A 70809-nucleotide genomic window follows, 5' to 3' on the forward strand; every position below is an offset into this window, starting at 1 on the left:
TCTAATGTTTCAAAATTCCCGCCTTCTCCTTTGTATGTGTTAAAGGTTACTATTTATAGGCAAAATATTGTTTAGTCCTCAAATTTGGTCCTTCAACTTCTTTCTTTTTTGTAAATTTGATTTTTCTTATTTTTTAAAATTTTTCTTATCAATATCTACTTCAACGAGGAAGATCATTGATTTTAAAAATAACACGTTCAAAGTTAAACGTGTTTCAAATATCTTTGAAAATTTAAATTCTTTTGAGACAATGCTGAAAATGCTAAAAATGATGCAAATATATTAAAAACTATATTTTTAGGATTTTTTTGTTTTTTTTTTATTTTTGAATTTTTTAAAAATTTTATCAAAAAAGTGGGTTAAAAATCAGGTAACAACAGATGCCCTCTCTTTACAATGCTTACGAAGCAAAACTCCTTAATGTTTTATATAGTAAGCTTCGTAAAGAAAACTTGTCTTCTTATGTTCCCAACTTACTAAATATCCACTCATCTAAAGACCTTACTGTTTTTTTTTCCTTTTACTTTTCTTTCTCTTTTTTTTTTTGTTAACCTGAGATCCCATCTAGGAACCTCTTTTAATCAAAACCAAAGAATATGTGTAGCTCAATCAACCTAAAATTCTATTTGGTAATTTTTTTTAACCAAAGCCACCTGAGATCCTATATGGCGACCTCCTTTAACTAGAACCAAAGAATATGTGTAGCTCAGTCAACCTGAGATCTCATCTAACGATTCCCTTTAACCAAAGCTACCTGAATCCCATCTAGCAACCCCATTCAACTAGATCTAAAAAAATATATGTTTCAAAGAAGAAGTTGGAAATGAGAACTATGTGTTGATGACATGAGCGGCGCGTGGTCGATTCTGGATTCTTTTTGGAAAAGGGGTTGTAAGCGGCTGCTTGGGTGACGGGGGAGAAAGAGTTATGGTTTTTAGGATTTTTTATGGTTTCCCTCTATTTTGCAAAATTGCCCACCCTTTTATGTATGTTGAAGACTACTATTTATAGGTAAAAATATTGTTAGGTTTCCAAACTTGGTCCCTTAACTTCTTCTTTTTTATATAAATTTGATTTTTCTTATTTTTTTGAATTTCTCTTATCAATATCAACTTGAATAAGAAAAATTATTGATTTTAAAAATAATATGTTAAAAGTCAAATGCATTCCAAATATCTTTGAAAATTTAAATTCTTTTGAGACAATGATGATAATGTTAAAAATGATGCAAATATATTAAAAAACATATTTTTAGTATTTTTTTTGTTTTCTGTTATTTTTGAATTTTAAGAAAATTTTATCAAAAAGGTGGGTCAAAATTGGGTAACAACACTTTTTAAGATTTCAATGAAATAATGAGTTATATCCTTTAATTGTGTTTCTTCCTTTGATTTACAATCAAATTATTCTAAAAGGGATTCCCTCTAAGAACTCATAAGTACATTTTGAAGCCTCGCGTGATCTCATAGACTCAATTCATCTCTTTTATTAAAATTCATTTCCCCATTGGAATTTTGAAAATTGAACTTGCATTTTGATTTCAAAAATAATTTAATGTTTATTTAAAACGATATTTCTAACAATCTACTTGTACAATAACGTATGAATCAAACAACTCTTTTATTGAAATGACTAAACTTTAAACCAAAATGCACAAATAAAAAATGAATTGTCATCCTTACACCATAACTCTTGAGCCATATTGTTTTAAATGTATGAATAATGGTATGTACTAAATTCATTGCTCATAGACTCATGAAATTCATCTATTTGCAATGACCAAATCATCACATTGGACAAGATTACAGTTTATTGATTTTAATTACTTGCATTTGAAATAAGGAAAGGTCATCTTTGTTATTCCTTTCACACTCTAAAACAGTATATCCCTTGTGGTTCTTTTTTTTAGCCTGAATAATTTTTCTTTCATAAGAAATCTCAATTAAGATCATATCCCACACTGAGAGCAAGTGAAAATTTTAATGAGAAAAGATGAAAAAACCATTAGAAAGGTAAAAAGGGAAAAAAGCCTAAAAAACTCAATGACTAGGAGGCATGCTTAAATTTCAATGATATTTTTGTGTGGAAACCCTTTAGTGGGCAGCACAAGGCTTTGATAAGAGGGAACTATGGTTTGATGCAAAGAGAAAGGTTGGGAGGATGATTGGGGGGCATTTTAATTTTGGATAAGTGGGGTTGATGTTTGGGTATGCTCTCTACAAATCGATCCTGTAAGGATGGGGCTCGATGTTAACATTTCTATTAGTGATTATGTGGGTTCATCAAGACAGAAAAAAGGTGGTGATGTAGATTTTGTGGGAAAATGAGCTTTGGTTAGGGTACGCTTGGTGGAAGACAAGGGAGAGGGGGAGAGAATTTTAAAAAAAATTAAATAATTTACTAAAAATAAATATTTATATAGATGTTGTTGTTATATTTTGGAGAGATTTTCTAAAATATAACATCAACTAATTGTGAATCTTATTTGATAGTGTAACTAAACATGATGATGTTGTTAAAGTTCTAGTAGGCTAATTGTGATTATTTTATTTACACTAAGAGACAAGAAATAAAGTTTTAAAAACAAAATATTGACCATTGATAATATCAATAATAATATATCTTCATTTATTTCAAAATTTAAGTGCTTTAATAAGTAATTATTTTTAACAATTTAGTTTAAATTTTGTTTATGCAAATTAACTCAAGCATGTTTGTTTTGTTTTAAATTTTTAGTTTCATCTTATATTTATAATAATACATGATTATAAATTTATGGTATTTACATGCTTTTATATATATATATATATATATATATATATATATATATTAAACTGAATAAACAACTAATCTAGATTAACATTAAGTTATATCATTCAAATCTGTAGTAATTTTTACAACATGAAGTGCATCACAACATTCTTTGGATGCTTGGTCATTTTCATGCTTTTAATATTCTATTCTCTTCCATTCCGGTCCAAAGAATATGCTTATATACATCACCATTGTTCACTAATATGAATTATGCTGATCCTAGCTAGATATTATTAAATATTCTATTCTTTTTTTTCCTTTTCTTTTTTTAATTTCTACTATAGATATATATTTTGCCATGTATTCATAACATAACCAGTCATATTTTGTCATCATTGTAGATAACCTTTCATGCTTCTATAGACATTTATATCGATGAGAATAACACAATCTTAGAACTTTATGGTGATAAGAGACAATCAATTGCGTAGCATATATAACCGAAGCTCTACCCTAGATATGTTCGACTTGGGTATATATGCCCCGTAGTGATTCTTCTATGCAGTTGCTAAAGGGTTGCTAGAGGATATGTTCCTTATTTGACAATTAATAAATAAAAGTTCTATAAATTTCTTTAATTTTTTTCGATCCATGGCTCAGCTCAATGTAGGAAAATATGTAAAACCAACAAGAAGAAAGGGAATGATTCTCCTAAACAAGATATTGTTGTGTTCTCTATATATCGATCTCACAGAACAAGATCACTTGTCAAAAATCAATTTATGATTAACATGGCTTGCATTACTGTGCCCTCTACGTGCATGGAAAACGCTGGCTTCAAAAAGGGCATGTTCTGTGGCAGCCAAACGCTACAAAAAATTGCAGAGCAGCTCCAATTTCTTACTCCACCTAGAGTGAATACTATGGAAGTAGAGCACTTTGATGATAATACAAGTGATGAGTTTTGCTTGGTGAATTGGAGGAAGAAGAGAGCGGCTGTCTTGATTTGCCTCTTTGAAGGCAATGAAGGCGAGCTACGTGTTATTCTTACTAAGAGATCTATGAAGTTGTCTTCTCATCCAGGTAATTAATCAAATGTATAGAATGAATTGAAAACTTCCAAGTATTTTGAGTTTTATATAAATTATAAGTTGTAATTTACACTTGGCAAGCATTATTTTTCACAAAGATTTTCTCCACTGCTACACCAACCATCATTAGGGAGCAAATAGGGCTGAAATAGATTATCGAATGCCAAAATTTAATTGGTTTGTCTAATTATAGTGGGATACTGCTGGTGTGTCTCTTTCACAAGAGGATTCGAACAATAAAAGGATTCAATTGCTAGGGAGAAAAAGGATTAAAGGAGGGAGACTACAGTTCCATAACATAATTTTGCAAGGCTACTGATTTAAGTATCATGATGGGGAGGCTCATCAACACCAAGATTATATATATGGTGACTGCTTTTCTCCGGCACAAATGATTTTCCAACAAGAATTCCCTGAAAAAAATGCTTAAAATAGATATGGTAATTAATGAAAAAAAAGTATAATTGACCTAGGTTTACAAGTACTACTACATAAAATTGGTTCTTGAGTGGATTAATTCTCTTCAGTTGAAATCTCACTTCGTTTAGCTTCGTACACACACTTCTACAAGATAGAATCTAGTGACAATTATTCGATAATTATGTCAACATTTTGAGTAAACGTAATTAGAAATACATGTTATATATAGTAGTATTTCAAGTATTTATTTTTATTATACATGTTTAGCTGCATTTATTTAACTTTGAAGTACATTATATTAGTTTTAGTTGGAATTATGATATAACTTCAAATGTTAAATTTATATCTAACATATATTGGGAAAAATATATCACAATTTCCACAAAAATTAAGACAAATAATAATAAAATATATAATGATGACAATTATGAAATAGTATTATAATGTGTATCTACCATGGCATTTATTTTTATAATTTTTTTTAGACAAATTACACTAAAAGGTAATTTTATTTTAATTACAATGATTTAATTCCATCACTTGTATGATTTTTCCTACTTCCCTATCTCACTAGATATGAGTTCTGCCAAAAAACAATTTCTTTTATGAATCAGATTATTAGTAGAACAGAAGTAGAGTACAAAAGAGCTAAACATTAGCAAACTATAAAAATGACAGAAGAGGTAAAACATTTTCTAAAAAAAATTTTGATCAAAAAATAATTAAGGGACTCCTAAATTATTATTATTATTTGCAAGAAGCAGGAGATGTAGCATTGCCGGGTGGGAAGATGGAAGAAGGAGATGTAGATGACTCTGCAACTGCATTAAGGGAAGCCATGGAAGAGATAGGTTTGGATCCTCATCTTGTTCAAGTTGTGGCAAACTTAGAGCCCTTTATTTCCCAGGTATATATGTAGTGATGTATAATTTCCTCTTGGTAATTTATATGACTCAAACTATCTGATGATCCTGATCGAACCAGTGTTCTTCATGCAGCACCAGCTGAAGGTTGTTCCTGTGGTAGGGCTGCTAGCCAGGGTAGAAGACTTCAAGCCTGTACTAAATACGGACGAAGTTGACACTCTTTTTGATGTCCCACTGGAAATGTTTCTCAAGGTTTTCAGACCCTCTCCATACCTCAATCTTTTATTTTTCAAAAGTTGCATGCACGAACAATATTTGACAAATGCAAAACACATAATCACTACTAGAAAATAGCAAAACAAGAAAGAAATAAGAAATATTTCATCGCTGATTAAAGTCTGATTTCATCAGAATTACAATTAATAACAAACGGTAAAATATTGGTAGAAAACATATTGTGGGTGATTTATTTTCTATTAAAAATATAATCATTAATAAATTTTCAGTTTAAATTAATAACGTCTCAAACAAAAAAAATTAACTAGTAATAATTTTGTCGGTAAATCTATAGTAATTATTGCAAATTATCAATGAGATAAATCAAAGGTAAATTCATTGGTAATTATAAGAATTAATTTATAAAAAAATTACATCAACAGTGACAATTCCTGTAAATTTTTTTGAATGCTTTGAAACCCTTCAAGAAATCAAGTCCGATGGTAATTGTATTTCACATTCCGACAATAATTCTGTACATATTATATGTAGTTATTTAGAAAAAAGTTAAAACAAACAATACAATTAAAACAGGGACGTTGTTCATCAGTTGAAGAGGGGGTGACAAATGTGGAAGTCTCGGTGGCTGTGAGCGAGTGGTCTCGAGTAGAAGAGTTGGTATAGCTCAAGATGGAGGTGCTTGGTTTTTTGGCTTAGGGATGGTGGACATTTTAAGTGTTGATGGGTGTATGTTTTTTACTGTGGGTTTGTGATGGTGAGACTGTTGGACGTGGTGGTGGCTAAACTGGGATAAAAAAGGAGCAACGGCGGAGGAGGAAGATAAACAATGACTTGACTTTATGATTTTGGGGGTATGAGCACTGTCTGTGAGAGAGGGAGAACAAGCGGCTACTAGTCTGAATTATTATTTTTTAATGACTAAGATTTGGGTTGATCAGGTTTTGTTTTGTTGTTTTCTTTTATGGAGGCTATTACTGGAAGAGAGGCTGTCGTGAGTGTGATGAAGATGGTGGTGTTGAAGGAGGGCATTAAGGGTTTAAGCCTACTCTTCAGTATTTTTTTAATCCATGAAACAGAGGCTCCCTCTGGTTTTTTCGTTCCTCCACTCTTGTTCCTCCCGAGTTCTCTCTTTGTTGCAGGCTTTTGAAGCCCATCAAAGGCGAGGCTTGTGGGAATAATTTAGGATTTGATTTCGGGTCTTGATTGAAGATTTTGGGCTAGAATTATGGGATTTGAGAGATGAAGTAGGGATATTTAAAATCTAGTTTAATAGCTAAGTTTCTTGATTCAATTGGAATCTAAACTAAATTGAATTAATTTGGACTAAATCAATTGAAATGAAATAAATGAGTTGGTTTGAATTTAATTCAATTCAATTCAACTGAAATAGAATTAATTGAATTGAATTGAATTAATTGAAATGAAAACAAACGGAACTGAAATTAAATTAAATAAAAATTCAAGTGGTCCTATTAATATTTTATCATACAGTCCTTGTCTTTTTAGTTTTTCAATTTCATTCAATTAAGATATTTAATCTTGAGATTTCTTTCAATTTAAAATTAATTGATTTTTTCAATTCCAATTTATTTTTATTTTCCAAAAATTCTGAATTCATATATTTTTTATTATTATGTTCCTAATGATATCAATTTGTTCATTGAATTTAACTATTTGATGCAAATTCATCCTTTGTTCTTCATTTTTAAATCAAATTGATTGTTGATTTCAAATTACTTTTTCAATTAAACTCTTCATTGATCTCTAACTTGGCTATTTGTTTCAAAATCATCCTTAAACTTCAAATTTCTTTCAATATTAACCAAATTAAGCTATTTTCTAAATTTCTCTTCAATTGAAACCTCCATTATGTACCAAAAATTCTCAAACTTAATTTTTTCCTGTGATACTCAATTAATGGTTCAATTTCAACCCCAGTTATATTTTTTATTTTTTATTTATTTATGATTATTTTTAATACCTAAAAATGATGAAAATAACACAATAACTAAATTTATTGAAGAAATATTTTTTGGATTTTTTGAAATAAATACAAAAATTAAGGGTTTAGAATTTGAGTTATGAAAACTATGAGAGACATATTCATTTAAAAAAACTCATTATAACACTTATCTTTCTTTTAAACTTAAACATATCACATTCAAATTATCACAAGCATTACCACTTATTTGATAATTTTGGTACATGAACCACTAACAATTAAAGGGGAAGGTAATAAATTTAATATTATGGGAGTTAAGAGGTATTAAGTACTGTTGATATGAGTTTTAAACCGCGTGATAAATTATTCATCTTGTAATTGAGAATTTTAAAATTTATTTATATGTGAATTTTAGGATAGTAAAAATTAACAATATTACCTATAAGAAATTATTTAATCTATCAGTTTATATAAGAGTATAAGAAAAAAGTTTTTTAAAAGATAACAATATGTTAATATTACAATTATTGAATAAAAGGTCTCAATTCATCGCAACTAAATTACATATAATTATTTACATATTTAAATTTAATTTCTATCAAGTATCTTCTCCTTACTATATTTTTGGATAAAAGTCATCCAGGATAGAAAAATATTGACAAATTCTCATATAAAATGTATTTTCACACCATCATCTTAGCTTGGAATGCGATTGATTCTTTTTCTTAAGTAAAGCTTAAAATAGTATAAGATATATATTAAATATAAATCTCGCATATCAAAACATCAACATGCATCTTATTTTTAACTCTCTTTTTTTTTTAAGTTGAACAAGTATTTGCATAGATTGAATATTGAATATTTTATTTTTTAAAGGAAAACAAACGATAAAAATTTACTTATGATGTATATGTAATTCTTAACCTCTCAAATAGATACATGGATAGGAACTCCAACTTTTACCTCAAACAATAAATATATGAGAAGATGCCCAATTGAGTTGAAAAATGATGGAGAAATATCATCTCGAGTTTGTAAATTGTTTGAAAAATATTCATTTCAAGCTTTTCCACATGTTTGGTATGCAACTTGTTATAGCACACATTTCTAAAAAAATTATTAATCTTTACAAGTGCATCTCATATCTATTTTGAAAATAAATCCCTGAAAATAAATGGAAATAGTGTTAACATAAATATATAGCAGTTATAACTCTTCATTCCATACAATCTGTCATCCTTTAAATTCATCAATTTAGATATGTTTGAAGCACATTTATCAAGAAAATCTTAAGTCATTAGTAAACGAGTAAATGTGTATTCTTATCTAAAATAAAATTGACTTTGAGTTTTGTGACTCATGACCTATCATAAAATAACTTCATATTTTTATGATGAAAAACAAAAGATATATTCATTCTATCTTTTATATTGTCCTTTATCTTTCCTTTCTCATTCATCACCATATTAAAGTGTTTTTAAACATGTTTATATATATATATATATACACACACACATAACATCCGAATTATCACAGAAGCGATTAGTCTTTAAATAAGAAAGCTTCCAAAAAAAAATTATCCAATTGTGTGTTACATTAAAATCAGGAAACTTCTACTTACTAGATTAAAAATCAAACACAATGCTCTTATATTGCGATACCACATCATATAATTTTTCATTGACACTACCAATAGTGCAATAATATTCTTTTCAACTCTACCAACAAAAAAATTCTTTTTATTTCTTTCTATACTTATAAGATCTTGTTATTTTTCATATGGTATAGATAGGCAAATTATCATCGATAATTCCATTTGAAATATTGATACATTAGATGCCGACGGAATTAACGAGAGAATATTTGTTCAATTTTTTTTATTCTTTGAATTCCACCAGGAATTCCACAGGTATTCACCAACGGAAATATCAAAGTGATTTTTTATCCGTAAATATCATTGTAATTTATCAATATTTTTTTTTGTTGGTATTTGATAGTTTTCTAGAGTGAATTGGAGAATTTCTGTTAAACATCTGTAAATATCATTTTTTTTTGTTGGTATTTGATATTTTTCTGGAGTGAATTGGAGAATTTCTGTTAAACATCTTCATCTTAATTTGAGAAAAATGAGCATATTAGTTGTGCTTAATGGTGCTCAACACTTTCTGTTTTTCCATATAGGAAGAAAATCATCGATGGGAAGAGAAGGAATGGATGGGTTGGAACTATTCTCTCCATCTCTTCGATTTTGAATCCGAGAAAGGAGTTTTTCTCATATGGGGCTTAACAGCAAGCATTCTTATTGAAGCAGCCTCTGTCATCTACCAGCGGCCTCCATGTTTCGAGCATCATCTCCGAGATTTTCAACAATTACAAAAGGCCTTGAACAATAATAGTATTGCATGACGATTACCACATTTCTGCATGCGGTAATTACAAGTTAAAGAGTTCATGCAGTCACAAGGATTAGATAACACAAAATAATAGAATTTATTGTTATATATATTAAGCAAATGGAATAGATTTAGTTTCTGTTTGTTGTGTTAACAAGTTTGGTATATATATGACTTCTGCAAATTTCAATCAAAGTTATTTTTTAACTTCGGATTTTATAGAGAAATTATAAATATGATTTATTAAAAATAATATTTTTTTATTAAAATCAAAAGTCAGATTGTTTATTTAATCAAAATCTATAATTTATGGATTACTTGTCCTGCATCTATTTTTTAAGAAAAATTTCACTTTCACTTATTATTTTAATTTATTTTTTAATCATGTAATAATTATCAATACTAGAACTAAAGTATTTGAAGTTGAATATTCATTGATATTAAAATCATAAATATTATAAATAGACTATTTATAGCATATATAACAAATCTTTAGCAATTTAAAACAGAATCAGTGATATAGCTTATTTCATATATGATATTTAAAGGATAATAGTATCTTTTTTTATATATAATTAGTCATATATCATAAAAATTTTATTGATCAGTTAGGATTTCTACTTATTATAATATTAGGTAACAACTTTTTAAACTAAACCTTTTTCTCTTTAAAAACAAAAAGTCAAATATCTTTTTTTTTTATCTCCTTAAAATTTTAAAGTCGTCACAATATTGAATTCAAGGATATATATTAAATAGGTATTGGAATAGATTTAGTTTGTGTTTGTTGTGTTAATATGTTTGGGACATACATGACTTTTGCAAATTTCAATTTAAGCTATTTTTTATAGAGAAATTATAAATATGATTGGTTATAAATAATATTTTTTTTAATTAAAATAAAAAAAATTGGGTCAGATTTTTTATTTAATCAAAATCCATAATTTGTGGATTACTTGGCCTTCATCTTTTCCTTAAAAAAATTGCACTTTCAATTTAAAGCATTTTAATTTATTTATGAATCATGTAAAATGAACTCTTATGAATTTCAAAGAGCTGCAACAATTTGATTAGACATTAAATTATCATTTTTTTAATAGAATTTTGTAACAAATTAGGGAAATGTTTAAAACGAAAGCTAAGACCATGTCTTAGTCAAAGTCATTTGATTAGATAGTCGTTGTATTTGTCTTGCTATATATCTAACGCCAACCTTCCTTCCATCCTGGTTCCCCAGCATCTCCATCACTGACCAGCAAGAATCTTCATAATTAATTGCTCTTTCTAGTTTGTACGCAAAAGCAAAAGACTTGGACATGATTTTTCTAGTCTAAAATCAAAATATGCCCTTCCGATTCCCGTCTAGGCCAGGTCTTTAAATCCATCTCAGCTTGAAAAGTCACGTTGTTTTTTTTATCAAATTAATTATAACTTTATCGAAATATAATAATTAATTCTTGTAGTATCAAAATCAATTAAATAATCTCTTGATTAGTAGTGGTTGTACTTAATCTTTCCATGTTGCCCACTTACTTGTTTCCTTGTTCTATTTTTAAAAAAAAAAAGTAAGTTAAGAGTTAATTTTGAATTTTAAAAAAAGTAAGTTAAGAGTTAATTTTGAAATAGATGAAAATGATTAATTTATGAATGGATTTAAGAGATTAAATATTTGATTTCCAAAACTATGAGGATTAATTAATTGATTTTGATAAACTACATGGACTAAGTTTATGATTAACTAGTGTTTTTTCAAACAAGACTTTATCCACCAACGTGTACGGATAAATCCCATTTTTCTATTTCTTGAATTGGCCGATTTCAAAGAAATTTCATCCCATTTTCTCAAGGGGCTAGAAGACACAACTCTCAGCTCAACTTAATTAAGGAATTAATCTTAATTAAGCAAGCTTTGTACTTATAGATAAATACCTTGATGAAATAATTAGAGATAATCATCAAATATAATCAAGGCAAGAATTTTCCTTGAGTGTATGAATCGAATAGAGACACACCATTCCCTTTTTGACACAGCAATCTTTGTGTTGGTCAGTCAATCTTTCATCTGCTGTTTTTGCCTGTATCTTACAAAGTATTCCATGTGTTCCACATGCATCTTGACCGAGCAGGCACGGCAAGTTCACGGCACCTTTCAAGGTGGTATGAATATTGTCTATTAACATTGGATAATATTCTAAATTCATGTGTGCGTGTGTGCACAGGCAGAAACAACAAGAAAACGTAACAAAGAATTATGCCAAATAAAATCATCATATAGAAACATTAATTTGAAATTTTATAATATTTTCTCTTCAACTAACTGTTAGCAATTATCTAATTGTAATTATGAATAATCAAATAAAATCATAATACTTGTGATCTTAAAAATTTATGTTTATCATATTCGCATAATATCATAAAATCTTAGCAATTATGCGTATACAGTAACACTAAAACTTTACATACATTGGTATCACCATATATCATAATCAAGTAAGAACTAATAAGAGTCATGGTGGTTGTATATCATCTATTAGACATGGTTCTTTCCATGCACTACAATATTAGTCTTTACCTAACATGATATCTAAATGAGAAGCACATTATCGGTCCAACAATAATGTCTTTGTCAAAGTCAATTAATTCTTGTTATAATTATTCTAATTCAATCATGTATACCAAATAGGAAACAAGAAATATCATAAACATCTTTATAATTAAGCTCATGGTGTCAAATATATAATCATCATAAAGTCATGAGATAATATGAACAATTATATGCCATGATACTATCCTTTCTACAAGATTGCTTAAAATCTTCGACGACAATCCTTCTGTTAATGTATCAGCAATCATAAGATTAGTGCTAATGTGTTCAATTGACACTCCTTGTTCCTAAAATTATTATTTGACAACAAAGTATTTCAACTTTATATGTTTGCACCTCTTGAATACATATCATTCTTAGGAAAAAAAAATTACAGTTGTAGAGTTATCTCAATAAATTTTCAGCGACTTAGTGATATTTTCAACTACTCCAGGTCTTGAAATAATGTTTTACAACTAATTTTCCTTAATTGTAGCCTCAAAGCGTGCATGCTATAAATTTAGCTTTCCTAATGGATGCAGTAATAATAGATTATTTTGCACTCTTCTATAAAATTGTTCCTCCAGCTAAAATGAGCAAATAACCAAATATGGATTTTCTTATATCCACATATCCAGCAAAATATGAATCTAAATCTAAATATATAGTCATCTTAAGATGATCAAATTTTTATAAGTGAGCATATAGTCTTTCATTCCTTACAAGTATCTCAATATTTTCTTTGCGGCCTTTTAATGATTTAAACTTGGATTAATTTGGTACATGATTAACATTTTAATAGCAAAATTGATGTTTGGCCTAATACAAGTTTGAGCATGCATCAAGCTCCTAACAATTAATGCATATAGAATTCCTTCCATTTATTTATGTTTCAATTCATTCCTTAGGCATTGAATGAAACTAAACTTATCTTCTTTTTTAATAGGCCTTTTGAGATAATCTTAACCATCCTTCTGATTTATCTTGGAATATTTCAATCACAATCACATAAGTTATCCCTCTTATGTCTTTCATCTTAAAGGTATTAGAGAAAAATTTCTTAATCTCATGTAAACCATGATCATTAGTTACAAGCAAGATATCATCAACATATAGAATTAGAAATATGAACTTGCTCACTGACATGATCAAAATATTGATGTCTTCTCCCAAATGCAGGAGTGTCGAAGTAATAATAACCCGGCAAAACCGGAGTCGAACCACAGGGAGATTAATTGTATAAATTATATATAATAATAGTACAATAACAACAACAACAACAATATTAACAATAACAATAATAGTAGTAGTAGTAGTAGTAGTAGTAGTAGTAACAAAGAAGAAGAAGAAGAAGTTAATGAGAACTTTGAGATAGAAGATTAACGTAAGGATTAAACAATAATAACAACGAATGTCAAGGTTAGAGGATCTACTAATAGTATGTCAAACAAGTATAGTATAAACTCTTATTATTCAATTGGAAACCACACACAAAGGAGGTTCCAATCAGATTATAGATTGTTAACATGATTACATTAGTTTATGTTAACAACAAATCAAGTTTCTTTCATAGCTCAGGTGTCGGTTATACCATACATTATGGGCTATGAAAGTGCCAAGCATTTGTTGTACCAAGTGTTATACAACATAAATCAAGATTAGTCATTTAACAAGCAAAGTATTAAAGAGTGAACAAGATAACAAATATAAAACATGTTAGTATCAAACATTAAAGTCCATATTAAGTTTACATTATACTTATTCTTACACCATTAGTGTAACCTTTTCACCTTGACATAACTAACTTAGCTAGACATAATGAAAGAAAGCAAAATAGATAAACAAAATAAGAACATAAAAGTTAACTAAGTAAAGGAAAGGAAATGAAAGGCATAAACTTGATATTAATGAAAGCAAAGCATAAACATTACAAAAAATACAAAGAGAGAAAGTAAGAGCATGATCTTGATCTGGAGACCAAGATGCCTAAATGCATGGCAAATGTCTCCTTTTATAGGCCAAAATTGGGAACTATTGATTTGATGACTAATTGATGAGTGGGTGGCCAACTCTTGACTTGGTGACAATCCTTATCTTCTCTTGTCTGCCCAAAACTTTATTAATAACATCAGAATTAGAACTACTTGAAAACATAAAAGTTATAGAAAATTGACTTATCTTTCCAGAAAAAAATAGAGGTCATTTGGATTTCTAAAACTCCATATATGGGCCAAACACTGAATAGTGTGTGGGTTGTAGGACAAATTCGGGCTTTTTTGTTGTTGCTACAATTTAGACTTGAAAATGACATTTTTAAATAAATTAGATCTAAATCCGAGATCTACAACTCCATATATAACCCAATTACCAAACAGTGTTTCAATTTGGACTGCACCGGGATCTCTTTTCTAATTTTGGCCATCTCTTTGTCCTTTCAATTTTAGTTCTTAAATTCATCAATCAATTATTTTATTTATTTGATAGGCCTGCATTTAAAATGAACATTTACCACAAATTAAAGGTATCTTATATTATTAGATATGTTATTATAAAACATGTTTTAGTTAAGGAGTTATTGATACTTCAAATGCAAAATGATGATATAAAACCTTTATAAAAATACACTTTTAAGTACTAATCACTGACATTAACCTTTATATATATACACTGGTCAACAATGTTTTCCTTAAATTTAAAAGAAGTAATGGTATCATTAAACTTGAGATAATATTGTCTAAAAGCTTATTTAAGTCTATATATTGATTTCTTAAACTTGCACACCATATGCTCTCTCTTTTTTTCAATTGAAAATCCCTTAGGTTGATCCATATAGACTTTTTCTAAATCTCTTTTTAGGAAGATTATTCTTACATCTATTTGATGCAACTATATGTCATGATAAGCTATTAAAGTCATAATAATTCTAAATGAGTCTTTCCTAGACACTAGTGAAAAATCTTTTTGTAATCTATATCTTTTTTAGTAAAACCTTTGGTAACAAGTGTGTCTTTATATCTTTCAACATTGTCATTTGAGACTCATGTGATCTTGAAGACCCATTTACATCTGACTCTATTACAACCTTTAGGTATTTTAACAAAGTCTCAAACTTTATTTTGTTCCATAGATTTTAGTTTATCTTTAATAGCATCAATCCATTTCTAAAAATTATCAATATCAATAGCATGTGAAAATGAGACTGGATCAATACCAATTTCTTAGTTAAATTCTGACTCTTTTCGATATACCACATAATCATTTTAAATAGCAAACCTTTTTTTTGTCTTTAAGACCTCCTTAAAGCTATTTCTTGTTGTTCATCTATTATAGGTTCATCAACAATGTCTTCATGATAGGGCGTATAATCATTAATTTATTGTTCTTGATAATTGTTGAAATGTTCAACAATTTAAGGAACAACACTATAGAAGATGTAAAAGATAAAAGGATTTGTACTTTAACTTCTTGAATTTTTATATTCTACACTATTTCACTCCCACCAAATTCATTATTTTCAATAAACTTAGCATTTTTAATTTTAATAATTCCTATGCTATCGTTAGGAAAATAATATTTATACCCTTTAATTTTGTATAAGTAACCAATGAAGAAACCATTAGCTGTTCTTGAATCCGGTTTTTAAAATAATATTAGAACTAATAAGACGGTTATATTTAAACAAACTAAAACATCCATTCCTAGATCTAAAACAATATCCAGCTTTATCAAGTTTGGATAAAGAAACTATATTTTGAGAAAATAAGTATACATAAGGAATTTTAAACAAGTCTAAATGATATCATGTGTCTAGAACCAAATGATAAGTCCCTATACCTTCAACTGGAATTCTGACTCTGTTTTCTATATAGACAAACTTTTCATTTGGTTTTGTGGTTTGGAATGAAAGAAATCACAGCATAGTTTTTAGAAACATGAGTTATACATCCTAAATCAATCCACCAAGTATCATAAAGGATTTTAGTTAAATTTAATTTGAAATATATAAAAACACTAGACTTACCTTTCTTTCTGAACCATGCCTTATATTTTAGGCAATCTTTCTGAAAGTGTTTGGGTTTTTCATAAAAGTGACACTTATCTTTTTTATGTTTCTTTTTACAAACTTGGAGAGAAGATTCATTTATCTTAAATGATCTATATTCTTCCTTTCCATATTACTTGCTTACCAACTTTCTTTCCTGCTCCTTGAATGCTAACAAAATGAATGGAATGGGTTCCGTGATTCTTATGTCTCGTTTCCTCTTAAACAAGCATGTTATGCAATTCATGCACGTTTCATTTATCCTTCATAGTATTATAGTTCATTTGAAAAGGACCATGATCAGGAAATGACAAGTTAATAATAAATTACACAAGAAAGTTCTCATCCACGTTCATTCTTAATGACTTAAGTCTTGTTACAATATTTATCATTTTAATGATATGTTCATGCATGGTACAAGAACCACCAGACTTTATGGTAGTTAAAGTACCCATTAATGTCATAGCAAGTGACTTACCATCAGTTTAGAAATGTTCTATCACAAATATCATAAATTCCTTAACACTTTCAATTTTAGAAATAACAGACTTAATATTATTAATTATATTCTTTCGTATAAACATGAGGCTTAATCTGTTTGATCTTGTCCAAGCTTTATGGAAAGATTTTTCTTTAACATTGTTAGTGTCAGCAATAACAATGGGTTTCTCAACTTAAAGTGTTGAGTCAAGATCCAAAACACGTAGGTGAAATTGAATTTATTCACACTAATTCAAAAATTAAGCTCATTAAACATTGGAATAGAAGAAGCATGTGAATGAAGGGAAATATAAATAGATACCGCAAAGATTCATAAAAATACTCAAACATTAATGTTTTGAGTCAAAACCTAAATATAGTATATATAGATTCAGAAAAAAATTTCATATATATATATATGTGTGTGTGTGTGATGATTTCTTTTGGACGATGCAACAATATACAAAAAAAAAAATCATAATGATGCTAATATGATTCAACTTGATATGGTAATGATATATACACTAATTAAATGCATTTATTATCTTTGAATATACATAAACATAAATGATAGCACATATTAATTACCAGTAATTATATTTATTAATCATAAAAACAACTTATCACCTTTGGATGATCCTACAATCTTATAATAATTAACTTTAATTTACCCATAAATAAATAATTATCATGAAATTTATAAAAATCAAAATTTATGGGTGATTGAAAAGAGAGAACATTGTACAATTTGAAACTCATTTGTCTTAATGATTTGACTTCTTTGGTGATTAACAACCAATCATATATAATATAATTTTCAAATTATATACATAGTACTTAAACATAAATATTCTAATATATAGTAATAAATATATCATCTTTTTAACTTTTATCTTAATCATGTTTTATAAATAATAATTATTATATAATAGAAATAGACTAAAATGCATATTATTATAAAGTCTCCATTCCTATACAAATACTACCTATTATTGGAGAACTTATAATTAATTTTAGATCAACACTTTAATCCCGCGACTAAACAACCTGGATTCGACTTCTCAGCGATGCAGTAATGTAGTTTTGTATTTGAATAGCCCCTCGTGGACTCATAGAAATATGGTGGCTATAACATTATTATTATTATTATTATTATTATTATTATTATTATTATTATTGCTAAACGTAATGGTGTTGGAAGTTAGGAATCCTAAGTATAATCCAAGAGCCATAATTAATTCTTTATCTCAATAGCATATAGCATCGTCCTTTTCTGCAAACGTTTCTTTAATTTTAATATTTGTCTAGCAGGCCTAGCAAATTAGTGAACCATGACTTCATTCACTAGAAGCACTCAAATTGAAGAATTAACTATTCCAAAAAAAAAAAAGCAAACAAACGACTATAAATTAATTAGAAAATGCCAGAATATATACATATATATATATGTGATTCTGGCATTTTCTAATTAATTTATATATATATATATATATATATATATATATATATATATATATATATATATATATATATATATATATATATGATCAACTGGAAGCGTCATAGCCTAGGTTTGGACCACCCCAAAGCATTTTATGTGCGTGCAGTAGTAGTTTTTTAAATTTCTAGGTAGGTTTTTTTTGAAAAAATCCATCATCAATTATAAGAATACTACAAACAATAATATTCTTTTTATAAATATTCATATATAAAAATTATTATTAAATAGAAAATTATTTCTCAAAGTTGACCAAATAAAGCTTAAGAATGAATATTCTATTCAAACATTTAATAGCTTATTAATTAATTTATGCAGGTCACATCTTACATTAACTTCTTTTTCAAATTGGGAGTTATCATGTTACTACCCATGTGAATGCATCTCATAAACAAGTGGAAATCAGCTAAATAGCATTTGATTTGATATAAAAGCAGTAGATGCTGCTATGATAATGAAACATAATGAAACATGAATTCACATTGCTTGACCTAACCTTATAAAAGTATCAAAGAAATTAAGAAACACGAAGAGACCAACAAAACATATATTACAGAGAATTAAGGGTTTTTTGCTGCAGCAATGGAGGCCTCCGCATATGGACAGGTTTCACCAGTAGCTCCTTCATGGCTAAACAAAGGAGACAACGCATGGCAAATGATAGCATCTATTCTGGTAGCCACCCAGAGCATGCCAGGGCTTGTCATACTCTATGCCAGCATAGTCAAGAAGAAATGGGCTGTAAACTCTGCCTTCATGGCCCTCTACGCCTTCGCTGCTGTCCTCCTTTGCTGGGTGCTTTTATGCTACCGAATGGCCTTCGGCGATGAACTCCTCCCCTTCTGGGGCAAGGGTGCTCCAGCTTTAGGCCAAAAGTATCTAATTGCCCAAGCCAGGATCCCTGAAAGTACGCATACACATGAAGATGGGACAAGGGAAACTGTTGAGCCTTTTTATCCAATGGCCACACTTGTGTACTTCCAATTTACTTTTGCTGCTATTACCCTCATTTTGCTTGCTGGTTCTGTTCTCGGCCGCATGAATATTAAAGCTTGGATGGCTTTTGTCCCTCTATGGCTCATATTCTCCTACACTGTTGGTGCCTTTAGTCTATGGGGCGGTGGATTTCTTTATCATTGGGGTGTCATTGATTACTCCGGCGGCTATGTTATTCACCTCTCCTCTGGAATTGCAGGGTTGACAGCAGCTTATTGGGTATTTTAAATCATTCCCTTTACTAAATAAAAAACAAATTGGAGTTTTTTAGACTCTATATTTCACTCTTGCAGCCATGATGCTAACCTGTTGAAAGTGACACAGGTCGGACCGAGGCTAAAAAGTGACAGGGAGAGATTTCCTCCCAACAATGTGTTGCTGATGCTTGCGGGTGCTGGCCTATTGTGGATGGGCTGGTCAGGATTCAATGGCGGTGCACCCTATGCAGCAAATATCGATGCTTCGATGGCGATGTTGAACACTAATGTATGTGCAGCAACAAGTCTGCTTGTATGGACATCTCTGGATGCTGTATGCTTTGGAAAGCCATCGGTGATAGGAGCTGTCCAGGGCATGATGACAGGACTAGTTTGCATCACTCCAGGAGCAGGTTGGTGCTTTTTTTGGGTCTGTATCACAGCGATGTTAGCATTACTTTACTTATTAAATCTATGAATGGTGTTAATGCAGGACTGGTTCAATCTTGGGCGGCTATAGTGATGGGAATACTTTCTGGTAGCATTCCATGGGTGTCTATGATGATACTGCACAAGAAATTTGCCCTGCTTCAAAAGGTATTATCACTTTCCAATGTTGTTGCTTCTCCTAGAAATGCACGAGTCTAACAAAATTCTAATCTATTCTTATATCTTTTCCCACCTCCAATCTAACAAGAATCTTGGCGTTTTGCCCTAACTAGGATGAGACTTAAGGAAAGAGGGGAAAATTGCAGGTAAGATATGCTAGGTAGTTCCCCAAAAGAACTAAAGAGTATACTATCAAGCCATCCAACTTTTTCATGATTTTTTCCTCAATGGATTAACAAACTTGAATGGAGATGATAATTCTTCAACTCTTAAATGGGTGGATGATGACTTCATGACCAATTCCTCATCTTGGGCCAAAATATTCTCTTAGAACTTGTTACCATGTCTTCATTTAATACTTCTTCTATCCTTGTTCTTTGCCAATATAATCCCATTTATCATTCTTATGATTTCACCATCAAAACATATCTGTAAACCTTGAAATTAAGTGATGAATGACTATAACAACACTGTGCCATCCTTCCAAGTATTCGCTTGATTTCCCATCCACCTATTTTGGATCTTATTATTCATCCTGAAGAATCTGCCGTGTCAGGCAGAGTCCTCCAACATAATGAAAAGCATTAATTACAGTCAAAGATGAGAACATAGCTTTGAATAGAACTATAATTGAAAAACAAGCAGACAACGTTATCAGAGTCCTGTTTTTTATGTTTGATTGCCAAGGTAACAAGGATAATCATGGACTATTTACCAATAAGTATATAACAAAGTCCAATAAACTTTTTTCAATTGTGTGGTAAATTTTACAGGTGGATGATACACTAGGTGTCTTTCACACCCATGCAGTAGCTGGGCTCTTGGGTGGACTTCTAACTGGGCTTTTAGCAGAGCCAGAACTCTGTGACCTTATACTGCAAGTGAATACAAGAGGTGCATTTTATGGTGGAAATGGCGGGTTGCAACTCTTGAAGCAAATGGTTGCAGCCCTTTTTGTTATAGGTTGGAACATAGTGTCAACAACGCTAATCCTTCTGTTTATAAGGTTGTTTATACCATTGAGAATGCCGGAGGAGCAACTTGCAATCGGAGATGATGCAGTTCATGGAGAGGAAGCTTATGCATTATGGGGTGATGGAGAAAAATATGATCCGTCTAAGCACGGTAGGATTACCTCCTTGTTTGGAGAGGAAACACCAAAGTCTCCGCATGTCAGTGGCGCAAGAGGTGTAACCATAAATTTGTAAGCTAGATACCTGCATACACCAGCATGCTTAGAGCATTTGATTTCTTTGTGTATATTAGTCCATGGTCTGATTTGTAAGTAGAATTTTGATGTTTCTAGATTGTGTTGCCTATTTTTAGAGTTGTATAACAGCTTAATTAATGTGAGTAAGAGGACATCAACAGATGAATGGGGATGATTTCCAGAGAGAAAATTATTTTTCTCGGTTATTATTATTTAGTTTATGATATTAATAATTTTATTTTTTTTCTGTAGTTTTTTTAATATTTTAATTGATTTTACTTTATTTTTAGACTTTTTGATTTATTTAGATTGGCTTTTTAGATTATTTAAAAAGTTATAAACCTTTTAGAAAAATGGACTCATCTGAGTTATTTATTCAATAATAAAAATACAAATTAGAGTTTTATATCATAATACTATTTAGTTTTAATTTTGTTTTTCTAACTCTTTTTTTTTTTGTATTTTCATCTATATTAATTGGTACAATAATCTAATGATCCCTTTCATTATTTGTTTATTAATTATTGCTAAGTAACCATGGTTAGAAGAGGTCATGGAATAAGATTTTTTTGTGTGGGAGGGGATGAATAGGTTCCTCCACGGAAGAGATGTCCATGAAGTAATATGATATTTTTTTTAGTTAATTTTATATTTTTTTATTTTTGTTTTTGTATTTTGTATTATAAAGTTTTTCTAGTTTTTTTTTTATTTAAGGAAAATAGTTTTTCTTCAAACCCTTGGGAAAAATTTACAAAATTAATGAGGAAAAATTTTACTAAAAAAGTGAAATGAATATTTAACTTGGGAGGTAATGATGGATGGGAGAAATTAAAATATATGTGTTTAGAAATAAGAAAATAATTTGGAGAAATGATAAGAGAAATGAGGAATAAAAATTAAAAAGAGAACTACATGAAAAAATATTGGTGCAAACTACAATTAAAAATTAATAATATTACCATAAAATGATAATAAGTTTGTAGATAAAATAAATGATGAAAAATAAAAATAAAATGGTCTCATTGACACCACCAATTATAAAAATAAGTTAATAGGCTATACATCACCAATTATAAAAACAAGTTAATAGATTAAGTTCAAAGGTTCGAATTAAAAAGGATTAAATTTATCACTTTTAACTACTAATTTATCTGGATAAAAAAAAACGACATGTTAGAAGTTCGGCTTAGAATTAGATTTGAGTTGTAATTTTAATATTGTTTAATTTAACAATATCAAATATAATTCTTGATATAGAATTAGAATGAATTTTTATGTAGAGCTTCTTAATATATTGTCATACCTCATGTTAGAATTTTAAGGAAATTAGGGCTTGGAAGGCCTTGTAAAAATGTCGAAAGTTAGATTGAAATACAGAAAAATAAAACATGTGCAAAGTAAAAGGGTGAAAAAGACTTTAGCCAAAAACCCATCTCACCATCCTCTTTATATTTTGGCATGGGCTCTTGGAAAAGAGGAAAAGAAAAGAAAAAAAAGAAGAAGCTAAGTTAAACACTAAAATCTTTGAAAGGGAGTATGTAATTGGATCCTATACAAAATTATGATTTAATGCAAAATCTAGATTGGTTACAATTTCATTTTATCACTATGTAAGGAGTTCTAGACTTGATTATACAAGCTTAAATGAATAATGGAATTGATGCTTGATTTCATGAATTTGAGCCCGGATTATCGAATGAAAAATTGGAAAAAAGTGAGATTATTTTTTTTTTAACATTAATACATCTAAATCATGAAAAATATTAAAAATAATATTAATTTAATACCTTTTCAAGACAACCATGTTTTTAAGTTCTAGAGCCCCCGTCATCGTTGACTCCACATGTCTTCGTTTACTTGGCCTTGATATGAGATTCTTCCACAATGTTAAAGATTCTGTTCATGACCAATGTAAGCATCCTATTGTACAACAGCATGGGAGTTTTCCATGATTGGGCGAGCACCATTCTTCTACCAGTTTCCGGCCCATCTAAACATATGTATTCCCTGACTTGGTGGTGCAAATGAACTTTGTTGATCTCTCACCGGATGGACCAAGACGGCAGGAATACAGGAAGTGTTCCCATCAAATAATCTCTTAATGGGTCTGGCTGGGGGTGGTATTTTTTGGAGGAAATTCGTTTACCGCCGGATTCCTCCCTTGCAGTTCTCATCAAACATCTGTGCAGCCACCAGTATCCTTGTCTGGACCTGCTGGGATGTCCTCTTTTTCAAAAATCCGTCTGTGATTGGAGCCAATCAAGGAATGATAACAGGGTTGGTGCGCAATAACTCCAGCTGCAGGGGAGGACCCTTTCGATTAAAAACCTAAATTGATCAAACCTTCATCTATACTAGCACACTCTTCATTGCCAATTTCCTTCCACAGGTCTTGTTCAGGGCTGGGCAGCACTAGCAATGGGTATAACACATCTGGAACCATACCCTAGTACACCATGATGCGTCTGAGCAAGAAGCTGCCACTGCTGCAGAAAGTTGTTGATACCCTTGGTGAAGAAACCTATGCTCTAGTTGGACAAAGACGGGAGAATCTACAAATAATAGTGGGAACCTTGATGGTGTTGAGCTCCAGCGTCCCTGGGTGTAATTTGAGAAAGGAATCAGTATGCAAAATATCAGTTGTCACGGAAAAACATTAAACCATGAAATAGAAATTCGAGTTTGTAAGAATCTTCAAAAATTGATGCATCTTCAAGCAACTGTAAGTCCTTTAAGTTCTAAAGTTTCTAAGCCGAGAAACAAACAAAACAAAAAAAATAGCAAAATCAAGGATACAATGTTTACTAAATGTTAAATATTATATATCACACATTTCTGGAGACTTGAATAATGAAGGAGGTTGTTGTAAACTACTCAAGCCTTTCCCAATCCTGAGTAATTCTTGTTGAGGATGGGATTGAGGGTGGGGGACTTGAGCTTCCCGATCCAGAGTCGAAGGTCTCCCACTCAGTTGTAACTGACGCATTTCCACTATTGCCCAATGGCTTGGGATTTCTTGCCTTCAGGTTGTCTAATATCTCATGGAAATTCTGGACACGACAAACCTGTTGAAAGGAGCCATTAGTTGATGCAACAGCATTTAGGACAAATGCAAACCTCAATTGTAAATCTAAAAAGCCAGTTAATGAGAATGATACACACACACACTAACGCATAAAGGTTAGATCACTGTGTTTCATGGCCTTAAAGGAGGAAGGGGCCAGGACATGCAAAATAATTTATAAAAGAGAACGCATGCGGTCCAAAGAAGTAGAGAACAAGCATGCATTCATACATTACAAGGCCTACTGTAATTATGACATTACTCACATCAGAGAATGTGGTAAATCAGAAAAATCAAGAAAGTTTCAAGAGACTTTTGGAAGAGAAGCTGTCGTTAAGTAGAAGATGATTATACACCTTTAAACAAATAACCCCTCAACCAGACAAAAACAGAGAAAAAACTAGAGTGAGGGATTTTTTAGTAAGAACGAGGTTGTTTTAGGCCCAGAAACAGTTCTATACATGCTTCCATCCCACAAATCCCTGCACCACAAGGTCCTTTATGTAGTCATTACGAAGACTTAGAAGCCCTATTTACTTTACCAGAGCAAGAGTTCAACATTATTGTCTCTAGCACGCTAATCCATAGCCAGCACTACTTTCCTCCGTTATTCATCAGCTTTGGTGGCATGGGCAACTTAACACTTTAAAATCACCAATGCTCTTGAAAAAGTAACCCAGCATGCAAAACATATGGATTTACAACTCAAATGACAGGGAGCATTTTAATGTAACACAAGGATCGCAAACCCATAATCTTGATAGTGATTAGCAATTCAACATGTAAACAGAAAAGAAAAGAGAAAAGAAAAGAAAGAATAGGTTAGACCCTCCACCCCAACCCCCCAACCCAACAACTGCCCTGTTGTTTTTCTAACACAGTCTCTGTTTTTACTACTACTTTTTTATGTTCTCTGCCTCTCTCTATCTATACACCACCTCTACTTCTACTCTTTGTTTCTTCAAATCGAATAATGACAAACAGAGAAAAGAATTTATCTGGGTTCATGGTTTTCTCTAAGCATTAAGCTATATATAATTCAATTTTACTGAGCTATTAGAAACTAATTCGGCACTACTTTGTTTCTCTTTCTAGCAAGCATGATTTTTTAACAAATCATTATTTAATTGGAGTTTTGAGAATCTTGCACTAGTCTTTAATTCTGAATTCTTTGGAATCATTATGTTTACTACTGATTGCTTTAACCAATCTTCGTTTTCTTTACTAATTTTAATGTTCACAGTACAATATATATTGATCACATACAACAGTCATGACAAAATCAAGCATCTTATTATTAAAATAAAGTAACTGGTTGGGAAAGAAAACTCAATCTATATGAGACCTATTTATTCCAACTCCTACATTTTCATCATAACTTGCGCAAATTTTGAAGTTAATTTCGCATCTACATTTTGTTTATGACCATTTCATGCACATCTATCCTCACGTACAATCACAGAATTCTACAATTGGAGTTTACAAACTGAGATTATAGACCTTCAGGCGACACATAAAAATGAGTTTCTAAGAACATTGAATCTCAAGTTTATATAGAAAATCTTCCATCTTCAATATAGCATGCACATGCTACACTCAGGAGCACTCATTAGTTAAAACTCAAACAAAGCACAATTCATCTATTCGACAATGCGACAAGCAGATATAGAGAAAATCAAGTTCAACAACACAAACACGAACCTCAGCCTTTCGCTGCACCCGTGCTTCCCCTTCCGCCTCAATAGCATCCAATTTCAGCAACTGCCTCATGAGCAACTCCGAAAAAACACCAAATTCATCCTCCGAAACCCTAGTCCCGCCACTCACAGCCACTTCCAAAGCACCCACCTAAGAATCCAAAACACACAAAAATCACCACAACAATTAACAATAACAATAAAAAATCACAACACATACACAACTAACAATAACTCACTCTTTCCGCAAGCTTATCAATCTCCTTCCTCGTTTCGTCAATAGCTCGAAAGGCCTTCGGCATCTCCTTATCGTTTCCCTTCACCTCCTCCACATTTTCCTGCATTGTCGCCGTTGATGTGTCCTCGCCTTCCTTCATCTCCTTCCTCACCACGTCCTCCAAAACCAAAATCTTGGAGTTATCCCTCACGCCAGCCTCCTGCAAATTCTCTCCGTCCTCCTTTTCGTTTCCTCTGAACAAAATCCTCTGCTTTTCCGATTCCAAACCGGTCTGCTCTTCGATTACCTTTTTAACATGCCCTAATTAAAAGGAATTTTATTTAATTATCACTCCAAAATCTTCTAAATTAAAGCATTTTAATGGAGAAAATAAATATTAATAAAAATAAAAATGGAGAAAAATAGAAGAAATTACCGAAAGTGGAATGAGCAGGGACATGGAGTTCGAGGTGGGAGGGACCGTGAGAGACGTTGATTTTGATCAAGTTATGATTAAACTGTCTCCCTCCATGATTAATTTCTTCATTTTTTGAACTCATTGAATTAATTATAAAAAATTAATTAAGCAGGAAAGGACGGAGGCCTCTTTTTTTTTTCTCAGTTCTGGGGGAAGAGAAACGGTTGGTCGGTTTCCATGGATGGAGACTCCGTCCGAAGAGATTTTTTTATATATAAATAAATAAATATTTTTGCATTCGAGATATATATTTAGTACATATACTTTTGATTTTTTGCAGATAAGTACCTTCTGTTCCTTATTTTAATACCCAAAATATTCTAATACTAGCTATTTAACGCATGCTCTGACACGAATTGTAACGTTCTTTTCAAAAAATATATTGAATATACAGGCTATTCTTTTGTGTTTTTAATATGAAAACAATATATATAAAAAAAAAATTGTGCAAATATGTAATTGAATATATTGATAATTATCTCTATAAATAAACAAAAAAAATAGTTAATAAAAATTAAAATAAAAATTAAAAAATAAATATAAATCAAGAAATTTAATCACAACAAAATGAGAAATTTATTTGATTGTATGTACTGAACTTATTTATTTAAATTAATAAAAAATAATAAAAATAAAAATAATTATGCAAGGCCGAAGATATTGGGGATATTATTTAAAAATAATTATTTTTTATTTTGAAAAATAATGTTCATTTGTATAAAACAAGAAAAATATTTAAATGAATTAGAATAATATCTTCAAAAATCAAATACAAAAAAATAATTTAAAAAAATATATATTAAAAAATTACTAAAAAAAAATATGTAACTTAGATCATAAGAACAAGATAAATTTATAGAAAAGAAATTGAAAATAATCAAAAAATCAATATTTAAAAAAAAAACTTTTTAAATTCATGATATAGGTTATTAGATTGGAAGCACTACAAATAAAAAAAATATAAAGTTCAATCCCAACAAATCAAATATCTAAAAATAAAATAAAATAAATCAATTATACAAAATGATCTAAAAAATTATAATGAAAAGAATGAGGATGAGAACCAAATAAAATATAAATTAGAGGACAAACATAAATTTTTAGTTGAAGGGTTAAATTGAAACAAAAAATAACCTAGGGTTAAATTGAAACAAAAAATAACCTTGACAAAAGGATAAACAAATAAAAAGAAAGATTCTCAAATTAAAAAAAAATAAAATAATATAATTTTTGATTGAATGATAAAATTTAAAATCAGTAAAACTTTAATTAAAAGGTTAAAGAAAAACTAAAATGACAAAAATAACATACGAGAAATTATAATTGAATGATTAAATTAAAAATAAACATAACTTTTATAAAATGAATAAAAATAAAAATTAAAAATTAAAAAAACAAGGATTCAAATTGAAATACTAAAAACGGAAAGGACAAATGTGTAAATTTCCTAGTATTAGAGAGAAAAAAAGATAAAAAACAATTCCTCGTAATAAATTGTACATTATTTATTGTCATATACCATATCAGAAAAAAATATATATATATCAGCTCATTCAAAGATATAATAAAAAATCAAATTTAGTTATTAAATAATATCTCAAGCACTGCTCGAATGATACAAATATCACTCATATCCTAATGTAGTACAAGCATGTATCAGCAGACTTTCAAGAAAAAGAAATCAAAACACCCCTCATTACATGAAAAATTACAAATAAACTCATACAAAATAATAAAAAAAAACCCTAAATTGCATATCTTATTTTTTATCTTTTTAAGGGCAAAGTCATATTTTAATTGTAGTCTTAAAAGGAAAAAACCAAAAAAAACACTGGTCAACTGCTCTATCTTTTATCTTTTTTTTTTTTTTTTCGGAAAAGAAATTTTTTTTTTTTTTATTTTTTTAATTTTTTTTAAAAAAAAATTATTAGTCAATAATTTTAAATTTTATTATATTGGAGAGTAAAATCATATTTTTACTATGCAAAAAATTTGAAAACAAAATAAAAAAAGCCCAAATAATTTTTTAATAACTAACCTATCTCTGGAAAAAAAAACCAAACTACCTTTATCAAAAATACTTAAATAATAATTTCATTATAGTAATTCACAAATTAGAATTTGTAATTATCCTCCTACAAATTTGTCCAATTGATTCAAAATTGCATCAATTAAATTTTAATTTGTGAATCCATTGGATAAAAAATAATGGTAAAATATTTAAACATAAAGAGGATAAAAATTTTAAATATAAAATATATTATTTCAAGTGATGAAATATGTGACCGTGGCCTTTTGCTTTATGCAAGAGAAATAGATGGAAGTAGTAATTATTTTTTAAAATATTTTTTATCTGAAAATGCATTAAAATAATAATTTATTATTATTATTTAAAATATATACATACTAAAATAATTCAAAAATACTAAAAAAAATAATTTAAAATAAAAAAAATAATTTTTTTTAAAACTCCTACTAAAACTGTTTTGTTAAACAAACCTGAGAGATTTGATTGGTGGCACAGCCCCTAAATTCCTTTAATGATAGCAATTAGATGCTTGTTTGTAACCTGGTTGATTTTTTTTTAATTAATGTAGATATTTGACCAGCTTTAAATAATTTTATAAATTTTAAAATTTTTAATTATATAAATTTTTAATTTTAAAGTTTACCTAATAATTTTTTAAAAATAAAACTTAGACACCCACCGGTTAAACTATATCTATTTAAATTGTATCATAGTTGACACTTGACAGAGGGAGTTAGAGAGAATCCTCGACCATAATTCCGACTGGACTGATGTCGTGAAATTCGAATTAGGCAGACCGATCAACCTGATAAAATAGGATGGAGGTTGACAGAAATCGAGGAATCGACGGCAAAAATATGAAATGGGTTTTCTTATATTCTTTTAGGGTTTTTATCTTTCTAGCATCCTTGAGTTCTTGCTAGCAAAATTATAAAACCCGGATAAAATGATCTGAAATCTTAAGCCTCCTAGCTCTTCGCCTAGGAAAAGTTCCCAAAAATAGAGTTGACTAAATGTTTTTAACGGGATTTAATATAATCCTTATGAAAACTCCATTTAATTTATTTTTTCAAAAAAATCTTTAAAATAATATACTTTAATTTTTTCAGCAAAACAACCCATGACATCATTGCAAAAGAACCAAAAAAGCCATACGTTAGACAATCATGGAATTCGAAGAGACCGGTCAATAAAAACAGGCATTCGTAAGCAATACATTATTCTCCCCGAGGGTATCTCAGAATATGGTACATGACAGTTTAACAGCTTGTAATAAGAAAAGTGATCAAAGAAGGCTCAAAATGAGAAGAAGCTTCAAAGGCAAACAAGGTTCTTGAAATCACTGCTGTAAGAACAATCCCAAACCATACGAGAACAGCCAAGCGCATTTAAAGACATCACCAAGAGCAGCTGACACTGCAGCAGAAGGCTTCTTTAACGCTTCCTATGTCTTTCATCCCTTTCACTGCTCCTGTGCCGCTTCCTATGTCTTTCATCCCTTTCACTGCTCCTGTGTCGCTTCTTGTGTCTTTCATCCCTGTCACTGCTCCTGTGCCGCTTCCTACCTCTTTCATCCTCATCAGAACTAGGTGAATCTGACTCTGATTCGGAACTGCTGGAATCTGAATCAGATGAACCAGAACTTTCAGATTCTTCATCTGATCCAGATTCTGATTCTGGCAATTGTTCTTGTTGTTGCATGATCATCCGTGGCATATTCTTCAAGTACTCGCGCAAATTTTCTGTTATACCACCAAGCCCAATTGATGTGAAGAAGTTGATGGCAAACCTTGTGTTCTTGGGGTTATCTTTTGGAAAAATTGAATCAAATGAGTCTCGCATGGTTGGATCTGTGAGGCGCTCATTCAGTGTTCGTATACCAAGATGCTCTGACAATTCCTGCACCAGACATGACAACAATGAAATCACTAACTTAATCAAAAGGAAAAGTTCCATACATATGCCACAATGTTCAATTAAAGAATATTTCCTTTAGTCTTTATTTATCCGTTAAATGCTTTCTGAACAAAACAAAAAAACTTGCAAGGTAGAACATTTGCATTGCCAACTGACATTTCCTCGATGGTTGGTTATATCACCAGGATCATCAGTTATTTGAAGGTAGTTCACAGAAAACAAGGTTCTTGATCAAATTTATGCAGCAGCTTGTGAGAGTAGCTAACATTTAACATTATGCAAACCAACACACCGCATTGTCCCATCTTGTAGATGGAAACCCAGAGGCATAATATTGCAAAACTTAGAACTAAGGAAACAGAAACAACTAAGAATGATATAAAAGTAGGTCTCTCTAATTACCTGGAAGAGAATCTTGATAAAAATACGGGAAGAAGAAGTTGTATCCTCCTCCGTTAATCGTATGTAGGCTAAAACATGCCAAGGCAATGCATCAGTGCCAAGTAAATGGGCAAAAAACTTGGCCACATTGCGCAGCTTATTTGTTTCAAGACGATGAATCATCGAGTACTGTTGAACAAAGGACTTCTCAAAATTTTCCTGGTGCACTTTGTTGATCATACAGAACCGCTGGCCCAAAAGACCGTAATAACGAAGATATGTCCTTTCTTGACTGCAGCATTCCAAGAGCATAATGCACAGCTCCATCTACACAAACCAAATGAAGAAAATGACTAAAGTAAAACAAAATCCAAGATAATAGAACTGACAAGTTTGTGTTTCTCCAAAAGAAACAAAAATCTAAATCATTAATTCTTGGTGTTGCTAGAATTTATATCTTTCTATAACCAATGTAAAAGCCCATGAGACAGATCTCAGCAGTGGATGATGGAATGAAAAGTGACTTGTTTCAGCCAAATTATGAATAGTCAATGACTGCTTTGTTGATTTTACACGGATTATAATTAAAAACATTGAAACTCAGAGACTTGTAGATAAATAATAAAAAATATGAAGCAAAAGCTTAAGCAGGAAATCTATCACACAAGCAGGAAAATGAAAAGAAAAAAAAACATACTTTAAGACAGAAAATCAATCAACTGGCCAGCATAATACAATGCATTAAGCTGGAAATACTCAAATAGTGCCCATGCAACCAGAAAAAAGAAAAATGTACCCTACTAATTTACCCGTAGATAATCACGAAACTCAGCTTCAGCCACATCAAATTGCAGCACCAGCTACAGTAACTTGAAAATGCTGTCTTAAAAACTAATGGATCCACCAAATATATAACAACTCTCAAGATTATTGCACTAAGGGGACCAAATCACAAACATTGACAGCTACCAAAATAGTTCTAAATTAGTGAAAAGCCAGCAACATGAGGAAATGAATTGCAAATGTGCCATTGAGTCAGTTTTTATGGCTCACCTCTTGTCCCGGCTCTAGTTTAATTTTCAGTAGTTTGTGGCCAGCCTCCTCAAAATCTACACTGGACATGATTGTCAGATAGATTGTTCTCCGAAGGTTTATAAGATTTGTTTCTGTCTGATCATCTATTCGCATCTGCTCTTCATCTTCTTCCTCGGATTCATCTTCGTCGTCGTCGTCGTCATCCTCCTCATCACCAGAAGCTGCATCAGAACCATCTTCGTCCTCGGACTCCTCACCAAGAATGCTTTTCTTCAATTCTTCATAGCGCTTCTCATTCTCCAGGAAATTAGGATCCGGTTTGAAGACATCTGAAGAAGAACAAACAAAAAAGATTCACAACCATATATACAAGAATAGATAATCAATCAATCTGTGAAAGACAATTCAGTGTCCTGGACATACCAAGAGTGATCTCTGCAACTATGTCCTCTGAAAGAGATATCTCATGAGTTAACTGGTCTTCCTGGTCTACAAGGTCCAATTCTGGACGAACAGCAGGGTACCCCTGCAAATGAAATGCACCGAAAGGTTGTTCAGCCCGCACTTGCCTTATTGAACAATGAACATATATTCTGGTGAATAATATATCACATAAAAATATAAGACACAAGAATGCACCTGAAATTTGGCTTTTCTTATTGCAAAAAGGCCTTCAATTAAAAATTGAACCCTCTTGTCTATCTCTCCTTCATGAAGGATTCCACGAAATCGCTCAAAAGCTCCTGTAAAATCAGGACACCATAAATAAAAGACTATAAAAGAGATAAAGGAATGTCATACAACCAGATGCATTTCCTCCCAAAAAGAATGTTTAAAGCAAACCATTGATGGCAAACCCATCAAACAATAAGAACCAAATTCCAAGGCGTTGAATACCCAACGCAAAATAAACCACTAAAGCTCCAAACCATATGTTTTCTTAAATAGAACAACAAACTTCAACATGTAATTTTCAGCTGAAAGAAAAAAAATTTCACTATTAACCAATTTATTATCAATCCAGTTCACATGTCATTGGTAAAGCTACTGGCCACTACGAATGTGGAATGGCAATAATTCTTTCAAAAAGTACATGATGCAGCCATAGGTTGGTATGATCATGCTGTTATCTAACCTAGGTAAGTATAAAATGAAAATAATGTATAGTTCTAAGACTACAGATGTCATAGTTGAGCCAGAAACCTTACGTATAACTAAGTTCATTCTGTAAACAAGAAGAGAATCAGTTTTTAACATATTGATATCTTGCCTGTGTCTAAAAAGAGTTATATTAGGAAAAGAGGTCCATGGCAGCTATAGAAATGATAAGCAAGCACGATGTCCCCTTTATATAACTTTACATTTCAAAAACTAAAAATAAATGGAACATCATTCCAAATACAGCGAAAATATTAGTCAATTACTCAGATGGATTGGTGAATGAAAACAAACCACTGTCAATAGCAGACAGGGATCCCTGAGTTCCACTTACATAGCAACTACGAGAGGGTAACCTAATTACAAATATAATCACAAGATGAAGATTAAAAATCCTAAGAAGAGAGCTATATAGTCCCTAGTCAAAAAAGCATATTAAAAGAATTCTGATCCAATGCATATATAAGTAGAGCAGTATTTTTACCATCCAAGCCTTTTGGCGACACATCCTGAAGCATTGATCCACATTCTGTGACAAACCCCACAGCCACCTCAACACTGTCGTCAGTGGGATTTTCCAGCAAAACAGCAAGGAGTTCTAGAGCAATAATCTCATGAGCTACTTGCTGGTTTACAAGATGTGCTATAAATTTAACAGCAGCTAACAATTGAGGCTGTAAATATAATAAACAGGTGAAGACAATCAAAAGCAACTCAAAGTATTAACAAATGTTCACAAAAGCAAAAATCCTTCCAGTGAAGTGAGTAGGTGCAGACACACACCTTGTCATTCCGTTTGAATGCTCTCTTTAGCTGCAGAACTATCCTTCTCAACAGAAGATCACCCACCTCAGGGAACTTGGTGTTGACAACAGCAACCAGTGCAGCAAAAACATCAGTGAATCTTGAAGATGCCATCTGTGACTTCATACATGACCGGCAAAAAAGTCCCCTTCCCCGTATCAAATTCTCAGAAAACAGTTCTGGGATGATATTCTTTATATTAGAAGCATTAACCTTGTTCACAAGTCCATTAATACTCTTACGTAGAGCATCCCAAGTCAGCCTTTGGTACTCAGTACTACTTTTGTCTTCAACCTCTTTCATCATCCTCGCCAATCTAAATGGAGGAATATAAACCCCACCGGTCTTACCCAAAATCGAAGCATCGGCACCCCCATTTCCTTCTTCCACTGCCATTTCTCTCCTAGGTTTCGACTCTTCAGCAGTCCTGCTACGACCATCCTCTTTCTCCTTCAAATTCTCTGCTTCTTTTCCCATCTTATTCCTCTCCTTACCTCTCCCGTTCCTTCTATCACCACCATCATCATAATCTCTATCTATACGCCTCCTATCCCTATTCCTATCTTGCTCCGATTTTGTTCTCACCACACTATCATCCTCATCATCTAAAGCCCGATGCCTTTCATGTCTGTCCCTCCTTCTATAACTATCCTCAATTTCTCTCCTTCTATGCCCATTCTCAAACCGATCATTTCTCTCTCTTTCTCTCCTCTCCCTCTTCTTCCTCCTATCATCCTCTTCATCAGAACTCCTACTAACCCTTTCCTTTTCCTTTTCCTTTTCCTTCTCCTTCTCCCGCTCCCGATTCTCTCGCCGCCCCTCATGACTTCTATTTTTCTCCACCAACTCTCCTTCTTCCTCAGAACTCTCCCTAACTTCCTTCCTCTCTCGACTAAATCTCTCCTCATCTCTAGCCCTATCGATAAGTTTACTCCTTTCACCGCGCTTATCTTGTTTTTTCTCTAATGATTCATCACTTTCAGCCCTATCGCGACGCCTACTACGTTCGTCGCGCTTATCATGTCTCTTATTATCTAACGATTCATCACTCTCATCTCCACGGCCGCCCCGAATACGATGACTATCTGATTTTGAATCTCTTTTACTATCACGAAGACGACGCCTGTCTCTCTCTTCATCACTAGATTCAAGGCTGCTGCTGCTGTATCTTCTCGGCATAATTGAAATTCAAACCCTAATTGAATCTTAAGACTATACTAATCCTTTAGCATATTAATAAAAACCTAAAGCTGTTGAGAATAATTTACTTTCGCGCACCTTAAATCACAAATTGCGGAGAGAGGGAGACGGTGGTGAGATGTGAAGGAGATCGACGAGGAGAGAGTTGGCTGTGTGTTTTTGAATAAGAGAGGCCGGGGGTCGAGTGGCGGATGGTATTTTTATTGAGATGTCCAAACAAACCCTTGAGCTGGCAATGGCTGTGGCATTCCTCATGAAATCGTCCCTAAACTCCCTACTAAACGATTGGCCGCCCTAGCATGAGAGCGAAATTTTCTTAAACGTAAAAAAAAATTATGCAAGTGGATATATTTTTTTTAACATGACTAAACCTTATTCAATAATTTAAATTTAAAAACTCATTATCATGTAAAAATTATCTAAATATAAATAATTAATTTAATAAGTTTTAAAAATAACCGAAATTTAAAAAAAAAATATAAATGAAAAAACAAGATCAAACATGCAGGTGTAATTAACCCAACTTTTTAGAACATAAAAATATCTTAAATGTTTAAGTTGATTTAAATCATTTTTTTTTTAGGGATGGATGACCCTTATTTTTTTAAAATCTAATCTCATCTCATTAAATTGTAGAATGATTCAATTAAAATAAATAAAAGTTTATAAACAAAACAAAAAGAAAAATTAGAAACTTCATTATTTATGTAAATAATAAAACACCTAGGGTTATATCCCATATATTTTTAGTTTATAGGTAATATGTTTTAATTTAAATTTTTTTATTGTGTAGATTATTTTACTTTGGATAATAGAAAACTTCCTTTTGTATTTTGAGATTTGTTTTTATTTTATTGTTGATTATTAATTAATTATTTTTCAAAAATTGGTGTCAAATTAATTGCAATGTGCCTTTATATTTTAGATCAAATATGTATTGAAAATTATGCTATTATTTCTAAGATATAATTAAGAATCTATTCGTAAAGTATATTGATTTAATTTCTTAAAAAAAGAGACATTAATCATTAAAAAACATTCCATAAAGTAAAACTTCCCTATAGTTTAACAAAAAGTAAATTCCTAAAGAAGGAAAAGGAAAACATTGATTGAATAAGAAATTCCCAAAGGGATAAATTTTTTATAGTAAGAGTAAAATAATTGGAAATATATGTTTAGTTTAAATCCTAAAATATATAATAAATATTTATTTCCCGTAAGAATGTATGGAAAACCAAAAACAAAATGATTGGTTTTGTATAATCTCAACACAACCGAATAACAAAAACTTATATATTAAATTATATTAAAAAAAAAAAAACAATGGTGTCTATAAGATCCGGGCTTGCACTCATGGGTCTGAGAACTAGGCCCGTATGCACATGGACTAGATGTGCGCAGGCTAGCGTCAGTGCTTTCCATTTCTTTCTCCTCCTCCTCCTGCATCCAGGGATTAAACCTTGATATTAACTAGTGAGGCTGGAAACTGGAATAAATGCTCTCAGAAATTAGTGAAAGAATTGTGAAATATATTAAATATTTAATATATTAAATATTTTCTTCAAAAAATACCATAAAAAACCCTAATAATGGAGCAAATACTATATGAATTGAGAGATGATGAACAAGGAAAATGAATTCTGGTGAATAATAAATTGTGTGCAAGTTCCATGGTGAATATTTTTTTGGGTCTTGAGTCGAAAAAATTAATTTCCATTTTAGTTATTCATCTTTTTATTCTTTTATTTAGTTTTTATTCTCTCTTCTTTTGTACCATTTTCAAAGGGGTAAAATAAATTCATAGCCCCTTAAGCTTTTCAAATTGGTCAATGGCTTGCAATTCTAGTTATTCGAAAAATTGGGTTAGGTTTTTTATCAAAAAAATATTTTTCAAAAACATCTAATAAATATTTTTTTATATCAATTAACTAATTTTTTTAACTCAAAATACCCAAAATAAGTCCAAAAACACAAAACCAATATGAAAAAAAAATCCCTCGACCCCAATCAGTCTATAGAGATGTACCCTCATCACCAACCTTGACGTCTTCTCTGCAGAAGCTATATTTGGGAGCCTTCTTCAATATGATGCTTCCCTCTTCAACTTTTATCATAGAATCCTTGTGGAACAGTTGGGAATGAACAAGAATGAAATTCTGGTAGATTCCAATGTTCAGTCCTGTATAAAACTCTGCATGGATGTTCGACCCCTGCATATCAATAAAAATCACAAGTAACTGATCTTATTAACACTTTGTAAGCATGGTTATTAAATCTGGACTCCTTTCGACAAGTCTAATTGGCAATCAATTCAAAACCTGACTCGAGTTGAATTTCATTTCAAATCATTTTGAATATTAATTCAACTAAACACAAGTGAACTAACCAGGTCAACTCCAAAGAAAAAAAAAGCCTAAAACACGTCATTTTGAACACGGATTTACTTAGCAATCTTGTGACCTCAGCCCTAAACAGGGTTAAACTCCTGACTGGTCGAACAACTATGTTTTCTAGAGGAATATTAGATGCAAAAATGTGGATGATTCTAATAGTATTCAACATACGACCATTTGCTGCTGCGCACTCCATTGCAATGTCCATTGCAAATTTCTGGAACCCAGTAACAGCCACTCGCTTGCCTTTTACAAAATTATGAGCACTTTCATTATCCATGTTGGCATAGTCCACAGCATGGATAACCTTACCATCAAATACTTCCGGTCCCTTGTCAGGAGGAGATTCAGGAATCTTTGGAACATCACTGAATCGGCCGATGCAAAGGATCACAAAGTCCACTTCGTATACCTGTTTTTTCAATAACCTTGATAGGACAGCAGGATTTCAGAAACCATGTGTTTCTATCAGACTAATGCCAAGGGGATCTGAAACATTTTAACATATTTTTTGCACGTCCTTTGTCCAGAAATCTAAGTTTCGTTGAAACGTGCTGGTTAAATCACAAAATTGAATCCCATAGAGCTGTTTTCATGGAATTTTCTCTCCTCTGAAAAAGGGAAAAAAATCTCGTTGACTCTATATCACATGGAGATCAAAGGCATACCCCACTTGAAAGGCTCCCCTTGCCTGGAGCACTCTCTTAGCTTAGCTATCTACCAGCAAGAAGGATCTTGATCTATCGTATTCCTTTGTTTCAACTATCCATTTCCCTTTCGAGCTGGAGGGCTCACAATTGCCACCCCATAGGCTTCATGACCGCATCTCTTCATCGGCGGGCCCTTCATACCTGATGCCAAGAACCTTACTGTTGAACTTGATGTGCTTAAGCAAGTCAAAATGAAGTGCATATGACTGCTGTCAGAAATAATTGATTCTTGTGAAGGATAATCAAATTTGAAAAGGCTATCTTATTGAACTGAAACAATGAGTTGGCTATTAATAGCCTTACAAGAAACTTGAAACAGAAATATAACAACCCACGTCAAACAATCTCTAGGTGGTTACTGGCTAGAGGAGAACAGGGCAATCTAAACAATCGTAAACTACTGCCAACAAAACATTTCAAAATAACTAAACAACTTTAACACAGATAATCTAAAACTTGATTTTGGTCGGGAAGGAGCTGTGTGACTGAATCTGGCCATGGAAAATCTGAGAGCTGATATACTGGCTTAGGGGACTGGAGCTTCGTAGCCTCTATAGAATTAGTCCAAACTCCTCCAATCTTGTTTCTTAAATGACAACCAAACTCATTGGCTTAAATTAAAACATTGTGATTAGCCACCTTCTCCCCAACGAAGATACAAGGCTTTAGCTTGCAATACACAAAGGATCAAAATTTGCACTTCAAGACTGCTTCTCCTCGTACATGCCCTTGAACTGCCTCCTCCAGCTTCTCCTTTGTCACCTGCATCTCATCCACCATAAATTAACAGAACCTAAGAAACAAATAAAAAACGGAAATACCAGTTAACTAAATATGTACGCACCTTGTTTCCTAGATGCAATTCATCATCCAAAGCATAGAGCTTGAACTCAAACCTATGTCCGTGTTTTGGCAGGACTGGTCCACGCCATCCAGGAAGCTTCCAGCCATTAACCCCTTCTTTGATCACAGCATATTCAACGCCAAACTCTTCTTCTTTTCCATAGAAACCTTCAGGAAGACGCTTCACATGAGGTGGTATGTTAACCACTACCCAATGTGGCCACGGCACATTAGGGCCATCAGGGTCTGATATATCCAAGTCCTGCACCACAAGAGCTAGGCTCTTGGCTCCTTCTGGCACGTTGTACCATTCAACTGGTGGAGATAAGTTCTTTTTCGCACCTTGACCTTCTTCCGTGTACTTCCTTGGTAACCTTCCTTCATTATCTATCTCAGGTGATACCAGCCTGAATTCATCAGCCATCACTAACTACTACCACAAGCTTAGCTTTGATAGGGTTTTGTCAAGTTCACTACCCTCATTTGAAGCTGTATATGAAGATGATTCATCAAGGTTGTATGGGTGCAGGATACGTGGTGGAAGAAATTTCGAGGTGTCAAGAGAAGGTGCACGAAGAATAGATGGGTGCAGACACATGGACGTACGCGTGGAGAAAGGAGAAGGGTTTTAGACGATCAATACTAAAATGTTCTATGACTTGTTGAAGTAATTTGCTTAAGCTAAAGAAATTGATTGCATTTCGTTAGAAATGAAACCAGCAAGGCATTAGCCTGACCTCCTAGAAGAAAACAATTGCATTACAGTTTGAGCTGTGCACTTTGTGCTGAATTTTAGTGCAGATAGACTACCACTTCATTTGGCACAAAGGACTAGGAGGATAAATAAAAGTAGAGAGATTGCATGGAAGAGATTGAGTTTATTCTCTCTTTGACAATAAAGACAAGGACCCGAAGAAGAACCCGAAAAATCCCACTAATGCTTCCTTAATTCTATACCTCATGATTTCAATTTAGATGGATCTTCCATTTTAGACGATCCATCATTCCCCTTGTCCGTCCCTCTTGACAAGCATAGCCTTGGTTAGTAATAGAATTTCAAGATTAGTCATTTAAGGCCGCGTTAAAAGCCTAGAGAGGGATTAAAGAAACATAATCATGTTTCATGGACCCAAGTACGCTCTAATTAGGGAAGAAATACAGCGAAAATTGACCAGAGTCAGCAGTAGCGAGACAGAAATCACATGCAGAGCATCAAAATGGCAATGGATCATTAGACAAGCAAAACACAGATAGAACATTGCAGCTCAAACAAGATGTTGAATATTAATGTGAAATGGTATCCAGGGAATAAGTCCATAACACAGTGATTCCACATAAACAGGGTCAGGGACAGCTCTCGTCTCAAAGCATAACAGCAACTGAAATAGTTTGCCACGGACCTTCAGAATGAAGACCAACCGGGGGATTATATCTTCAGGCCCCTTAAGCTGCTGGTACAATTGACTTCTTCTTTGTGATGAAATGCTCTAGCTATAGAACTTAACTTCGAATGACTCGATACCCGATACCAATTAGCGAGACACAGGGAAACACAAACGTTATTGCAGCAGTTTTAGGATTAATGGCTATTGTTTATGCGAAGTTTCAGGTAAGAGAATAAATCAATCTTCATTCTAAGAGATATCGTAGGGGTACTGATCCATCAAACACCATTTCAGCTGGGCCAGTCATGTACACATGATTGTCTTCCTCCCTCCACTCAATCTCCAGTGGACCTCCAGGTAGATCAACCGTGCAATTCTGTTTAACAAGAACATTAGCAACTAGTGTGTGTGAAGAAGAAAAAAATACTGATCAGATATCTAATACAAAAAAAAAAATCAAAATAGTTAGCATCCAGCAATAACTCTAGTAATCTCTGAGCTTGAAATAAATGAATCTTGTTTGGAAATAGAAGATGTTCAAAGACTTGCTATATAACCTGTAGGCAAGTTTAAACTTTTAATCTGAAACTTACCATCCCAGCACGTCCCTCTAGAACTGCCGCAACAACTGTTGCGCAGGCCCCAGTTCCACAGGCTAGTGTTGCTCCTACAATCCCAGAGCCATAATGTGAGTATTCCAGTCAAATAATCATAAAGGATTAGTAGATACAAAACAACATGGTAGCAACACGTGATTTATGAACTAGATGCAAAACCACTTGGTAGCAAAACGTGATTTATGAACTATGACTGCAGAATACATGAATATATCCATTAATGTCCATGGCAAACTAACCTGCCCCACGCTCCCATACACGCATTTTGAGATGTGAAGGGGAATAGACTTGCACAAACTCTGCAAATCACGTTAAAAAATAAATAAAAAGATGACAAGTAAATTTTAGCAATGAGATCCCACAGCGAGTGGTCAAAAGACAGCAGAGAAGTACTGATCACCAGATTTATGAAATATTACTGCTTGAGGATGCAGGCACAAATATCTCATCAATGCAGGCAAATTCACATGCTCACTCATGCATGCGATGGCAGAGAGCAGTATATGCACACTAGAGTGGGTTTGAGATTCTCAAAGTCCTCAAAGACAACTTTCGGAAACAACACAACTTCTGATTTGTTTTTATATGTATTTTCACCTGTAAATACTTGTCAAGTTGCAAAGTGCAAAATATAAGAATTTAATAGATAAAAAAATGGATAACCATCCTCACACCATCCTATAGTTTCCTCAATTTTACACTGCGTGAAATTTATAGAAAACATGCTTGGTCAACGAAAAATCTCAAATCAATTTGAAATGACCAAAATAACCCCATATATATTATATATAAAAAAAACCTAAATGACACCCTAAACCTTCTCTCTCTTAGATTTACAAATTCTTTCTCTTCATAATCAAAATTCTCTTTCAAAACCTAAATTGATTACAAAATCACAAGTTATGTCATTTGTAGTCGATTATCTTGGAAAATTTCTTTTCATTTGGAAGCAAGCTGTCTCCTCTCATCACCAACTGCTGGAATCTCTCTCTCTAGTGTTGGTCGTCTGGAGCTCACCAACAAAAAGGTATGTCTCAATTGTTTTTTTGAATCAAGACTTCGATAATCATTGTCAGCAGGTTTAGTTGTTAAATATTGTTATTTCATTAGAATATAGACTTTATGACTCAATTTAACCACAAAAACCTAAATTTGTAACTGTTGAACCGTAGATCCCAATTCTAAAAAATCCTTAAAATTCAATTTTTATTGTTCAAACTTTGATATTCAGAATCCCAAATGGGCTTTGGTTCAGACCCTAAGAGTTTTGCCACAATGTTAGCATTGTTTCCATTATGAGCTTGTCAATAAGTGGCTTGCCACTAGGTCAATTTGCCTACACTGTGGAGCTTTTACTGGAGCTGACTCAGTTGTTTTATCTATCACAATAGAGTAAACAATGAAACCCCGGTTTATATCTCTGCAGATTATGCCTGTAAATGAATTAGAGTACAGCAATTAAATTATGAATGTACTTGCAAAGCATTGCTCTGTTTGTCTCTTGAGTTATGAATATTTTTATAAGCGCAAGAACCTTGTTGCAGATATGTAACAAGAAGGTGGATATAATTGATAAAAGTGAAGGAGCCTTCTATAATCATTTTTCTCATAACCCAGCTGCGAATTTCTCGATTTTATCCCTCCGAGGATTACAAGTGTTGTTGCAATGTGTATTGATTGCCATTTATTCTATGAATTCTCTCAAAGACTTAAATCTCTCCTTATAGGATTTAGGGCCAGGAATTCAATAACACTTTCTCAACATTTTTTAACAAATCAGGGCTGAAAATGAAATGCTAAATCAATTTCTACATCCTTTTTCAGTTTTTTTCTTTTTTGAAAAAAGAAAAGAAAAAAAATGTATGCATCGTTTTCAGCATTTCTAGCCAACATTAATGCTTTGCAAAAATTCTACAAATAACTGGCGTGCTACTGAACATAATTCCAGGACATGCCAACATTAATGTGGTTGATGTATTTTGGCAGCTGGGTTTAAGAATTTTTGATAGTTGAATTGAAGAATTATATCAGCGTTTTTATGGCTTGTGCTTATGTGTGTTTTGACGTAAGAATATTTGAATTTTTGGCAGTGGAATTGGTGGAGAAGAAATGAGTTTTTTTTGTGTATTTTTTATGGAGAAGAAATGTGTGATTTTTAGGAGAAGAAAAATGGGTGTTGAAATGTGGTCCAGGAAAAAAAAATTTGCAACGATAACTTTCTTCGTTAATTTGATTAATTTGATGCACCGGGGGTTCTTCAGTCTTTAAATGATATATAATGGAAAATTTGTAAATACTTTGATTTTTTTATTGATTTTTTTTGTGCCATGTAAACTATTAAAAACTTACAAAGTTCAGGATGTTTTCTGTAATTTTCAAACAAAGGGTAGAATTAAGTAAACTACAATATGATCAGGTAATTTTGCGGAAAAAAAACAAATCCCAAAAATTGCAGAACTTTAATCCATTTAACATACACCAGACAGGAGATCATTAATAAATCATATGAGGATACCAATTCAATGAAAGTGCCAAGATTTTTAATCATTCAAAGGATGTATGAGATCAAAAACTTCAAAGTTAAAATCAATGTCCTATCAGGCACTCCTTCCATAGACCAAAATTTACGCAGAGGGAAAAAAATTCAACATAATCAAGCTTTGGAAACTGTTATAATCCAAGACTTTTCACCACGAGTACTAACCAGTGTTTGTTCGTGCTGGGAACACCTCATGATGTTCGAACTTAGGACCAATTTGAGCCAAATTTAATGCATCAACCTGCAAATCCTGTCATCACAAACAGAGAAACAAAAAGCATCAATAACTAACCAGCAAAGAATACCAATCATACCTTCCCAGTTAAGCCGTAACACTCAAATGCCAAAGTTTTAACCAGAAGTACATACCTGCCCTCCTTTGATGCCAAAAGTGACACAATGAGGATTCCCCATGCTAACACAAGTTACATTCCAAGTCACTCCATCCACAACCAATTCCGACTGAACAACAGCATCATTCTTATTCGCAGCCAATTTCGTCGGCACATCAGCTGCTTTAAGCACCGGCTCTCCCATATCAACCTTAACTTTCCCATCTTCTTGAATCTCAGGAACAATCAAGCCAGCACCAGTATGCACAGAAAAACTCAGTTTCTTCCCATGTAAATTCTCTAGCTTAGCAATAAACCTTGCAAAACACCGCACCCCATTTCCACACATCTCCGGCTCACTACCATCAGAATTAAATATCCTCATTGTATAATCAGTCCCATTAATCCCTGGCAATGCAAAAATCACCCCATCTGCCCCAATCCCAAAATTCCTATCACATAACTTCGCTGCTTGCTCTGGAGTTATCTTGGGTTCACTAGAGTCCCTGTTATCAACCTGGCTCAAACAAACCAAGAAGCTTAAGAAACGCATAAAAAAGAAAAGAGAAGTTTCAATCTTTGGTTATGTTATGGAAAAGGGGATTACCAAAATGAAATCATTGCCGAGGCCGTGGTATTTGACAAAGTGAAGGTATCTTCTGCCTTCTCTTTGATCAAGAAAGGAGGTTTCTGATGAAGTTTTCTGGGTGGCTGCTGACTCGATGCTCGTTGAGGAAACTACCAGTGGCCGAAAGTTTGGGTTTTTGAGAGAGTTCAATCGAATAATAGGGAAAGAATTGAAAGAGAGGAAGAGCTGGGAATGACGAGTTGAGCGTCTTACAGAGAGGGATGTGGCGGTGGCGGCGGCAGCGGCTGCAATGGCTTCGGCCATGGCTGCTGTGGTTTTGGAGGTTTTCGGTCGTTGGGGACAGAAGAGAGAAGAAGCGGTCACGATTCTCTGTGTCTGACTTTTCAGTGTCTTTTTTAAATTTTTTTATTAATATTAATTTTCAGATCAATTTATATATATCTCAATTAATTTTATAAATCTCAAAAATAAAAATCATATATACCATCAATAAACTTGAATTTATAAAATCAAATCGCGATCTCTAAGAGCAGGTTTTCTTTTACAGGGAGGGAGGGAGAGCGTAATTAATCTTAACAAATTAAAATTGAGATTACTTTATTAATAAATTATATTTTTGCCCTTCACCTGAAAAACGAATAAACTTGTCTAGGGGTAAAAAGGTCTTTACACAGGACACATTTTTCATTCTATGATTGTTCGGGACAAGTGAGTATAAATTTTTACGGAGTTAAATTAATTCATTTAATTCATTCCTTAAAAAAAAAAAAAACTTTGGTCTTGGGATTTTTTTAAAAATTTATTTTTTATAATGTATAGTTTAATTATTTTATTGCCTTTACAACCAAAAGTTTTTAGGCTTGGCTTTACGGACATATTAGTCATTTTATATTGGTTTTTTTTGGCAATATTCATGCAATTTTAGTTGCAATTTAATAATTTAATTAATAAAAAATTATTTAAAAAATTATAGCCCATTTAGTGGAGTGCATCAGCGAAAGAGCAACCCGTTAGTGTTATACTTCTATTTTATTTTATTTAGCCTGTTTATTTATTGAAAAATAAATTTTTAAAAAATAAATTATTTTATAATATTTGATAATATAGTAAAAACTAAATTGAAAAATACTTTCTAATATTTGGTTATATCATAGAAAATAAATTTAAAAATAATTTAATAATGTTTTATTTTCTCAAGTTTATTAAAATAATAAGGAAGAAATCTTACAAATTTAAAAGATGAATGAGAATGAAATAAAAAATATATAATTTTATAAATTATCTTAAATAAAATAAATAATAATCAAAATAATAGAAATTAAATTTCAAAAATAAAATAAAAATAAAAGATGAAGAAATTAAAATAATAATAATAATTAATATTTCATAAATTATTTCAAATAAAATAAGTAACAATCAAAAGAATAAGAAACAAATTTAATAGATAAAAAATTTTAATAAGAAAAAAGTAAATTATAATTATAAAAATGATAACCAAAGTTAATATAAAAATTAAATTTTAAAAGATGAAATTAAAAAATAAATATTCAAAATAAAAAATATATATATATATATATCTATATAGCAATCAAAAATTTGAGAACCAAATTTAATATAATCAGCAAATAATATGATGTTTTTAATTTTTTTACAACTTTCAGAAAGTATTTTCCTCCCAAACTTTCTAGAAAAATACTTTTCTAGAAATCAGGTCAAATTTTCCTTTGACTGAAAAATATTTTTTATTGACCAACTTTTCTAATAACAAACAAATATAGAAAAATTTAAAAAATAATTTTTTAAAAACCATTTTTCAAGAAATAAACTCTTAGTTTGGTAATGGTTGAATTTTTCTCTCTCTCTTACTTAGTGTTCATGCCTAGTCTTGATGTATTTCCATTAACCTTTTACTTTGTTTGTTATAATAATATGATTTTTATTTTTTTAATTGCTATTTTTTATTTGAATTAATTTATAAAATTGAAAAAAAATTGATTTCATCCTCCATTAAAAAAATATTTTTTATTATTTTTGTATTATTTTATTGCTATTTATTTTATTTTATATAGCTTTTTAGATTGACTTTTTTTATGATTCCATTCTTATTTGTTATATTTATATATCAGATTTCTTATTATTTTTTTTACACTGGTAAGTTTTTTAAATTAATATTTTTTTATTTTATCTTTCAATATTAAATTAAGTTTTTTAATTAATTGCGGGCTTAGGATTTAAAATGTTATGAATTTAAGAGATCATAAGTTTAGAAGCATTGCTTGGATTCATTTTTTTTAACTTATGTTTTTTTATTTAATTTGATATTACCTCTATAAATTTATTTTTCTTGCTTTATATAATTTTTTTTTCTAATTTTAAAAATGATACTCGAGTTATCTTTGATTTTTTTTATTTGTCATTTTTTTGTTAGATCTAACTTCTTTTAAATAATTATTTAAATTAAACTAAATTAAATTGATTGCTCAATATTTATTTTAAAAAATATACCATCCAATAAGTTACCATCTTTACTTATTTTATATATATATTCTAAAAGGTTAGGAAAAAATATCCACTTTGTGGCGTAGCGTGAGATAAAAAATAATTTTTATTTTATTTTTAAAATTCATACTTCTTCAGTTTCACACTTAAGCTTTTTTTTTGTAATTGAGTCCGTTATTTTTTATTTATATGAAATTTTTCATTAATTTTAAAAATAACATGGATTATCTCAAATATTTTTATTCATCCTTTTGTGTTAATTTTTTGAAATATATTATTAAATCAAATTGACTTAATAGATTTAGTTAGATCAAGATCAATAACCTGAGTCTCAAATTCTCCTTTCTTCTTTAAAAACATTGGCATCAAATAAGTTTCAAATTGCAAGTTTTGTACGTTAAACACGGTTGACCTAAGTCAATTCAATGTATCATTATCAAAATATTTTTTTAAAAAAATATATCATCTACTATATCACCAATTTAATATTTTAAAAGTGTTTCATTTATTAAACATCAAATTTTTGACTTCTTAGTATTTTTTATATTTTTTTAGGTTATAAAAAAATAATCTGACATGCAGCATAGAACAAATAAAAACACTGATAAAAAACTAAAAAAATCAGGGAATCACTATTGATTAAAACATGTTACATTATGAATTGCAACAATGTAATTATGAATTTACCTTATCCAAAATAAATTAGTTATTAAAAATAATATAGTCTTTTAGCAAAATTCATTAGTGATTATCACATATTAGACTTTTTGAAATTTTTAAGTATAATAAAATGATTAAATTACTTTTAAAAGCAAAAGTTTTTTAACTGGCATTGAAGGACTTTTTAACCTTTTTATCCTAATTTTTTAGTTATAATTAAGTTTATTGTAAGATAAACTAGTATTTTTTTAAAAAAAATAAAGGAGATTAATAATGGACATATATTCATTACACTGGATTGAAACAATGTAATTAAGAATTTAACTTTTCAAAAAAATCAATGAATTAGTTATTGATGGGTAATATGATCTTTTAGCAAGATGTATTAATCATTATCAGATTGATTGGGACAACTTAATCTTTTTAAAATTTTAAAGCATAGTAAAATATATAAATTACTTTTAAAAACAAAACTTATTTTATAAGTGTACAAGGGTTTTGTTTTTTATGTCTTTTCATACTAATTTTGTAGTTATAATCAAATTGACTGAGAATGAATTTAATATTTTAATAAATATAAAATGTAATTCAAAAATAAAAAATGGATGGTATATGCATTACTCAAGTCAGTATATACATCATTGTATTCAAATGGCAATTATAGCAACAAAATATAACCTCCTTCTATGTTTTAGGAATTGTCTCTGCAAACCCTCTCTTCTTGAGTGACGTGTGGTTTATCAAATTCTGGTATGACATTAATATTTTTTTTTATGTTTTTTTTACTCTTACCTACTTGTTTCTTGTGTTTGACTCTTAAATTCTTTTAAATAACCTTTTAATTTATTTATTTTTTAAATTTGATTCATGTTCTTTTAAGTAATATTTATTTTATTTAAAGTAATTAATAAAATAGGGATTTGTTTTAATTTCATCCTCTAGTTTTTTTATCTTTTTTTTAATTGTGTTTTTTTTTATTTGAGCTAATTTTTAAATTTTATTTTTTTACAATTTCATTATCTTTAATTTTTTCATCAACCTTTTTTATTTGCTTTTTTTTTTTAATTATTTTCTTAATTGAATTTGTTTTTCAATTTTATCCCTCAACATTTGATTTTATTTTTTATATCAAATTTGATTCTCATTATTTTAATTAATATTTTTTTGTTTTGGATTCTTTTTTATTTATTTTTTTAATTTTATTTCTAAATATCATGTTGATTGAAAATTTGATTTTATGATTTTTTTTTAGATTTTTTTTATGGGATAATCTAGATTTCAAGACTTGAGTCATGAGTTAATTTGAAATGTTAGTCATGGGTTGACTTAGGCCTTCATTCTAGGTTATTTTTTACAACTGATTTAAAAAAAAATTATATTCTTATTTTTTTTAATTGTCATTTGTTTTGTTTTGTTGTGAATTCTTTTCTTAATTGAATTTGTTTTTCAATTTCATCTCCGAATATTTAATTTTATTTGGCATTGTGGCAATTATTGTTTTTCAAAGTTTTTTTCATTTGAAAATACATCTAAATAACGTTTTTGTTTTTAAAAAATTATTTTTAATATTAAAATATTAAAAAAATAAAAAAAAATTTAAAAGAAAACAAAAATCAAAGATTTTAGGAACGAGAGCCAGCCACAATCCCAAACATATGCAATAATTTGAGATCAAATATTGTTCCCATACAAAGAGTCCAAACACTTACTCTAAAAGAACTACATGGAGTGAAAAACTTCTCTCTAGAATGATCATCTATGATTGTAGGGTTCAAAAGCACCACTTCTTTACGTTGAAAGTGTCATAAGTAATCGAAGAATTATTAGGCATTATAGTAGCAGTAACCCTCCATTTATATAAAAGAGAGACCTGCCATAAGTAATCTCAATTTTGTATGTGTGGAGTATTTTCACAAAAGGGCCGCATAATTCTTCACCCGAGTTGGACCATTCTTTACCACAGACTGTGACTCTCAGATCCAGTCCACAAACTATAACACTAAAATGGACTTGTTAAATTGATGGGCTAACCCATCTTGTTGAGCTGGTGTAGAAAGTCAGTTAGGTGAGTATGGATTAGCTTTCAGCCTGGTCAGGTGGGTTTGGTGTATCATGAGATTAGCTATTAAAGTTTTATAATTAAGGTAATATTTAAAATTATGGTAGTGATTTTTTTTAAATTATTTTTAATTAAATATATATTAAAATAATATATTTTTTAAATTTATTTTTAATATAGTGTATCAAAATAATTTAAAATTAGTTTGAAATAAAATAAAATTTCAAGAATTTTCAAAAACCTTTTTTCCATGACAAAAACAAATATACTTTAAAAATTTAGGGTGCAAGCTTGCTGCTGCTGCTTCTTCTTTTTCTTTTTTGTTTCTCCAACTTTTTCTTCTTCTTTTTTTTTTAATTTTTTTTAATATTTGTTTAATTTTGAATTTATCTTCATATATTATTTTAATTTATTTTATATAAAATTATCATAATTTTAAATAAATATCTCGAGATGTAACCATAAAATGCCCAAATCCAATTTAAAGTTTTCATATGGCTTCATCAACCAAGATGTTTTTTTTTTTTTGTTGACTGCTCGGTTATTTATATGCCATCAATTGAAGATGGATAGTTTATCTTGTCTGCTTATATTCCTTATTATTTGAAAACAAGAAACAAATGCTTTTTTTATTAAAAAAATATTTGACACACACACATATATATAACCTTTGATTTGGTTAACGAAATTGTCATCCTTAGAAGAACTATTTTGATTTTTTAAAAAAATTGTGGTTAACTTATTTTAACTCTTTTTAAAAAATTTAAAATAATACTATTTTAGAATTATCCGAGTTAATTTAGATTGATTATCAAATACATGATTCAGAACTTGGACAGGTCAGTTTTATAATTATGGTTTTTATATATTAAAATGATAAAAAAAATTAAAAAAAAATTAAAAATTATTTTTTAATGTAATAGTGTTTTTTATTTTATTTCAATGATAAGGTTATTTAAGTTTTGATTAGTTCAACCATATTCAACTGGGGTGTGTTGAAATGTTCACTCAAAGCACAAGAGTTGACAGAATCTTGGGGTTTTTTTTTTATATATATTTATTTATTTACAATAATAGAGAGAATAAAGAGGTCATGGATTTTCTTTCGGGAGTTGAATGCAATAAAATCAGATAAAAAACGGATACAGTCTCATAGGAGCATGAACTGCTGAAGCAAAAGCAAAATAAACACGTTATATTATAGTTATGGAATACACAAAAAGGTGTGGATGAATTAAGCAGATTTACATCGTTAATACATTCATAAAATATTATAGATTTACTGTTTATTTTCTAATAATTTATTTTGTTCCTCATAGTTTTTTCAGGCTATTTGATCTTAATTTAAGCCCAGTCACTTTGGATTTCTTAAGCAAGAGGAACCGAAATGAAAAAAAAATCAAATATTAATGACGTTCTAGAGATTTCATAAAAAAAAAACTTAGGTCTTTAATTTTTAAAAATAACACAATTTATATAATTTAATTCTTTTAAAATTTTTAAAATTCACTTTTACTATAAAAAAATTTATTTGTATTATTTTTCAGTCTCTGGTTAGAGAAATGAGAGAAAGATAGATCATCGAATTCTAGCGATAAGAAAGAAAATAATTATTCACATCTTTTTTATCAACTAAAATAATTTTTCTTGGTATCTACGAGTTCCATGCGATGAGAAGAGTTTGATGGTGAGTTTTTTAAGGCTTTAATGTTGTCTAAAAAACACATGTAAACTTATAAAGCTAAAATTAGCATAGTTTGATTTCATGTTTTTGAACTTTTTTGGATATTTTGTGTTGATGGGTTGTTTGTAAGTGTTTTAAGAATATTGATGGGGGTGTGTTTGGAGTTGAAATTTATTAAAACATAGTTTTCTTGGCAAAAAAAAATGTTGGCCTAATTTTCCAGCTATTACTACAGGAGCTAAAATCCGGGCTTGTAAATGATACATTATCTACCTTGGTAGATGATGTTTTGTTAACTTTTTCTCTCGAGAAAATAGAAACAAACAACATGTCATCTGCTCCTTTAAAAATAAAAAATAAAACCAAGACGAGGCTCATGGACTTAAGCTTGAAAGCCCACCTATGTGATTGGGCTTTTCATTGCCCAGACACATTGGGTTATGGGTCCGTGAGTCTAAGCTTGTTTTTGGATTTTTTTAAATATGAATATATATAAAAAATATTAAACTCGATTAAATTTATGTCCCAAATCACATCTTGGATGAGTTAAGCTGCAATACTTGGAATATTCTTTTCTAATATATTTTTTTACTTGATATATTTTTTAATGCCTTTTTTTATAATTTTTTTTTTGTAAATTTATGTTTCAATTAATAACCCTCCTATGTCATTTCTTTTTTGCTTATTTAACCTTTTTTGGATAAAGATTTTTTTAATGGTGTTGTATTCATTTAATTTTTGAAAAAAATATTCTAATTCATCTATATTTTTTTTTAATCTTTGGTATAAATGAACTTTATTTTTAAAAATAAAAAATATTTATTTTCAAAAAAGTTTCTAATATGTGTAGCCATGCATAATATTTTTTTTCCTTTTATTTTATTCAATTAATTTAATATATGTGTATTTATCTCTATTATAGTTTGATTAACAAAGAATTAATTTTAATAAATATATTGAGCAAATAAAATTGGATAAATATTTTTTTTTGCAAAATTAAATATCATGATGCATATATATCTCTTAATTTTTTCAATTTTATTTTTAGTTATCATTAACACTAAAGCATGTGATCTTTTTACTATAAACAAAACATTTGTTGCATTGTTCACATATTATTATTAAGTTATTGTACATTTTAATATTTTCACTCTAGTCAAATTTTTATTTATGGTGATTTGACCTTAAATTGAAGGTGAATTGATTATGATTGTATAGAGGTCTCCAAATAAAAAACGTAGACAAAATGGGTGATCTATCCAAAGTTTTTATTATTTTAAATATGTTTAGGTCTTTAAACTTTACAAATAATTTAATTTAGGTTAATTTGAATGTAAAATTGAATTTTGATCTAAAACTTTATTTTTTTTATATTTTAGCTTTTGGTTAGAGAAAGAAAAGAAAAGGATTTGCTGAATTCCAGTATTAGAAAGATAAAATTAGAGTTTACAATGATTCTAGCCACTAAAAATATTTATCTTGGTACCAACAGGTTGCGTTCAATGAGAGGGGTTCCATCTAAGTGTTTTTAAACCTTAGAATTGCTTAAAAAAATTATATCCAATCTTGAGAAGAGTTTTTATTTCAAGTTGATTTCAAATTTTTTTTTTTGTGGTTTTTTTTATGGAAATTTATAGGTATATCTAGGTGTTTAAAGTTTTTTCTAGGTATTTCAAGTTAAAAATGGAGTTTCTATGCCATAAAAACAAGAATCTTGATTTTCAAGTTGCCATAATGATTAAAATCTAGATAATTCCAAATGACATGTCGTTTATATATATCTAAAATTTGAGGCGGACCAGACCCTATCAGTTTTTTAAAAAAATTAAGGGCCTATGAGCGGGCCACCCACTTACAAATTAGGCCCAACAACGCATGACTTATTTTTTTTCTAATTTTATTTTTTTAATTAATATCTTTTTATATTTTTTTCTAAATAATTCTAAATCTATATTTTAATTGATACCCCTCATTTGTGATTTTTTTTTTTTGCTTATTTAGCATTTTTTAAGTGTGTGTATTTAATTATGTCTATTTAACCTTTTAAAAGTTTATATATATATATATATATATATAAACCTTGCATAATATTTTTTATTTTACTTTATTTAATGAATTTTATGTGTGTTGATTTCTATTATCAATTAGTTTAAATAAAAAAATTCATTAGATATAACCGGCTAAACAATCCGTGTTGCAAGATTAAATATCTTGATTTATATCTATCTCTTAATTTTTTTAATATTATTCTTATTTATTTTTAATAACTTTTTTTCATTTATTTACATGAATGGTTCTTGATTTATTTAATTAAAGGCATGCATATGTTTTTTTTATTTATATCTAAAAATCTTTTTTATATAAAAAAATAGAAAAGATCTACTTACATAATTTTCATACCGGTAAAAAGAATATCTAACACAATGAAGCATGGGTCAAATGACTAGTTTTTTTTTTACCATGGATTGTAATAACAATTTCATTTTTAATTTCTCATCTTTTCATGAGCGGATAAATGTTTCTTTGGCTTTCTTTCACAGGGATATTCAGGTTTTTTCAATTTTTAAGTATAGTAAAAAAAGGCTTTTAGCCTTAAAAGATAAAAAAACCCTTGATTTTTGGGGTATTTTGATATTTTTGCATGAGTATTTTGTGTAATTAAGAAGACCATATAAGATGTTTTAGTATTTTCAATGTATGTGTTATTTTTTAATTGAAAAGTTGCAGGCATGTATTCCTCACGCTCTAGTGAGTGGGTGACGCTCGCACCATTAAGGGGGCATGTATGATGATTTTCGATAGCTAAAGCAGGCCACTTTTTATCTAACTAGACGTACAGTCATGTCATTTTCCACATGATATAGTGTGTATAGATATATAATAGTTAGATTGTTACTTTTGTGATTGATTGTTTGTTTTTTTCTCTTTACATTTAAAGTATATAATTGTCTTTTTTATTTTTTTTATTAAATTAATTATATTTGTCATATCCAAAAACTATAAATTTATCATGATTGTCAATTTGATGTTACTTGAGTCTAGTAAATAATTAAGTAGAAAATTAAAATTTAACATACTTGATTAGGTTTAATAATACAATTAAAACATTTATTATGCTTTTAATATATATATATATATATATATATATATATATATTTCTTAACGTTTCTGTACTGTTCAGAATCTGCAACCGCAGCTACCCCTGTGTACATCCATAAAGAGTCAAGAAACCAGGCCAGCCTGTTCTGCTTTAGACCTGCACTTCACTTGACTGAAACATCGCCTTTCACAAAAAAAGAAGAAAAAAAGCACTGAAACATTTGATCATACCCTTGTTAGCCCATGTTTTTCCACGATCGTGGGGCCTGGCCTTAAATCTTTACGTCAAATTGTTTCTTTCAAAAGCTACCTAATCCTGTCCCAACACACGGTACTAGACTCGTTAGAGTTTTATCTTCTTTTGATATGTTTTTACTGCCTATCTTTGTTCTTTAACATGTATTAATGTTCAAACGTGTTGATTATACACTTTACAGTAAAAATATTTTCGAAATTTATCTACTTGAATGCCATTCATCTAACAAATCAACAGTAGAATTCGATCTGGAGGTTGAGATTTAGAGGCTGAACCAATTCGTTAAAAGCCTGGCTCGGGCTAGATGGCGAGTGGAGCCGGGTTGAATAATCTTGGAAATGAATATTATCATCATTGCTAGCCAAGACAAACAGGCCTCTCAGGGCCAGGAGCTTCATCAGTCTAGTCAAAATCTGTGGATAAACACTCCTTTATCTATGCTAATTGTTCATGGTTACGATCCATCACGCTGCAGTGTCACATACATCAATGTTTAGACTGATGTGGGGGTTGACAAAAGGGTAAGGAAGATCTTGAGTGGACTGGAAAAGCTAGCTGCTGGCAGATGTTCTTTCAGTAGAGCAAGTAAGAATAATAATGATAATAAGGGTCTTCTATCCACCTACCCCAGACGTAAAAGCCGGATCCACTGGTGCTTTTGCTGCTGCTTCTTGTCTTCTGTCCCTGTCAGTCTCTCTGGATTAGCTTTGTTTTCAGCTTTCTTTCTTTCCATGAAACTTCATTAGGTCAGTTTCATCCATGTACCAACCTGAACTATGACGAGTAAAAAAGCTCTTTAGGGTTCTTGTTTGCCAACAAAACAGGTCACAGCGCCTGCTTCTCCCAACTCAAGGGGTTAGATTATAAGACGTGACTTTGCCGCCATCGCAGGGGAGACTCGCTAGATCGGCCTTTTAGGGCACAAACAATTTGTTGGCTTGGGTTTAGATTGGGCCCGATACGATGGTCCAACCTCAAAAACCAAAATCCTTATGACCATTCCAAAAATTTCAATTCCTGACGATTATTATATACAATTATTAAAATATATCAGTTTATAATAGAATAAACTGATATCTAACCAACAACCGAAAATAATATAGTAAAACTTTTCCATAGAAAATATAAACTCCTTATACTAAAAAAGTTGTAATATTTAAATGGTGAAATGAATGATAGCACAAACATCATCATCATTATCATACTCTTGATTAGTTTATATAATTGTTTGTATGAATTTTTTTTTTGTGTAAATTTAAAATACAATTATTAATAGAAACTTGTTATAAAAGGCATATCATGCCATAAGATTTTAGTATATTGTTTTTCTATGATTGGTAACTTGTGTTTAAAACTTTAGATTAAACCACAAAGTTGGTCGTGCAAAATACTTTTTTTCTTGTTAAACTCATTTTATGTTCATATACAATCCCGAGTTACATGAAACTTGCACCAAACCTTTGCCTTGGTGTGTAGATTAATTTTTTTTTAAAATTGATATTACGTACAAGTGAGGTTTTTTCATTTAAATTCGTTTTTGCAACAATGGTTGTTTAGCTTAATTTCAAGACTTGTAATTTACTTATACTTTTCGAAATAGTTATCAAAACTTTATTTCTATGTATAATAACATGACATGCTAGCATTCTAACAAGCTGAAGATCACTAAAATCGTAGTCCTAGTGAGTGAGATATAATTAAGATCTCAAAGTATGTGTGTGTGTGTATATATATATATATATGTCACTTGAACACAAAAAAAATAAATGAATAGTGGTTATTTGCTCATTTTCGAGGTTTAAAATATCCTTATGCTTTGCTATAAGTGTCGAAGCTTTGTTCCTAAGTGTAGCATGGCATGCCAGTTTTTCAACAGGCACTAGAGATGTAAGAACTCAAAATAAGCTATTTAACAGCCTGATTCCTATTATTATAGAAGGTTATTTTTAAAGTAATTTTTTTTAGAATATATTAAAATAATATTTTTTTATTTTTTAAAATATTTTGATATCAACCTATTAAAAAATTTAAAAACATGAAAAAAATTGATTTTAAAAAATACTTTTAAAACATTGAAAATCAATGACATTTCAACTATTGGAAAATCTGTGCAAAAAACTCTTTAGATTGTTGTGTATCAAAAATGTTTGTTTTTGTGTATTAAAAATGTTTTTTAAAAAAATTTAATTTTTTTAATTTTTTATTTACTTCAAATTAATACGTGTTTAGTGTTTTCAAGATATTTTGATGTGTTGATGTTAAAAATAATTTTTTTTAAAATAAAAAAATTATGAAAATTTTTTATTTTTTTATTTATTTTAAATTAATATGTTTTTAGTATTTTCAAGTCATTTTGATGTATTAATATTAAAAATAATTTTTTTAAAATAAAAAAATTATTAATATATATTTTAACATAAAAAATTATTTACAAAGCAATTATAACCAGACTTATATATACCGTTTCAAACTAAGAAAAGTCAAATTCCATATGGAGGGTTATTGATTGTAGCCAACGTGAAGGAAAAATCAAGGCCTTGGGGGGCTCAGTACACACAATTGTTGCATGAATGAAATTGCTAGCGTGAGGAAGATGACAATCCATGATTTTATTTCATATTAATCAAATCATTTCCAATAATTAAGGGATTGTTCAGCTTAAAAATTTTGATTTTTTTTGTTTAAAATAATTTTTTTATGTTTTTAGATCGTTTTGATATATTAATATTAAAAATAATTTTTAGAAAATAAAAACATTTTATTTTGATGTATTTATGAATAAAAAATATTTTGAATTGCTACTGCAATCACAATCTTAAATATATTCTAAATTTAATAATTTTAATTAATTTTATATATATAAAAATATTAATAGAAGATTGAACGATAAAAATTAAAGAATATTTTGAGAAACTAAAACAATATATTCTAATGGATTGTAACCGGTCTAGAGTGAGTTAGTTTGAACTTTGCTATTTTAGGAAAGAATTGCACAAGGTGGGAGTGTTAATTGAAACTCAATGAAGGAATTTCATGAGAAATCTATAAAATCTCAAGGAAGATGATTTGTTATTTTTAGATGTTTTTTTGTCAAAGAATTAATTCAACTAAAAAATTTAAACTATTATATGATGTTTTAATATATAATTTATGTTATTTTTTAACATACCACCTTCAAGTAAAAACTTTTTATACTTGAAATTTACATATAAACTCATATTATTTTGTATTTAATTTTTATTAAATAAATGAAGATGATGACATTCAAAATCGTAACTGCTTGGTCATCAAAATTCTGATATTATATTAAAAAAATTATTTTAAGTCAATAATTTAAATTATTAAATGAAATTTTAAAATATAATTTATATTATATTCTAAAGCTCTTAGTTAATTTTCATAATGGAATAATGACATAGATTTTAATTTTCATAATGGAATAATGATATGGATTTTTTACCTTTAAGAGGGGTTCAAGGAGAAGAGGATATGTTTTGCAAAACTCTTATCTTAAAGTTAGGAGTTCCCAGAGAAAGAAATAGCGTACACATCGATTGCTTATGGTGCACGTAGAGGATCAATGCGTACAATTTAATATATATATATATATATATATATATATATATATATATAGGACCATTATATATGAATGTGATATATGGTGCTTGAAGTGATTTAAATTTATAAAAATTATATATTATCAAGAAAAGATCGACTCTCTCGTTTAATAACTGCATCATTATAGTGATTTGAGTGGAGATGAAATATTTATATATAATTTATTGGTTGAATTTTGTTATTAAAATATATCAATTTATAATAATATAATCTTATGGAAAATTATATAGTGATTAAGAAGTAATTAATAATATCTCTTGTTAGTTACTTTCTAGATCTACATTGAAAAAAAAAATAGACACAAAAAAAAATGAAGCTCATAAACAGTAAAAAATAATAAAAACATTTTCATTTAAGATTTTTTTAATTATATTTATTTTAATAAATAAATAATAAAATATCACTAATTACTCTGTAAATATTATACATACTGACATATAACTAATAACTAAAAATTCAAAATATCTCTTATATAAGAAAATTAAAATATCTCTTCTATAAAAGATTTGACATTTAAATGAAGAGAACACGCGGGTTTTCTTCAGTGATTATACGTTGATCATGCGAGCACGTGGAATAAAAAAGGTCCAGAGTATTTCATAATAGACGCCACGGCTTGAAGTAGAGATACATTCCTTGATCTGATTTTATTTTCCACAATATTAAACACACAATTTCAATTAGATTTTAAGGTGTTTCAATAATGAATTTCAGTGTATAATAAAAAATTCTAGCGTTTATATAAACAAATATTATATTTCTTTAACTCTAAAAAGTATAACTAAATTAGTAACTAATTTATGAATTTACTTTGCAGAAATTAATAATTTGAGTATTATAAATTTTAGAATTATTATCTAATTATTAATTTTAAAATCTTGAAAAATTAATCAAGCTAAATATAAATTAGTTTGAATATACAGATATACATATAAACACACATCTATATATATATATATATATATAGACATTTGACATTTTGTTGACGGGGGCACCGATACAAACAGCACCCCCAACAAATTCAACCTTTTCTTTTTTCTTAAAAGGAAAAAAAGAAGAAAAACTTCCTGTTACGAGAGGGTGGGATCTCAACGATGCTTTTAAGATGGATGCTTTTGAATCTTAGAATTCGTTTGAAAGAACTTTGCTCCAAAATTCTCTTGAAAAGAAGAGCCCAGGCTCTTTCCTTTCCTTCATAAAAAGGCATTCATTCAAGAGAACATGAACAGTTATTCTCTTTCAGTGAACAGTATGTAACCCTCGGAAAAATGGCATCGTTCGTACGTTGCCAAGCCTACCAACGATTTCGTCCTCGGATTAAGACCCACCATGCTACCTGCATGATACATCCACTTCGATCTCAGATGCAGCAGGACCCCCCACTCCCTTTCCCTCTCCCCCAACTCTCTCTCGATCATAGCTGCTGACCCAATCCCAAAGACAATTCTCCCTCTTTCTCCCTTAGTGGCCGACTCATTATGTTATTGTTTTGGGGGTCCCTAGTTGCTTGGATTTTGCCAAAATGCTTTCAATTTGGATATGCAAGTGTGTGTTTTGTGATGCGTTTGCGTTGTATTTTAAACTGATTCTTAAAATGTGTTTTGTATGAACTGAACGAATGTCGAATTTGATGATTTTATGCTCAAATATTTTTATAACCCCTTTCAAACCAAAACAATTCATGCAAGGCAGGGAGCTCTAGACCATCGTAGCTAAGTTGTATAAACAACAAGTTAAACTATAATTGTATACGATCATAAATAATGAAATGAGGATTTGCAAATACGAAGGCATCGTAGTTGGACCCATTTACCATTGATGAAGCAAAAAAGGTACTAAGAAAAAGGTGAAGCAAATATTGCCTTTGCGTGGACTAGGGCCATGGTTGCAGTGTAGAGTAGACACCCGTATCCTGCGCCAAAGATTAGCTGATTCACATGACGACATCTTCTTTATTTTATTTGAAATGGCTGGTACCACATGTTGCCCCTTTATAAATATGTTACATGTACAAAGGCCCCCTACCAAGTCGAAAACAAAACTTTGTTACTGCCATAAGAGTTCCATTCAGATAGTTTCTGGGGGGGGATTTCTCTTGCAGGCATGGACTACTATTCTACTACAAACCCTACCTCATCTGGGTCATCTTCTGCGCCCAAGAATGGCAAGGAGAAGAACAAGAGTGGCAGGAAGAGCAGTGGTGGGGTGAAGTTATCAACTGATCCGCAAAGTGTGGCTGCAAGGGAAAGGAGGCATCGTATAAGCGACAGGTTCAAGATTCTGCAAAGCTTGGTTCCAGGTGGGACGAAGATGGATACAGTATCCATGTTAGAGGAAGCCATTAACTATGTTAAGTTTCTAAAGACTCAAGTATTGCTTCACCAAACTATAATGAACTTCGTGGATGATGAACGATCTCTTGATCATTATCTCCCTGCTGATTATTCTACTGCTCTTCCGACTGAGCAACCTGCATACTTGGACGGCAACTTTGCACCTGTAGTGCATCCTTCAATTTCAGTACTACCATGCCCAGATTCTTACCTTCTAGGTGAAAATTACATGCAATATGATGCATTTGATACTAAGAACTAGTACTTCCTCTTTGTATTGCTCTGTGTACGTATGGTAAGCACGCCTTGATTGTAGTGTAGATTGGGCAGACGTGCGAGTGGTACCAGAAACCTTGATTGTTTGTGTTAATTATAATTAGTCCAAGGTTAGTTGTTGTATGGTTCTAAATGAAATGATTTCAGAAGATTTGTCAAGGTGTGTTCGATTAATTAATGACTAAATAGAGTTTGAGCTGCCCAATTTGATTGGCTGATGAAAGAAGAGAGATAGGCAAATGCTACCTTGATAAAAATTAGAATAGAAAATTCACTGTCAGAACATTAGCAAATACAATTAGAAATATTAATAAAATGTTTTTGTTGTTCCATGCCGATGAAATTACAGTGAAAAATAAAAAATAAAAAAATTTAAATAATACAATAATATGTAATTTTTATCAATAAAATTAATTCAACAATAAATTATGTTATTAAATATGTCCATGGAAAAAATCTCGTAGTATATGCTGACAAAATATTCCTGCATAATAAACCATTATATGGTATAATTGTGATGTATTCCTGTTATAATAAATCATTATGTGGTATAATTGTAATGAATGAAAATCTTTTATTTAGTAAATATATTACTTAAAATGTTATTATTTTTGAATAATTCAACTTTTATAATATCATAATTGATATATTGTTGAATTTTTCATAGGCAACATCATAAATATTTACTATTCTAGAACTCATAGCTAATTGGATCCTAAATTTTTTATCACAAGAAATAATTTTTCAAGTGGTTTAAAATACATGTAAATACCTTTTCTTTTTTATTTATGTTTTCTTTTATTTTTTTAGGTTATTATTTTGTTCAATTTTTTTTCTTAATAATTTTATGAATTAATAGTGATTTTAAATTTTAGTTGTTATTGAAATATTTTTTGTAAATTTAGGATGACAAATATTACCACTTATAAATAATTGTATTGAATCTTAGCTGCTATTGAAATAATTGTTTCATTATTTTGTTAAATTTTAGTTATTTTTTTAATTTTATTGTTTAATTTCAATTAAATATGTAAATTTAGGTTAAATTTTTGTAAATTTAGGATTATATAGATTACCACTTAGAAAATGAGATTTTTTTTTTTGTGAAATTGAATTATTCTAATTTGTTGAAAGAAATTAGATAAAATCAATTAGTTTATAGCATATATGTTGTGTATTTGTTGGTGTAAAAATTTCAATTAGTTTCCTGTAGAGGGGAAGTGCTACTGATTTTTTTATTACATCTATTTTTTTATTTTTTATTTTTTAAAAATATATTTAATTAATAATATTTTTATCTTGCAGGCTACAGTTATTGGATGCGAGTCAAGCCCAATGGTCCTTGAAAAATTCAAGATTATGGATAGAGTTGAGGATTGATTATGGGCAAAATTTCAGTGTAGTTATGAATTTATGACATTTTCAGTATGGTCCTTCAATTTGATAAAATTACAATTTAATATCTAAAAATCTGATAAAATCCAGATTGGTCTCTAGTTATAAATTTAATTTTCAAGTTGGTTCAATGAATAATTGATATTTATTTGGTGAATTACTATCATGTTTTATGATTTGTTTTCTATTGAATTAGATTTTGAGAAAAACATCTGATTTTTGGATTTTTTATAAGAAAAAGGATCGATTTGGTTTATAAATGTATAGGTTATGAGCTAGACCCTTAGTTAAATGTATTAAATAGATTTTACATTATTAGTTATTTTTTTAGTATTTTTTTTATAATCAAATAATCCTGATATTTTACTTGTAGAATATCAATAAAATTGCATTTGATATTTGCTTCCATGTCATTTATATTTTTAAATCAGGTGAGTGAATAATTTTTATATGCTAGAGAATTAATATAAATACTTGATTGTTAATATGGAATTGATTGTGCTTCTTGGTAATTTTTATGTTGTTATTTATTCCTTATTTATGATTTAGCATGATCACTTATTGAAATTGAATCTTTAATATGAACCATTATATACTTCTAAAATGATAACTTCTCATTTAATTGATGTCATGGGTTGAATCTTAAAATATGAATCTATATGTTTGATTATGATATGAACTTATAGTTTTAGTTTTTATGCACATCATTTATGAACCCTGATTGGTAGAGGGAGTCATCAACTTTTGACAATCAATCATCCTACAATATGCAGTGTTATGCTCATTATATTTTGATTTTTTGACAAGCCTTATTTTATGATATTTTTGTTATGGTCTATTTAAGAAATTTTTCTATAAGTACTTAAAGCCATATTTGTATAAATACTTCACATTATTGTATTACATCATGTATGTATATTGAATGTTATCTATTCACCGAGTTTTTGAACTTACCCTTTTGTTATTTGTCTTTTTCAAGTTTATAATTTGTTAGCATGTTACTTTTGTTGGACTTTTAGAATCTGCTATTTTGATTATAATTAATATTTTTTTTATGTCTAATTAGTGCTCCACAATAACAGTATTTGTATTAACTTTTATATTAAAATAATCAATTTATATTATAGAATTAGCTATGTTATCATGTCGTGGAAAAATCTGTTTTGTTTATACAGGTGAAAAAGTTAGTATATAAATTTGAGTTCATAAATATATGAAAATCTAAGTTAGTATATAAATTTGAGTTCGTAAATATATGAAAATATGGGAGAAAATCTTATTTATAAATTAATCATAAATTTAAAAATTAGATCATAACAAAAATAATAATGAAATAAGATACATACTTTAATAATGAAATAAGATATGTAATCTAACTTAATACTGAGCTGATCATAGCCTTTCTTGATCCGATATTAAAATCAAACTAAGAATAAGAATTAATTTTACAACAACAAAGTTAAAACTTAACTGCATATACTTCATGCAGCTTCAATTTTAGTCTGTTCATCCATTTCCCCCACAATTTTGTTCCAAAACCCGTGCTCCCTCCACACCCTATCCATTTTCTCGATTGGTGTATTCTTGGTCTCCGGCAGCAAATAGTATACAAAGGCAGTCATCACTACAACCCAGCCCCCAAAGAGAAAGAAAATTCCAGACTTGAAGTGGCAAAGCATGGCTAGAAATGTTTGTGCAACAATGAAAGTGAAGAGAAAGCTTACAGCAACCACAATACTTTGCCCTGCTGATCGAATTTCCAGCGGAAAAATCTCACTAGGAACTAACCATCCTAATGGACCCCATGACCAGCCAAACCCAGCTACGTAAATACAAATCAAAATCAACACAACATAAGCATATCCTTCGCCTATACCACCATGATCACCTAGCTGAGCTGCCATTATTCCTCCCACCATTATTTGCGACACTAACATCTGCACAGCACCAAATATAAACAATGCTCTTCTGCCAAGTTTGTCGACTACAAGCATTGATATAAATGTTGATCCAGTACCCACAATCCCAGTCACAACTGAAGACATGAGGGATGCGCTTTCGCCTAGTCCTATTGTCCTGAAAAGTATAGGAGCATAAAATGCAATCACATTGATTCCTGTAACTTGCTGAAAAAATGGTATGGCTATTGCCATTACTAGTTGAGGCCTATACTTCCTTTTTATGATATTCTTAAATGGGTGCTCAACGGTTTTTGAGATTGAGCTAGCTTTGATGAGATCATCAAGTTCTGCTTGAACATCTTCAGTTCCTCGGACCCGTTGTAGCATTAGCTTAGCTCTTTCAGTGTCATCAGTGAGCTGAATGAGGCTGTTTGGTGTTTCTGGCAGGAAAACTGCACCTAGTGTAAGGATTGTAGCCGGGACTGCTGCCAAAGCTAGAGAGATTCGCCAGCCCCAACTGCCTTTGATCTTTTCGGTGCCATAGTTTATGAGGTTAGCAGAGAGTGCCCCGATGCCAATACTAAACTGGAACCCATTGTTAATTGCTCCTCTGTATCTTGGTGGTGCCATTTCTGAGAGATAGAGTGGGACTGCCTGCAGAACGTGTCGGATATGAAACAAGGTGACTAAAAGAATCAATTGAAAGGAAACATGTAGTTCACCTGGTTAGCAAAACCAACACCAACTCCAAGCAATACCCGACCAAATATTAGCATATAAACGTTAAATGCTGCACCACCAAGGGCAGCACCAGCAAGGAAGGCAGCGCCTCCTAAAAGAATTGATGGCTTGCGTCCAAATGCCTTCGTTATCGATGAGGCAAAGAATGAAGCAATAAAACCAGCAACATACATTGAAGATGTGAAGGAGGTCAACAATGGGCTATCAAATTTGCAGTAGTTGCTAATTTCTGTGTCTTCCTTCATCTTTCTGTACACTTTTGGGAAAAATTTCTCCAGAAATGGTTCCATTGAGGTAACACCACCTTCATAGTGTAAACTAGCACTAATTAATCTCTTTGTTTTTTTTTAGTTTTTATCTTAACATCAATGATTCAGCGAACGGATTGTATGATCAACCGAGCTCGATCAGGCAAGTTATAACGTAGCTGTTGCCAAGTCTTTTGCACATTGTCTAACATTAACTTTTAGTGTGAAATGAATGGTGGCAAGCTTCAAAGAGAAGATAAATTTCTTCTTCCTTTTTGGTTAGTAAACTTGGTAATTTATATGCTATCTCTAAGTGTAAGATTACTTCATTATATTAAGATCTGCATAAAAAAACTAGTAAATTACAATCCAGAAAACATGAAGATGTGAAGGAGGTCAACAATTGGCTATCAATTTACGGTAACTTGAGTTCTATAGTGCCTAAAAACGACCACAAGAGCAAAATTTACAGGTTGACGATGAAGAAAGAACATGTTCAGGATTGAAATAGCAGAGAATTACGCACCTGAAATTCCAATATCATAGCCGAAAATGACTCCTCCCATGGCAGCCATCATACAAGACAAAACAACAAACCATGTCATCTTGCCATTGCATAGCCCTCCTTTATCACTTTTTATGCTTAATTCCACTGCCATGAGACTGAACTTTTTTCAAGTTCACACACAAATCTGTGTTTGAGAGAGGAGGCAATCAGGAAGGAGGAGATATCTCAGATGGATAATGTTAAAGTGCTGTCTTTCGTTGACTCGTAGACTTCGACACCATAACCAGCCAAGCAGTACTCTTCATAGAAATTATAATATCATGAACACTTCGAACTTTAGAGGAGCATGTGGGACATAATATTGGAATCATATGATATGGAATCTTTTCGTTGTTGGACTCATAAGACTCTAAATTAGCAGGTTAATTAGATTAACTCGGTTTAAACGTCAAATATTAGAATTTTTTCCCCTTTTTTCTTGCAGTTGACTGGTCAGGTTTGAATCGCGTATGATTGAATCATCTAGATTACTAAAATTTTAGGTTTCAAGTGCTAAATTTCCAAGAACATTTCTACCAACCGATAGAGAATCAAATTGCTGGGTTGCCAATCCTGTGTGGGGCAAATTATTGAAAAACAACAAACTTGAATAATGGAGGGATAATAGAAAAACAACATTAATTTGTATATGGTGTCTCAACGTAGAGTTCGTAGTCATGTGAACCCCGTCCCTGCACTTGTAAAAAGGGCTACTCATCAATTGTAATATGCAGGTGGCTATTTGTTCATATGGAAGCCTGTACATAATATCTCTACATGCTAGACGTGCTGACGGATCTTCTATTTAGTTATTTGTTTTAAAACTTCACCTAACTCGATTTACTTATTGGAATGTAAAATTTTTTTAAATCAAAATAATATTGTTTTTAATAATTTTTCAAAAAAAATCAATAAAATTTTGACTAGTTTTTACTACAACTCACAGGTCAACCAAAGTTTTTTTCATCTAATTAAGTTAGATTAATTTCTTTTTTAAAAAAATTTAGATCGGTCCAAACTCTAAATCAATTAAGTCTTAGGTCAATCCTAGTTTATATTTTATAAGTAAGATTATTATTAATTTAAATACTTAATATAAATTAAAATAAAAAATATTTAATTCTAAATCGATTAAGTCTTAGGTCATCCTAGTTTATATTTTATAAGTAAGATTATTATTAATTTAAATACTTAATATAAATTAAAATGAAAAAAATATTTAATTATTTTTTTCAAATATATAAGTTTAGCAATAATACGTATTAATAATAAATTAATTTTTTTTATATTTTATTATGTCTTGTCCATTATCAATTAAAAAAAAATAAAAATAATTATTTTATTTTATGTACTACTATAATTTTTTTTTAATTTCCTGTCCTGTTTAATTTTATTTTTAAAGTTTTTATATTTTTTTATGTCACCACAATAATTAAACCCTACCTAAGTTGTCAGCTAGAAAACTCAAAAACAAATTACATTCGTAAAAGAATATAAAAATACCCTAGGAAATAAAAATGCAACTACACAGTTCATTTTCATGTTTTCCACGAGTAATCATAAGCAGACACATTTTTTTAACTTTTTACAACAGTGAGTGCTTAGTTTAAGATAAAAGGAAAATGAAATTTAACTAACCGAGCAAAATCTTCACTTGTTTTTCAATTTAAGAACATGTTTTGGTAGCCGCCTCTAAACACAAACATGCAAAAACAAAATTATAAGTCATAATAAACAAAATTTTTTAAAAACGCAACACTGAATGCTAGGATTAAAATTAAAATAGAGAATTTTTATGATTTTTTACTTCCCAATTTGGGGAAGAACAATGGCACCTCTTAAAGAAGATAGCCATTTTGTTAGTGGTTATATCTGAGACATTGGAACATGGAAATGGAAAACAAACTAGTTGCAGACTCTTGGTGACTGGGTTCGATGCAAAATCAGTTCTTGCTATTGTTCAGCACTTCAGGTACGTGAAATTTCGTAGTTTTGCTCGTCTTGCTATGCTATTTAGTCAGTTTCTAACCTGTTCGATAGAATTCCTCAATGAGTTTAACCCCATACAACGAAATTGCGTCAATCAGCTTTACACTCGCGTGCTTTCTGTATTATATACAAGTTACAAAACAATAAAACAAGAAACAAAAACCTGCACTGTCCTTGTCTCTCAAGATGGCGAAAAAGATGAGAAGGAAGAAGAGGAAGAAGATATAGGTGGTGACTGATAACAAACACATTTGGGGTCATGAATGGCCTTTTTAATTGTGATGTCAAGTTTTGTGCAGAACACACAGTACCTTCCTCCAAAGTAATCTTCATTGTCCACTTCCACTTCATCATCGTCATCATCATCATCATCAGCAGCAGCATCTGTGCTATCTTCTTCTTCAGAAGTTTCTTCAGGCTCGATTCTCCAATCACCTCTCGAGTAGTATCTGAACCCCAACATTGGAAGAAGCACCAAAAGGATTTTATCTATGCGGTCGTCGTACCATTTGTTTATTTTCTTGGAGAACAAGAGAGGTGCCACCACAATTCCTGATCCTAGCCCGAACCCCAGGCCAGGGACGATGAACTCCCAATCAAATTCTTTTCTTTGGCTGCTTCTCCATGTAGAATTTGATCCTTTGGTATCGGAGCATGGTGAAATTAACGGAGGCCCGCATAATCCTTGGTTACCTTCAAAGGAATCGGACGAGAACGTCTGGAATTGATTCCCTGTTGGGATCCGTCCCACTAGCCTGTTATATGAGAGATTCAGGACTGAAAGGAATGTCAGGCTTGTTAGCTGTGCTGGGATTTGTCCAGACAATTGGTTAGATGAGAGGTCTAAGGACTCGAGCTGTGACAGGTTGCCTAAAGATGATGGAATTTGGCCTGTGAGTACATTATGTGACAAGTTGAGAACATAGAGGGCATTGAACTGTCCTATGGCATCTGGTACTGGCCCTTCAAAGTTGTTGCTTGAAAAGTCAGCAGAGGTAAAGACAGTTAATATCTTCACCAGCTCCAGCTCGAGACCCTTGAGTGTGACTGTTACTGAATCTTGATAATACAGTCCATTCGTCAGCTTCAGGGGATCATATCTTATGTGCTCAAGGCTTCTGTTTCCACCTTCCATCATTCCTTCCCACGTTTTCAAGCAAATATTTGGTAGGTTTCCTCTGAAATGGTTGAAAGCTAGGTCCACGATCTGAAGCCTTGGCCAAGTGCCTTGGATTTGTGGACATCCAATACGCCCGGAGAAGGTGTTGTTTCGCAGAACAAGGACACGAAAACTCGATATGTTCTTAAGAAGACACGGGAAGCTGTCATTGATTTGATTGTTCCCAAGGTCTAAGACCTCTAACATAGTGCAATTTGCCAGAGATTTTGGAACCTGCCCTTGCAAGTTGTTTCCACTCAGATCCAGAGTCTTCAATTCACAGCTTCTTGGAAATTTATCAGGAATAATGTCATCGAAGTTGTTTCTCCTTAAATTTAGAACACGAAGAGTCTTAATCTTCTCAATTAAACAGGATGGTATTGCTCCACTCAAACTGTTGTTAGACAAGTCAAGAACTTGTAGCCATTCGGTATTGCATATCGATTGCGGTATTGCTCCGGTAAGGTGATTACTTGAAAGGGAGAAGAAAAGGGTAAAGTTGAAGTAATTACTGATGTTAGGGGGGATGAAGGAAGAAAAATTATTGCTGGAGTAATCCACATAGATAATAAATGATGGAGGAAATGGAATGCTCCCTTGGAGCTGGTTATGATGCAGGTCTAAGATGCTAAGACCAGGAAGAGACAAAGGTCTTTCTAGATGAACCAGAAGATTGCGTGAAAGATTCAGATATTGAAGAAGACTAAGTCCTGAAATCCAACGAGGTACCGGCCCAGTAATTTGGTTGGCTGAAAGGTCTAAATGGAAGAGTTTTGATTGGTTCCTTAGATCTGGAAACATGCCCAGGTCGCAAGAAGCCAATCTTAGTTTCTTGATTTGGGGAAGGGAAGACATGTTGGAATTGCCGCCACCTGCATTAACTGTCAAGTTGTTGTATGAGAGGCCAAGTGTAGTGAGATTGGGAAGTTTCTGAATCCAATGTAATTGCAACGTGCCATTGAGCTTATTGGATGAAAGTTCAAGGACAATGAGTTTAGCAAGACCAAAAACAGAACTGGGAATAGGACCTTCTAATTTGTTGCAGCTCAAATCCAGGATAACCAAAAGAGAGGAAGACACGTTTGGAAACTCAGGAATCTGTCCCCCAAATCGGTTGTTGGAAAGCATCATCTGCTGCAGCGACGGGATTGCAAACAAGGATGAGGGGATGCTCCCGTTGAATGCATTGTTCCCTAAATCAACACAGGTGAGGCTTCGAAGGCCTTCCCAGTGACTGGATGGAATCTCACCTGTTAGTTGATTGTGAGAGAAATCTACATAGGTGAGATTCTTGGACTTGCGGAATGATGGGAGTGTGCCTGTGAACTTGTTGGATGACAAGTCCAGATAAAACAGCTGGGTGAGATTAGCCATTGAATTTGGAATTGGTCCAGTGAAATTGTTACCCGCTAGCTCTATTCTGGATAATTTCTGGAGTCCACCAATGGACTGAGGTAGTGTTCCCGAAAAATTTGTGTTACTGAGCAGGAGGGTCCGAAGAGAGAGATTCTGATGGAACTCCGGAAAAGAACCCTGAAGGAATTTGTTGTATGACAAGTCAAGGATCTCTAGTGTTGGTAACTGGAATATAGCTTGTGGAAATATACCGTTCAACTGGCAAGAGCTGAGCTGCAAGGC

The 70809-nt window shown here is 30.8% G+C and overlaps 8 protein-coding genes across 12 annotated transcripts in view; 2 read left to right on the forward strand and 6 right to left on the reverse strand.

The window, feature by feature from the left end:
• Positions 1-3376: 3376 nt before the first annotated feature.
• LOC105141352 (nudix hydrolase 15, mitochondrial-like) lies at positions 3377-9910 on the forward strand. 3 transcript variants are annotated; one of them, XM_011048541.1, is made up of 4 exons: positions 3377-3837; positions 5024-5172; positions 5264-5383; positions 5942-6727. In XM_011048541.1, exons 1-4 carry the CDS (start codon positions 3537-3539, stop codon positions 6029-6031), a joined length of 660 nt encoding a protein of 219 aa, XP_011046843.1. In that variant the 5' UTR covers positions 3377-3536; the 3' UTR covers positions 6032-6727. The 3 variants fall into 3 exon arrangements, with proteins under 3 accessions (XP_011046843.1, XP_011046841.1, XP_011046842.1); XM_011048539.1 differs by lacking the exon at positions 5942-6727 and adding an exon at positions 9492-9910 and having other exon boundaries at positions 3383-3837; XM_011048540.1 differs by lacking the exon at positions 5942-6727 and adding an exon at positions 9492-9910 and having other exon boundaries at positions 3385-3837; positions 5030-5172.
• An 8831-nt stretch (positions 9911-18741) lies between these two features.
• Positions 18742-21485, forward strand: LOC105141354 (ammonium transporter 2-like). The gene is made up of 4 exons (XM_011048542.1): positions 18742-19522; positions 19628-19913; positions 19994-20097; positions 20883-21485. Exons 1-4 carry the CDS (start codon positions 18890-18892, stop codon positions 21315-21317), a joined length of 1458 nt encoding a protein of 485 aa, XP_011046844.1. The 5' UTR covers positions 18742-18889; the 3' UTR covers positions 21318-21485.
• A 1538-nt stretch (positions 21486-23023) lies between these two features.
• Positions 23024-26971, reverse strand: LOC105141355 (BAG family molecular chaperone regulator 4-like). Of its 2 annotated transcripts, XM_011048544.1 has the most exons (5): positions 26734-26971; positions 26320-26618; positions 26085-26231; positions 24151-24384; positions 23024-23917 (listed from the first exon to the last, which is right to left on the reverse strand). In XM_011048544.1, exons 1-4 carry the CDS (start codon positions 26855-26857, stop codon positions 24190-24192), a joined length of 765 nt encoding a protein of 254 aa, XP_011046846.1. In that variant the 5' UTR covers positions 26858-26971; the 3' UTR covers positions 23024-23917; positions 24151-24189. The 2 variants fall into 2 exon arrangements, with proteins under 2 accessions (XP_011046846.1, XP_011046845.1); XM_011048543.1 differs by lacking the exon at positions 23024-23917 and having other exon boundaries at positions 23976-24384.
• A 2993-nt stretch (positions 26972-29964) lies between these two features.
• On the reverse strand, positions 29965-35564 carry LOC105141356 (MIF4G domain-containing protein / MA3 domain-containing protein). 2 transcript variants are annotated; one of them, XM_011048547.1, is made up of 8 exons: positions 34079-35564; positions 33780-33969; positions 32777-32880; positions 32561-32663; positions 32156-32466; positions 31124-31429; positions 30292-30703; positions 29965-30252 (listed from the first exon to the last, which is right to left on the reverse strand). In XM_011048547.1, the coding sequence occupies exons 1-8, from the start codon at positions 35276-35278 to the stop codon at positions 30239-30241; spliced, it is 2640 nt and encodes an 879-aa protein (XP_011046849.1). In that variant the 5' UTR covers positions 35279-35564; the 3' UTR covers positions 29965-30238. The 2 variants fall into 2 exon arrangements, with proteins under 2 accessions (XP_011046849.1, XP_011046847.1); XM_011048545.1 differs by having other exon boundaries at positions 29965-30703.
• Positions 35565-38693: 3129 nt separating this feature from the next.
• LOC105141357 (PEBP (phosphatidylethanolamine-binding protein) family protein) lies at positions 38694-40404 on the reverse strand. The gene is made up of 2 exons (XM_011048548.1): positions 39247-40404; positions 38694-39164 (listed from the first exon to the last, which is right to left on the reverse strand). The coding sequence occupies exons 1-2, from the start codon at positions 39667-39669 to the stop codon at positions 39090-39092; spliced, it is 498 nt and encodes a 165-aa protein (XP_011046850.1). The 5' UTR covers positions 39670-40404; the 3' UTR covers positions 38694-39089.
• Positions 40405-40503: 99 nt separating this feature from the next.
• Positions 40504-45110, reverse strand: LOC105141358 (diaminopimelate epimerase, chloroplastic-like). The gene is made up of 6 exons (XM_011048549.1): positions 44726-45110; positions 44156-44635; positions 43952-44036; positions 41487-41546; positions 41224-41297; positions 40504-41006 (listed from the first exon to the last, which is right to left on the reverse strand). Exons 1-6 carry the CDS (start codon positions 45008-45010, stop codon positions 40875-40877), a joined length of 1116 nt encoding a protein of 371 aa, XP_011046851.1. The 5' UTR covers positions 45011-45110; the 3' UTR covers positions 40504-40874.
• An 18850-nt stretch (positions 45111-63960) lies between these two features.
• Positions 63961-66312, reverse strand: LOC105141359 (hexose carrier protein HEX6). Its single transcript, XM_011048550.1, has 3 exons — positions 66003-66312; positions 65210-65532; positions 63961-65141 (listed from the first exon to the last, which is right to left on the reverse strand). The coding sequence occupies exons 1-3, from the start codon at positions 66133-66135 to the stop codon at positions 64068-64070; spliced, it is 1530 nt and encodes a 509-aa protein (XP_011046852.1). The 5' UTR covers positions 66136-66312; the 3' UTR covers positions 63961-64067.
• Positions 66313-67957: 1645 nt separating this feature from the next.
• LOC105141360 (receptor-like protein 12) overlaps positions 67958-70809 on the reverse strand; it is a 4058-nt gene continuing 1206 nt past the window's right edge. Inside the window, exon 1 of the mRNA XM_011048551.1 lies at positions 67958-70809. This exon is cut by the window's right edge and continues 1206 nt beyond it. Coding sequence (XP_011046853.1) covers positions 68194-70809 — 2616 coding nt within the window. The 3' untranslated portion in view covers positions 67958-68193.

This window comes from Populus euphratica, unplaced genomic scaffold, assembly GCF_000495115.2.
Source record: "Populus euphratica unplaced genomic scaffold, PopEup_1.0 scaffold329.1, whole genome shotgun sequence".
In the NCBI taxonomy this organism is placed as follows: Eukaryota; Viridiplantae; Streptophyta; class Magnoliopsida; order Malpighiales; family Salicaceae; genus Populus; species Populus euphratica.

Bases quoted from the DNA above. Each gene is read 5' to 3' on its own strand.
- LOC105141352 (XM_011048539.1), top strand. From the start codon at position 3,537: ATGATTAACATGGCTTGCATTACTGTGCCCTCTACGTGCATGGAAAAC. The intron at 3,838-5,023 runs GTAATTAATCAA...ATTATTTGCAAG, and splicing joins GAAGTTGTCTTCTCATCCAG to AAGCAGGAGATGTAGCATTG. The intron at 5,173-5,263 runs GTATATATGTAG...TTCTTCATGCAG, and splicing joins TAGAGCCCTTTATTTCCCAG to CACCAGCTGAAGGTTGTTCC.
- LOC105141354 (XM_011048542.1), top strand. From the start codon at position 18,890: ATGGAGGCCTCCGCATATGGACAGGTTTCACCAGTAGCTCCTTCATGG. The intron at 19,523-19,627 runs GTATTTTAAATC...AAAGTGACACAG, and splicing joins GGTTGACAGCAGCTTATTGG to GTCGGACCGAGGCTAAAAAG. The intron at 19,914-19,993 runs GTTGGTGCTTTT...GTGTTAATGCAG, and splicing joins TTGCATCACTCCAGGAGCAG to GACTGGTTCAATCTTGGGCG.
- LOC105141355 (XM_011048544.1), bottom strand. From the start codon at position 26,857: ATGAGTTCAAAAAATGAAGAAATTAATCATGGAGGGAGACAGTTTAAT. The intron at 26,619-26,733 runs GTAATTTCTTCT...CCTTTTAATTAG, and splicing joins CCCTGCTCATTCCACTTTCG to GGCATGTTAAAAAGGTAATC. The intron at 24,385-26,084 runs GTTCGTGTTTGT...TCCTTTCAACAG, and splicing joins GGGTGCAGCGAAAGGCTGAG to GTTTGTCGTGTCCAGAATTT.
- LOC105141356 (XM_011048545.1), bottom strand. From the start codon at position 35,278: ATGCCGAGAAGATACAGCAGCAGCAGCCTTGAATCTAGTGATGAAGAG. The intron at 32,881-33,779 runs GTAAAAATACTG...CTGATTTTACAG, and splicing joins GTCGCCAAAAGGCTTGGATG to GAGCTTTTGAGCGATTTCGT. The intron at 32,467-32,560 runs GTATGTCCAGGA...GTTCTTCTTCAG, and splicing joins AGTTGCAGAGATCACTCTTG to ATGTCTTCAAACCGGATCCT.
- LOC105141357 (XM_011048548.1), bottom strand. From the start codon at position 39,669: ATGGCTGATGAATTCAGGCTGGTATCACCTGAGATAGATAATGAAGGA. The intron at 39,165-39,246 runs GTGCGTACATAT...GATGAGATGCAG, and splicing joins AATTGCATCTAGGAAACAAG to GTGACAAAGGAGAAGCTGGA.
- LOC105141358 (XM_011048549.1), bottom strand. From the start codon at position 45,010: ATGGCCGAAGCCATTGCAGCCGCTGCCGCCGCCACCGCCACATCCCTC. The intron at 44,636-44,725 runs GTAATCCCCTTT...TGTTTGAGCCAG, and splicing joins TCGGCAATGATTTCATTTTG to GTTGATAACAGGGACTCTAG. The intron at 41,298-41,486 runs GTTAGTTTGCCA...CTGGGATTGTAG, and splicing joins TGTATGGGAGCGTGGGGCAG to GAGCAACACTAGCCTGTGGA.
- LOC105141359 (XM_011048550.1), bottom strand. From the start codon at position 66,135: ATGGCAGTGGAATTAAGCATAAAAAGTGATAAAGGAGGGCTATGCAAT. The intron at 65,533-66,002 runs GTGCGTAATTCT...TACACTATGAAG, and splicing joins CTATGATATTGGAATTTCAG to GTGGTGTTACCTCAATGGAA. The intron at 65,142-65,209 runs GTGAACTACATG...CACGTTCTGCAG, and splicing joins GTGTTGGTTTTGCTAACCAG to GCAGTCCCACTCTATCTCTC.